General features: G+C 36.6%; 2 protein-coding genes and 1 pseudogene across 2 annotated transcripts; all 3 read left to right on the forward strand.

Annotated features, from left to right (window-relative positions):
* The first annotated feature begins 21,150 nt into the window (after positions 1-21,150).
* Positions 21,151-26,062, forward strand: LOC131521956 (trafficking regulator of GLUT4 1-like). Its single transcript, XM_058747126.1, has 2 exons — positions 21,151-21,559; positions 24,988-26,062. Exons 1-2 carry the CDS (start codon positions 21,242-21,244, stop codon positions 25,135-25,137), a joined length of 468 nt encoding a protein of 155 aa, XP_058603109.1. The 5' UTR covers positions 21,151-21,241; the 3' UTR covers positions 25,138-26,062.
* Positions 26,063-26,538: 476 nt separating this feature from the next.
* Positions 26,539-27,888, forward strand: LOC131521647 (putative nuclease HARBI1; annotated as a pseudogene).
* Positions 27,889-44,464: 16,576 nt separating this feature from the next.
* Positions 44,465-56,463, forward strand: LOC131521648 (trafficking regulator of GLUT4 1-like). The gene is made up of 2 exons (XM_058746587.1): positions 44,465-44,788; positions 56,305-56,463. The coding sequence occupies exons 1-2, from the start codon at positions 44,465-44,467 to the stop codon at positions 56,461-56,463; spliced, it is 483 nt and encodes a 160-aa protein (XP_058602570.1).
* Positions 56,464-72,089: the final 15,626 nt, after the last annotated feature.

The raw sequence follows: 72,089 nt of genomic DNA on the forward strand, positions 1-72,089 counted from the left end.
ATAGATGTGCTCAGGATTCGTGCTGCAGGCCGGTGTTGTGTAATATTCAGTTCCTGTGAAAAACTGTTCCAGTGGGTGGAGTTAATGTGAATAGTCATTAGTTCCCCTGTTGTGGGCGTGTCCTTGAAACAACGCTTAAACGAATGGAACTGAAAATATTAGTGCATGCTCCTCAAATCGCTACGTGTTTAATGGATTATTTAGAAAAGGTAATCAAGTATCAATGTTCAGCATTAAAGCATTAACTGCAACAGTGTCAAAATAATGCATAGTTTTTGTAATAATATGATAAATCGTCTATAAGCTGTTTTGCCTGATTGATTACAGGAATGCAGCAAAACAAACAATAAGTGAATAACTTATGCTAACCTAGGCTAATATAGTTTTTTGTTGTTGTTGTTGTTGTTTGATGTGTAGCTTTTATATATTTCATTTGTGGGGCTTTAATTTATTAATTAATTTATTTTTTAATAGATTAACCTACCCAGTTGTCATTGGAGACTATACTGCAGTGTGTAGCTACAACAATGCCTGAAACAAACCACTACAAATGTATCTGTGGCCAAATGTATATAAGCTAGTCTCGTGTGAGTATCCTGTGTCATTCTTTCTTTCTTTCATCATCATCTTCTTTTTTTATTTTTAATAGCCAGTATTTCCCAGCCTCCACAGCCCAGTATCTTTATCAACACCAAACTACAAATATTCCTTTTCTCATATTATATCATGCATCATGTAAATTAAAAAGTCACAAAGATAAATGCACATTTACTTCTATCTGTCACATATTTTATTCTATTATTATTTTATTTTATTTTAAGTTAAAAACAAATCAAAATCTTTGCACATACACCTGTTTGGGAATCACAAATCTCCAAGTAGCCTATAATAAATTATAATATAAAGGTATACGTCCACCCAAAAAATGAAAACTGTGCCATCATTTACTCACCTGTTTGAAACCAGTGTGAACAAAGTATCTTTGACAGAAGAATGAGTCATACAACATTGAAACAACATTTTTATTTTTGAATGAATTGTCCCTTTAAAATGGACCTAAAAAAGCATGTCATGTTTTCCTTAATTGTATTTAGTTAACAATCAAATACAGAGCATTGCTTAACAGTTTAGATAATCTGAGAAATAACTACTACTAATATTATAATAATAAATATCATATACTGTATAATCATACATTGTGTCTGTTCTTTGACCATATGTTGCAATCAATCAAACAATCTCTTTCATGTCATATGTTTAAAAATGGTGTGTGAAAACATCCACAATTTCATGATCCTAGTGTTGTGTTCAGAAGTCAGAAAGAGCTTTATTACCAAGTATGTTTACACACACAAGGAATCTGACTTGGCGGCAGGATCTTCCAAGAAGAAAGTACGGATAGTGCAACACACATGATAGTGCAGATATACACAATCATGTTTAACATTTGAAAATTTACAACAATGAAACCCAAATGTTTTTGTCAGGCAAACTCTGTTCTCCTATCTCCTCCTGAGATTAATATTTTCTGAGATTAATTTAAAGTTAGTACTTCAATAATTTTAACACTTTCATGTTGACAGTTCTCTGATATGGGTTAATTTTAACATGACATGTAGGTTAACAAATAGCGTTATCTTTTTTTTAGTAAGTGTTTTATTTTGACTGTTTATATAAAAATGCTACTCAAAACATTATGTTGTAGAGTATATAAATATTAGTTACATACATTAAATGTTACTATGACAAGTGCAGAAGTATTTGCTTTATGAATACAACTCAAATTGAAAAAACAAGGGAAATTATGTGAAAGTATGTGTATGTGGAATGAAGCAATGCAAAATTAAGTCAGTGTCTGGTGTCTGAGATAAATATTAAAACATGGCCTTGGCACTCAATGAAAACAGGCTCCATGTATGTTCAGTTCACACAATGGTCAGCTACGAGTGACTTAAACTCCACATCCAGTCTGAAACAAGACAGTGACTTTACATGATGATGAATATATGTGGAAACATCACAAAAGCAAATCAAGGCCATATTATGACACTATTGATGGTGACATATGTATGATTTCTTATCCAAATTTAAAAATAATATTCTTGGAGTAGCGGCTGACCTAGAGGTGTATATACATTTCTAGAGGTTTGTTTCAGGCATTGTTGTATGCACACTGCAGTAGTCACCAATGACAACCATGTAGGCTAATCTATTCAAATAAATAAATGAATTAATTAAAACCCCACAAATGAAAAACTATATTAGCCTAGGTTAGCATAAGTTATTCACTTATTGTTTGTTTTGCTGCATTCCTGTAATCAATCAGGCAAAACAGCTTATAGACGATTTATCATATTATTACAAAAACTATGCATTATTTTGACACTGTTGCAGTTAATGCTTTAATGCTGAACATTGATACTTGATTACCTTTTCTAAATAATCCATTAAACACGTAGCGATTTGAGGAGCATGCACTAATATTTTCAGTTCCATTCGTTTAAGCGTTGTTTCAAGGACACGCCCACAACAGGGGAACTAATGACTATTCACATTAACTCCACCCACTGGAACAGTTTTTCACAGGAACTGAATATTACACAACACCGGCCTGCAGCACGAATCCTGAGCACATCTATTGCAGCAACATGGGTGGCAGCATCTGACGCACACTAGCCAAAAGTTCACAAAATCGAATGAGCTTAACTATATCTTGTCCAAAAATGTCAATTTCATTTTAGTTCACAATGTCCATACTCACTCAGAAACTCGTGGCAAAGTGGATTTCTGGCTATCTAGTAGCAGTTCGCACATGGCTAGTATTAGCAGTTCGCACATGGCAAGTTTCACTTCAGTAGAATCTCCATGACCCATTTACCCAGCCCCAAAACAAAGCTCAATCTCCCGTTTTAACAGGGTTACACACTGACAAAAAACCCCAAGAAAACTTTGCTGACCAGTAATATATAAATCATACAGAACTTAGAACTAACTTTTGCTCGTAACTATCTCTCTGCTTCTTTTTCCTCGTCACTCTCGTTTTCAGTCTCGCTCTATTTTTTTTAGTCCCGCCCCCTAAACAACCCGATAGGTTGCCCAACTGCTCTCTAGATGGAACTGATTGGATAACAAACAAAACTGACACCCAGCCACCCAATACAAAATAAAATGACAAAGGGTTCAAAGGTTACTCACAACTGAGGATATTTCAACACCTCCACTTTATAACTGCATTAACACGTATTAATACAAAAATGTATTACACACCAGGGACAATTAAACTGGCCCATATTTCAGGATATATTGTATTTCTGCTAAAAGAACACAAAATATATAAATTTAACAGGGTGCTACACACATATCCAAATCAATGTACACATCTGTGAGAAAAGGATGAAGTGAAAACACATCAAGTAAACTCTGGGCAACAACACTATCTTACGCCACCACTACCTTTATGCCTTTTTGGTCACATGACTAACTAGCTGCACATGAGACTTGCTAGGAAGTCTAAATCTCTCCTCAGAAGGTCATCGTAAGGGAGCCAGTGGTGTATCAACTGCCAAAAAAAGAGGTCCAAGGATGTTTTAAAGAGTATACACCACTGTTCCAAATGCACCGGCGGATGGAGGTGTAAAAATAAGGTGACGTGACAAAGGAGTCAAAAAAAAAGATTCAGAGTGTTTATTCCCAGGAGTGCAAAAATGAAGGTTTCCTTCTAGTGCGCCCAATATATTTACAATGAACATTCAAAAACATAAAAACAAACTGATCAACCAACCATTTGGCTATGTCAAACGAATTGACCCAAAAGACAGCGATTCCAAAATCAACTCCCCACTCACTCTACGAGTGTCTTAACAAATCTGAGAGGCCATCTTAAAAAGACAAAGCCCCTCCTACTTGGACTAAACCATTTGGTAATTAAAGGTAATAAAGAAAAATTTAAGAAAATAAATAAATTTATTTTAACAATAACAAGAGAGGTAAATTGTTTTAATGACAAAAACCACAAAAATTTGAAACAAAACAAACTCAGTTAATTATTACTGCTTAACAATTCTCAACCCAGAATTAAGCAGATCACCAACATCCCCCTTCCTACATGAGTACAATAAAACATACCATCTATTGGCGGGAACTGGAACTTCAAAATGGCGAGCATTTACTGTAACCGGGTTTGCTTGTTTGACATGGGAAACTGTTCCAATACGCAAGTACTATTGTTTATAATATGTAATTTGTTATACAGAAACAGTAAACATTTAAGATGATCACCGGTCTCGCTTTACTTCTTAACACAATACAATACATAAATCAACATAAAAGTTATGAATCATTAAATGTCAAACTTAGAAAGAAATTACATAAGGACAGGAACAACATTACATAACACACGATCAATGACCAACATATCTGTGTTAACTGGTGTTTAATTTGCAAAACAGAGAGTATGCATGTATGCATGTATGTTCACAGTCCCGTGTCAAAGTAAGAGTCCTTTTCATTATAACAGTCTCTAGTCACAGAGCCTCACTGTGACATTTCCCCCTCCCTCTCCAGACACTGCCTGTGGTGTCCTCGAGAAAAAGTCTGCTGTGCAATTTTGTGACCCTGACCTATAAAGTACCTCAAAGTCAAATGGCTGCATGGCCAGAAACCACCTAGTAATGCGAGCATTTGGGTCTCATGCGGCCTAACCAGGCCAAAGCTCGGTGGTCAGTTTCCAACCGAAATTTTCGCCCAAGCAAATAATACCTTAAAGAGTCCAGGGCCCACTTAACTGCAAGGCACTCTTTTTCAACAGTGGAATAGTTGACCTCCCTAGGCAGGAGCTTCCTACTAATGTACACAACTGGCTTGAGTTGACCTTGTTCCTCTTGAAGCAGAACCGCACCAATACCATGTTGTGAGGCATCAGTCTGCACTGTAAACATTTTTCAAAATCAGGACTTTGTAGGACTGGTTCCTGACATAATGCACCCTTTAAGTCATTAAAGGCTTTTTCACAGTCCTCAGTCCATACTAGCTTGTTGGGCTGGGTCTTTTTTGTCAAGTCTGTTAGCGTTATTGCCCTGGCTGAGAAATTTGGAACAAATTTCCTGTACCAACCAACAAGTCCAAGAAAAGTTCTAACCTGTTTCTTTGTCTCAGGCCGCCCTGCTGCTTTAATGGCCTCCACCTTCCCCACCTGAGGTCGGATCACTCCGTGACCCAGCACAAAACCCAGGTATTGGGTTTCTGGTTTGGCAAGGGCACATTTATCTGGGCGGATGGTTAGTCCTGCAGCCTTAATGCAGTCAGCACCTCCTTAAGGTGCTCCAGATGCTCTCCCAGCTTTGGCTAAAGATTATAATATCATCAAGGTAAGCTGCTGCATAGTCCCCTGTACCCGGAGGAGTTGATCCATCATCCTTTGAAATGTGGCCGCAGCCCCATGTAGCCCAAAAGGAAGGACTCAGAACTGGAAGTGGCCAAAAGGGGTTCTGAAGGCAGTAAACTCCTTACATGCTGGATTCAGCGGCACCTGCCAGTATCCCTTGCAGAGATCCAACGTGCTCAGGTAATTCGCTCTTCCAAGTCTCTCCACCAGTTCATCCACCCGTGGCATTGGATAAGGATCAAATTTACTAACGCTGTTCAACTTCCTGAAGTCTAAACAGAACCGCAGGGTACCATCTTTCTTCGGCACCAGCACTATGGGACTGCTCCACTCGCTTGATGATGGCTCGATTACCCCCAGTTGTTTCATGGTCTGCAATTCCTGTTTCATAACAGATAGAAGTTTCTCTGGCACACGATACACTGACTGCCGGACAGGTTTGGGATACTTGAGGATGATAGCATGGTCAACTAAATCGGTCCTTCCAGGGGTGTCCACGAACAGCTGATCGGGTATACATTCTTGGAGCTGATGTCTTTGTTCTTCACTCAAGTGCTGAAAATTTAATTCACTGTCACTGCGACAGGTCGGTAAATATTGTTCTTCCACTTCCTCTTCACACTCGACTGCTCTTACCAGCATAGCCATGTCACTGCTCTCTTCAGTTATGCCAGGAAAATGCTGTGGATGCCATTTTTTCAGCATATTCACATGAAATGTTTGCAGAGGAAGATTTCGTGAGGGGATTTCAATCTGATAGGTCACTGGACCTACCTTACTCTTTATCTGGTACGGGCCTTGCCACTTCGCCAACAGCTTATTTTCCGATGTTGGAAGCAATAACAGAACTTCTTCCCCAGGTTCAAAGCTTCGTGATCTAGCGGTTTTGTCGTACCAATGTTTCTGCTGTACTTGGGACCTTACCAGGTTTTCCCGTGCCAAGGTAGTGCTCTGTTGCAGTTTCTCTCTCATTTTTAGCACATACGTGAGGATGTTCTTTGTCTTTGGGCTGTCTGTAGCCTCCCAGCTCTCTCTCAGGACATCTAGAGGACCTCTCACCTGGTGGGCGTATAGCAATTCAAACGGCGAGAATCCTGTTGAAGCCTGGGGTACTTCCCGGTAGGCGAACAGGTGGTATGGCAGCCATTTATCCCAGTCTTTGCCTGAGTCTGAAACAAACTTCTTTAACATATTCTTTAGAGTCTGATTGAGCCTTTCAACAAGACCATCAGTCTGAGGGTGATATGGGGTTGTTCTCACTCTCTTAATGCCCAAAAGCTGATAAACTTGATGCAGTGTCCGACTCATAAAGTTAGTGCCTTGATCTGATAAAACTTCTTTTGGTATGCCAACTTGGGAAAAGAATTTTAACAAGGCTGAAGCTATCTGCTTAGCAGTAACATCTCTCAATGGGTATGCTTCAGGGTATCTTGTGGCATAATCTGAAATTACTAGAATAAACCGGTTTCCTGCCTGACTCCTCTTAAGTGGACCAATAACATCCACCCCTATTCTCTCAAAAGGTACATCAATTACAGGCAAAGGGACTAGTGGGGCATATGCAGGAGTCCGACCAGTAGTGAGCTGGCATTCAGGACATGTCTGGCAGTATTCTTTAATGTCTGTGTACATTCTGGGCCAGTAAAATCTTCTAGAGACTCTCAGACATGTCTTCGCAAACCCCAAATGACCAGACCATGGAATGGAATGACCTAACTGCAGTACCTCACTTCTTTGTGCTTTAGGTACAACAAGCTGAAGATCTCCCCCCTTAGTCTGCTTATACAAGAGTCCACATTTCAACACAAAAGGCTCATCATGTAAAATATCAGCGTCCTCCTGCTGCTTAACCTGACCAAAGCATGCAGCTAAAGTAGGGTCTTCCCTCTGTAACTGGGCTAGATCATTTGGAATCACAATATCTGATTCACACAACTCCGGTTCAGCCACCTCCTCCTTAGCCTGTTCTGCAGTGTCCAACATGTCTGCTACCCAACCTCTACGCTGACATAACCTGTTGTCTTCTGTCGGATCCGACTCAACCTCAATATCAGCAGAACAAAAGGCAAGATTTGCAAGGCATTATCTACATATTACATATTATTATCTAAATTACATATTATAAACAATAGTACTTGCGTATTGGAACAGTTTCCCATGTCAAACAAGCAAACCCGGTTACAGTAAATGCTCGCCATTTTGAAGTTCCAATTCCCGCCAATAGATGGTATGTTTTATTGTACTCATGTAGGAAGGGGGATGTTGGTGATCTGCTTAATTCTGGGTTGAGAATTGTTAAGCAGTAATAATTAACTGAGTTTGTTTTGTTTCAAATTTTGTGGTTTTGTCATTATAACAATTTACCTCTCTTGTTATTGTTAAAATAAATTTATTTATTTTCTTAAATTTTTCTTTATTACCTTTAATTACCAAATGGTTTAGTCCAAGTAGGAGGGGCTTTGTCTTTTTAAGATGGCCTCTCAGATTTGTTAAGACACTCGTAGAGTGAGTGGGGAGTTGATTTTGGAATCGCTGTCTTTTGGGTCAATTCGTTTGACATAGCCAAATGGTTGGTTGATCAGTTTGTTTTATGTTTTGAATTTTCATTGTAAATATATTGGGCGCACTAGAAGGAAACCTTCATTTTTGCACTCCTGGGAATAAACACTCTGAATCTTTTTTTTTTGACTCCTTTGTCACGTCACCTTATTTTTACACCTCCATCCGCCGGTGCATTTGGAACAGTGGTGTATACTCTTTAAAACATCCTTGGACCTCTTTTTTTGGCAGTTGATACACCACTGGCTCCCTTACGATGACCTTCTGGAGGAGAGATTTAGACTTCCTAGCAAGTCTCATGTGCAGCTAGTTAGTCATGTGACCAAAAAGGCATAAAGGTAGTGGTGGCGTAAGATAGTGTTGTTGCCCAGAGTTTACTTGATGTGTTTTCACTTCATCCTTTTCTCACAGATGTGTACATTGATTTGGATATGTGTGTAGCACCCTGTTAAATTTATATATTTTGTGTTCTTTTAGCAGAAATACAATATATCCTGAAATATGGGCCAGTTTAATTGTCCCTGGTGTGTAATACATTTTTGTATTAATACGTGTTAATGCAGTTATAAAGTGGAGGTGTTGAAATATCCTCAGTTGTGAGTAACCTTTGAACCCTTTGTCATTTTATTTTGTATTGGGTGGCTGGGTGTCAGGTTTGTTTGTTATCCAATCAGTTCCATCTAGAGAGCAGTTGGGCAACCTATCGGGTTGTTTAGGGGGCGGGACTAAAAAAAATAGCGCGAGACTGAAAACGAGAGTGACGAGGAAAAAGAAGCAGAGAGATAGTTACGAGCAAAAGTTAGTTCTAAGTTCTGTATGATTTATATATTACTGGTCAGCAAAGTTTTCTTGGGGTTTTTTGTCAGTGTGTAACCCTGTTAAAACGGGAGATTGAGCTTTGTTTTGGGGCTGGGTAAATGGGTCATGGAGATTCTACTGAAGTGAAACTTGCCATGTGCGAACTGCTAATACTAGCCATGTGCGAACTGCTACTAGATAGCCAGAAATCCACTTTGCCACGAGTTTCTGAGTGAGTATGGACATTGTGAACTAAAATGAAATTGACATTTTTGGACAAGATATAGTTAAGCTCATTCGATTTTGTGAACTTTTGGCTAGTGTGCGTCAGATGCTGCCACCCATGTTGCTGCAATAGATGTGCTCAGGATTCGTGCTGCAGGCCGGTGTTGTGTAATATTCAGTTCCTGTGAAAAACTGTTCCAGTGGGTGGAGTTAATGTGAATAGTCATTAGTTCCCCTGTTGTGGGCGTGTCCTTGAAACAACGCTTAAACGAATGGAACTGAAAATATTAGTGCATGCTCCTCAAATCGCTACGTGTTTAATGGATTATTTAGAAAAGGTAATCAAGTATCAATGTTCAGCATTAAAGCATTAACTGCAACAGTGTCAAAATAATGCATAGTTTTTGTAATAATATGATAAATCGTCTATAAGCTGTTTTGCCTGATTGATTACAGGAATGCAGCAAAACAAACAATAAGTGAATAACTTATGCTAACCTAGGCTAATATAGTTTTTTTTGTTGTTGTTGTTGTTGTTTGATGTGTAGCTTTTATATATTTCATTTGTGGGGCTTTAATTTATTAATTAATTTATTTTTTAATAGATTAACCTACCCAGTTGTCATTGGAGACTATACTGCAGTGTGTAGCTACAACAATGCCTGAAACAAACCACTACAAATGTATCTGTGGCCAAATGTATATAAGCTAGTCTCGTGTGAGTATCCTGTGTCATTCTTTCTTTCTTTCATCATCATCTTCTTTTTTTATTTTTAATAGCCAGTATTTCCCAGCCTCCACAGCCCAGTATCTTTATCAACACCAAACTACAAATATTCCTTTTTCTCATATTATATCATGCATCATGTAAATTAAAAAGTCACAAAGATAAATGCACATTTACTTCTATCTGTCACATATTTTATTCTATTATTATTTTATTTTATTTTAAGTTAAAAACAAATCAAAATCTTTGCACATACACCTGTTTGGGAATCACAAATCTCCAAGTAGCCTATAATAAATTATAATATAAAGGTATACGTCCACCCAAAAAATGAAAACTGTGCCATCATTTACTCACCTGTTTGAAACCAGTGTGAACAAAGTATCTTTGACAGAAGAATGAGTCATACAACATTGAAACAACATTTTTTATTTTTGAATGAATTGTCCCTTTAAAATGGACCTAAAAAAGCATGTCATGTTTTCCTTAATTGTATTTAGTTAACAATCAAATACAGAGCATTGCTTAACAGTTTAGATAATCTGAGAAATAACTACTACTAATATTATAATAATAAATATCATATACTGTATAATCATACATTGTGTCTGTTCTTTGACCATATGTTGCAATCAATCAAACAATCTCTTTCATGTCATATGTTTAAAAATGGTGTGTGAAAACATCCACAATTTCATGATCCTAGTGTTGTGTTCAGAAGTCAGAAAGAGCTTTATTACCAAGTATGTTTACACACACAAGGAATCTGACTTGGCGGCAGGATCTTCCAAGAAGAAAGTACGGATAGTGCAACACACATGATAGTGCAGATATACACAATCATGTTTAACATTTGAAAATTTACAACAATGAAACCCAAATGTTTTTGTCAGGCAAACTCTGTTCTCCTATCTCCTCCTGAGATTAATATTTTCTGAGATTAATTTAAAGTTAGTACTTCAATAATTTTAACACTTTCATGTTGACAGTTCTCTGATATGGGTTAATTTTAACATGACATGTAGGTTAACAAATAGCGTTATCTTTTTTTTAGTAAGTGTTTTATTTTGACTGTTTATATAAAAATGCTACTCAAAACATTATGTTGTAGAGTATATAAATATTAGTTACATACATTAAATGTTACTATGACAAGTGCAGAAGTATTTGCTTTATGAATACAACTCAAATTGAAAAAACAAGGGAAATTATGTGAAAGTATGTGTATGTGGAATGAAGCAATGCAAAATTAAGTCAGTGTCTGGTGTCTGAGATAAATATTAAAACATGGCCTTGGCACTCAATGAAAACAGGCTCCATGTATGTTCAGTTCACACAATGGTCAGCTACGAGTGACTTAAACTCCACATCCAGTCTGAAACAAGACAGTGACTTTACATGATGATGAATATATGTGGAAACATCACAAAAGCAAATCAAGGCCATATTATGACACTATTGATGGTGACATATGTATGATTTCTTATCCAAATTTAAAATAATATTCTTGGAGTAGCGGCTGACCTAGAGGTGTATATACATTTCTAGAGGTTTGTTTCAGGCATAGCCATGTCACTGCTCTCTTCAGTTATGCCAGGAAAATGCTGTGGATGCCATTTTTTCAGCATATTCACATGAAATGTTTGCAGAGGAAGATTTCGTGAGGGGATTTCAATCTGATAGGTCACTGGACCTACCTTACTCTTTATCTGGTACGGGCCTTGCCACTTCGCCAACAGCTTATTTTCCGATGTTGGAAGCAATAACAGAACTTCTTCCCCAGGTTCAAAGCTTCGTGATCTAGCGGTTTTGTCGTACCAATGTTTCTGCTGTACTTGGGACCTTACCAGGTTTTCCCGTGCCAAGGTAGTGCTCTGTTGCAGTTTCTCTCTCATTTTTAGCACATACGTGAGGATGTTCTTTGTCTTTGGGCTGTCTGTAGCCTCCCAGCTCTCTCTCAGGACATCTAGAGGACCTCTCACCTGGTGGGCGTATAGCAATTCAACGGCGAGAATCCTGTTGAAGCCTGGGGTACTTCCCGGTAGGCGAACAGGTGGTATGGCAGCCATTTATCCCAGTCTTTGCCTGAGTCTGAAACAAACTTCTTTAACATATTCTTTAGAGTCTGATTGAGCCTTTCAACAAGACCATCAGTCTGAGGGTGATATGGGGTTGTTCTCACTCTCTTAATGCCCAAAAGCTGATAAACTTGATGCAGTGTCCGACTCATAAAGTTAGTGCCTTGATCTGATAAAACTTCTTTTGGTATGCCAACTTGGGAAAAGAATTTTAACAAGGCTGAAGCTATCTGCTTAGCAGTAACATCTCTCAATGGGTATGCTTCAGGGTATCTTGTGGCATAATCTGAAATTACTAGAATAAACCGGTTTCCTGCCTGACTCCTCTTAAGTGGACCAATAACATCCACCCCTATTCTCTCAAAAGGTACATCAATTACAGGCAAAGGGACTAGTGGGGCATATGCAGGAGTCCGACCAGTAGTGAGCTGGCATTCAGGACATGTCTGGCAGTATTCTTTAATGTCTGTGTACATTCTGGGCCAGTAAAATCTTCTAGAGACTCTCAGACATGTCTTCGCAAACCCCAAATGACCAGACCATGGAATGGAATGACCTAACTGCAGTACCTCACTTCTTTGTGCTTTAGGTACAACAAGCTGAAGATCTCCCCCCTTAGTCTGCTTATACAAGAGTCCACATTTCAACACAAAAGGCTCATCATGTAAAATATCAGCGTCCTCCTGCTGCTTAACCTGACCAAAGCATGCAGCTAAAGTAGGGTCTTCCCTCTGTAACTGGGCTAGATCATTTGGAATCACAATATCTGATTCACACAACTCCGGTTCAGCCACCTCCTCCTTAGCCTGTTCTGCAGTGTCCAACATGTCTGCTACCCAACCTCTACGCTGACATAACCTGTTGTCTTCTGTCGGATCCGACTCAACCTCAATATCAGCAGAACAAAAGGCAAGATTTGCAAGGCATTATCTACATATTACATATTATTATCTAAATTACATATTATAAACAATAGTACTTGCGTATTGGAACAGTTTCCCATGTCAAACAAGCAAACCCGGTTACAGTAAATGCTCGCCATTTTGAAGTTCCAATTCCCGCCAATAGATGGTATGTTTTATTGTACTCATGTAGGAAGGGGGATGTTGGTGATCTGCTTAATTCTGGGTTGAGAATTGTTAAGCAGTAATAATTAACTGAGTTTGTTTTGTTTCAAATTTTGTGGTTTTGTCATTATAACAATTTACCTCTCTTGTTATTGTTAAAATAAATGTATTTATTTTCTTAAATTTTTCTTTATTACCTTTAATTACCAAATGGTTTAGTCCAAGTAGGAGGGGCTTTGTCTTTTTAAGATGGCCTCTCAGATTTGTTAAGACACTCGTAGAGTGAGTGGGGAGTTGATTTTGGAATCGCTGTCTTTTGGGTCAATTCGTTTGACATAGCCAAATGGTTGGTTGATCAGTTTGTTTTATGTTTTTGAATTTTCATTGTAAATATATTGGGCGCACTAGAAGGAAACCTTCATTTTTGCACTCCTGGGAATAAACACTCTGAATCTTTTTTTTTGACTCCTTTGTCACGTCACCTTATTTTTACACCTCCATCCGCCGGTGCATTTGGAACAGTGGTGTATACTCTTTAAAACATCCTTGGACCTCTTTTTTTGGCAGTTGATACACCACTGGCTCCCTTACGATGACCTTCTGGAGGAGAGATTTAGACTTCCTAGCAAGTCTCATGTGCAGCTAGTTAGTCATGTGACCAAAAAGGCATAAAGGTAGTGGTGGCGTAAGATAGTGTTGTTGCCCAGAGTTTACTTGATGTGTTTTCACTTCATCCTTTTCTCACAGATGTGTACATTGATTTGGATATGTGTGTAGCACCCTGTTAAATTTATATATTTTGTGTTCTTTTAGCAGAAATACAATATATCCTGAAATATGGGCCAGTTTAATTGTCCCTGGTGTGTAATACATTTTTGTATTAATACGTGTTAATGCAGTTATAAAGTGGAGGTGTTGAAATATCCTCAGTTGTGAGTAACCTTTGAACCCTTTGTCATTTTATTTTGTATTGGGTGGCTGGGTGTCAGGTTTGTTTGTTATCCAATCAGTTCCATCTAGAGAGCAGTTGGGCAACCTATCGGGTTGTTTAGGGGCGGACTAAAAAATAGCGAGACTGAAAACGAGAGTGACGAGGAAAAAGAAGCAGAGAGATAGTTACGAGCAAAAGTTAGTTCTAAGTTCTGTATGATTTATATATTACTGGTCAGCAAAGTTTTCTTGGGGTTTTTTGTCAGTGTGTAACCCTGTTAAAACGGGAGATTGAGCTTTGTTTTGGGGCTGGGTAAATGGGTCATGGAGATTCTACTGAAGTGAAACTTGCCATGTGCGAACTGCTAATACTAGCCATGTGCGAACTGCTACTAGATAGCCAGAAATCCACTTTGCCACGAGTTTCTGAGTGAGTATGGACATTGTGAACTAAAATGAAATTGACATTTTTGGACAAGATATAGTTAAGCTCATTCGATTTTGTGAACTTTTGGCTAGTGTCGTCAGATGCTGCCACCCATGTTGCTGCAATAGATGTGCTCAGGATTCGTGCTGCAGGCCGGTGTTGTGTAATATTCAGTTCCTGTGAAAAACTGTTCCAGTGGGTGGAGTTAATGTGAATAGTCATTAGTTCCCCTGTTGTGGGCGTGTCCTTGAAACAACGCTTAAACGAATGGAACTGAAAATATTAGTGCATGCTCCTCAAATCGCTACGTGTTTAATGGATTATTTAGAAAAGGTAATCAAGTATCAATGTTCAGCATTAAAGCATTAACTGCAACAGTGTCAAAATAATGCATAGTTTTTGTAATAATATGATAAATCGTCTATAAGCTGTTTTGCCTGATTGATTACAGGAATGCAGCAAAACAAACAATAAGTGAATAACTTATGCTAACCTAGGCTAATATAGTTTTTTTTTTGTTGTTGTTGTTGTTTGATGTGTAGCTTTTATATATTTCATTTGTGGGGCTTTAATTTATTAATTAATTTATTTTTTAATAGATTAACCTACCCAGTTGTCATTGGAGACTATACTGCAGTGTGTAGCTACAACAATGCCTGAAACAAACCACTACAAATGTATCTGTGGCCAAATGTATATAAGCTAGTCTCGTGTGAGTATCCTGTGTCATTCTTTCTTTCTTTCATCATCATCTTCTTTTTTTATTTTTAATAGCCAGTATTTCCCAGCCTCCACAGCCCAGTATCTTTATCAACACCAAACTACAAATATTCCTTTTTCTCATATTATATCATGTATCATGTAAATTAAAAAGTCACAAAGATAAATGCACATTTACTTCTATCTGTCACATATTTTATTCTATTATTATTTTATTTTATTTTAAGTTAAAAACAAATCAAAATCTTTGCACATACACCTGTTTGGGAATCACAAATCTCCAAGTAGCCTATAATAAATTATAATATAAAGGTATACGTCCACCCAAAAAATGAAAACTGTGCCATCATTTACTCACCTGTTTGAAACCAGTGTGAACAAAGTATCTTTGACAGAAGAATGAGTCATACAACATTGAAACAACATTTTTATTTTTGAATGAATTGTCCCTTTAAAATGGACCTAAAAAAGCATGTCATGTTTTCCTTAATTGTATTTAGTTAACAATCAAATACAGAGCATTGCTTAACAGTTTAGATAATCTGAGAAATAACTACTACTAATATTATAATAATAAATATCATATACTGTATAATCATACATTGTGTCTGTTCTTTGACCATATGTTGCAATCAATCAAACAATCTCTTTCATGTCATATGTTTAAAAATGGTGTGTGAAAACATCCACAATTTCATGATCCTAGTGTTGTGTTCAGAAGTCAGAAAGAGCTTTATTACCAAGTATGTTTACACACACAAGGAATCTGACTTGGCGGCAGGATCTTCCAAGAAGAAAGTACGGATAGTGCAACACACATGATAGTGCAGATATACACAATCATGTTTAACATTTGAAAATTTACAACAATGAAACCCAAATGTTTTTGTCAGGCAAACTCTGTTCTCCTATCTCCTCCTGAGATTAATATTTTCTGAGATTAATTTAAAGTTAGTACTTCAATAATTTTAACACTTTCATGTTGACAGTTCTCTGATATGGGTTAATTTTAACATGACATGTAGGTTAACAAATAGCGTTATCTTTTTTTTAGTAAGTGTTTTATTTTGACTGTTTATATAAAAATGCTACTCAAAACATTATGTTGTAGAGTATATAAATATTAGTTACATACATTAAATGTTACTATGACAAGTGCAGAAGTATTTGCTTTATGAATACAACTCAAATTGAAAAAACAAGGGAAATTATGTGAAAGTATGTGTATGTGGAATGAAGCAATGCAAAATTAAGTCAGTGTCTGGTGTCTGAGATAAATATTAAAACATGGCCTTGGCACTCAATGAAAACAGGCTCCATGTATGTTCAGTTCACACAATGGTCAGCTACGAGTGACTTAAACTCCACATCCAGTCTGAAACAAGACAGTGACTTTACATGATGATGAATATATGTGGAAACATCACAAAAGCAAATCAAGGCCATATTATGACACTATTGATGGTGACATATGTATGATTTCTTATCCAAATTTAAAAATAATATTCTTGGAGTAGCGGCTGACCTAGAGGTGTATATACATTTCTAGAGGTTTGTTTCAGGCATTGTTGTATGCACACTGCAGTAGTCACCAATGACAACCATGTAGGCTAATCTATTCAAATAAATAAATGAATTAATTAAAACCCCACAAATGAAAAACTATATTAGCCTAGGTTAGCATAAGTTATTCACTTATTGTTTGTTTTGCTGCATTCCTGTAATCAATCAGGCAAAACAGCTTATAGACGATTTATCATATTATTACAAAAACTATGCATTATTTTGACACTGTTGCAGTTAATGCTTTAATGCTGAACATTGATACTTGATTACCTTTTCTAAATAATCCATTAAACACGTAGCGATTTGAGGAGCATGCACTAATATTTTCAGTTCCATTCGTTTAAGCGTTGTTTCAAGGACACGCCCACAACAGGGGAACTAATGACTATTCACATTAACTCCACCCACTGGAACAGTTTTTCACAGGAACTGAATATTACACAACACCGCCTGCAGCACGAATCCTGAGCACATCTATTGCAGCAACATGGGTGGCAGCATCTGACGACACTAGCCAAAAGTTCACAAAATCGAATGAGCTTAACTATATCTTGTCCAAAAATGTCAATTTCATTTTAGTTCACAATGTCCATACTCACTCAGAAACTCGTGGCAAAGTGGATTTCTGGCTATCTAGTAGCAGTTCGCACATGGCTAGTATTAGCAGTTCGCACATGGCAAGTTTCACTTCAGTAGAATCTCCATGACCCATTTACCCAGCCCCAAAACAAAGCTCAATCTCCCGTTTTAACAGGGTTACACACTGACAAAAAACCCCAAGAAAACTTTGCTGACCAGTAATATATAAATCATACAGAACTTAGAACTAACTTTTGCTCGTAACTATCTCTCTGCTTCTTTTTCCTCGTCACTCTCGTTTTCAGTCTCGCTCTATTTTTTTTAGTCCCGCCCCCTAAACAACCCGATAGGTTGCCCAACTGCTCTCTAGATGGAACTGATTGGATAACAAACAAAACTGACACCCAGCCACCCAATACAAAATAAAATGACAAAGGGTTCAAAGGTTACTCACAACTGAGGATATTTCAACACCTCCACTTTATAACTGCATTAACACGTATTAATACAAAATGTATTACACACCAGGGACAATTAAACTGGCCCATATTTCAGGATATATTGTATTTCTGCTAAAAGAACACAAAATATATAAATTTAACAGGGTGCTACACACATATCCAAATCAATGTACACATCTGTGAGAAAAGGATGAAGTGAAAACACATCAAGTAAACTCTGGGCAACAACACTATCTTACGCCACCACTACCTTTATGCCTTTTTGGTCACATGACTAACTAGCTGCACATGAGACTTGCTAGGAAGTCTAAATCTCTCCTCCAGAAGGTCATCGTAAGGGAGCCAGTGGTGTATCAACTGCCAAAAAAAGAGGTCCAAGGATGTTTTAAAGAGTATACACCACTGTTCCAAATGCACCGGCGGATGGAGGTGTAAAAATAAGGTGACGTGACAAAGGAGTCAAAAAAAAAGATTCAGAGTGTTTATTCCCAGGAGTGCAAAAATGAAGGTTTCCTTCTAGTGCGCCCAATATATTTACAATGAAAATTCAAAAACATAAAAACAAACTGATCAACCAACCATTTGGCTATGTCAAACGAATTGACCCAAAAGACAGCGATTCCAAAATCAACTCCCCACTCACTCTACGAGTGTCTTAACAAATCTGAGAGGCCATCTTAAAAAGACAAAGCCCTCCTACTTGGACTAAACCATTTGGTAATTAAAGGTAATAAAGAAAAATTTAAGAAAATAAATAAATTTATTTTAACAATAACAAGAGAGGTAAATTGTTATAATGACAAAAACCACAAAAATTTGAAACAAAACAAACTCAGTTAATTATTACTGCTTAACAATTCTCAACCCAGAATTAAGCAGATCACCAACATCCCCCTTCCTACATGAGTACAATAAAACATACCATCTATTGGCGGGAATTGGAACTTCAAAATGGCGAGCATTTACTGTAACCGGGTTTGCTTGTTTGACATGGGAAACTGTTCCAATACGCAAGTACTATTGTTTATAATATGTAATTTGTTATACAGAAACAGTAAACATTTAAGATGATCACCGGTCTTGCTTTACTTCTTAACACAACACAATACATAAATCAACATAAAAGTTATGAATCATTAAATGTCAAACTTAGAAAGAAATTACATAAGGACAGGAACAACATTACATAACACACGATCAATGACCAACATATCTGTGTTAACTGGTGTTTAATTTGCGCAAAACAGAGAGTATGCATGTATGCATGTATGTTCACAGTCCCGTGTCAAAGTAAGAGTCCTTTTCATTATAACAGTCTCTAGTCACAGAGCCTCACTGTGACAGTCATCCTGAGCAGTAGGGCAAATATTCCACTGCCGTAATTTAACCCCTGGTGTAGAGTGACTTAAAAGAGTTCAAGATACTCATTATTAATGGATGGATGTATGGATAGAGAGAGAAAGAGAGAGAGAGAGAGAGATACTCTGTGCTTCTACATTCACATTATCCACTTAGCTCTTGCTTGACCTCCTGTGGAAGAATATACAGTACTTCTCAGGATCCTAACCGACCATTTAAATAGTAAAAAAAAAAAAAAAAAAAACTATTAGTGAGAAAGATTATGCCATGTCAGAATTTTTCTTATTCTTCATTATGGAAACAGGTGGACATTTTTAGGGAGTTATAGATTTATTACCAGTTCAAACTATAGTAACACTCAATCTGTTGCTGTCTGCATATTGTGGTTTGAGTTTAGATGTCTGATGTCATCTATAGTACTTGTCATTATCATCTACATTGAATATTGCAAATCGTGAGAGATATTACACTCTTAAAAATAAAGGTGCTTCATGATGCCATGGAAGAACCTTTCTTTGTCTAAATGGTTCCATAAAGAACCTTTAACATCTGAAGAAACTTTTTGTTTCACAAAAGGTTCTTTATGGTGAAAGAAGATTCTTCAGATTATAAAACGGTAAGAAAGAGATGGTTCTTTGAACAAACTTTGACTGAATGGTTCTTTGTGGAAACAAAAATGTCTCTTCTATGGCATCACTGTGAAGAACCTTTTAAGCACCTTTATTTTTAAGAGTGTATATAAGTGTCCTTTAATACAGCAGCCTCAATTATAATTTAACAAACACATTTGGTGTTATGATTTTAAATGTAATGATCAATGGAGATCAAATTATTGACAAATTATTGACCATAGGCCTAGTGAGGAATGATTTGACCAAAAAACATTTCATTCTTTAAGAAGTTTTTTCTCATTTAATTAAGAAAGCATTTTCTTCTAAAATACAGGAAGGTTGAGTTTATAACCCATGTTGCAATGAGTAAATGTAATGCAATGCTGTCACACCTTTAGAAAAAAAGGTACAAAATCTGTCACAGGGGCAGTACCTTCTCAAAAAGTACATTTTTGTACTTTTTAGGTATAAATATGTACACTTTAGGTACTGATATGTACCTTTAAAACACCAATATGGACCCTTAAGGTCCATTAGTGAGAAAGAATATGGCATGCCAGAATTTTTCTTATTCTTCATTATGGAAACAGGTGGACATTTTTAGGGAGTTATAGATTTATTACCAGTTCAAACTATAGTAACACTCAATCTGTTGCTGTCTGCATATTGTGGTTTGAGTTTAGATGTCTGATGTCATCTATAGTACTTGTCATTATCATCTACATTGAATATTGCAAATCGTGAGAGATATTACACTCTTAAAAATAAAGGTGCTTCATGATGCCATGGAAGAACCTTTCTTTGTCTAAATGGTTCCATAAAGAACCTTTAACATCTGAAGAAACTTTTTGTTTCACAAAAGGTTCTTTATGGTGAAAGAAGATTCTTCAGATTATAAAACGGTAAGAAAGAGATGGTTCTTTGAACAAACTTTGACTGAACGGTTCTTTGTGGAAACAAAAATGTCTCTTCTATGGCATCACTGTGAAGAACCTTTTAAGCACCTTTATTTTTAAGAGTGTATATAAGTGTCCTGTAATACAGCATTATTGACAAATTATTGACCATAGGCCTAGTGAGGAATGATTTGACCAAAAAACATTTCATTCTTTAAGAAGTTGTTTCTCATTTAATTAAGAAAGCATTTTCTTCTAAAATACAGGAAGGTTGAGTTTATAACCCATGTTGCAATGAGTAAATGTAATGCAATGCTGTCACACCTTTAGAAAAAAAGGTACAAAATCTGTCACAGGGGCAGTACCTTCTCAAAAAGTACATTTTTGTACTTTTTAGGTATAAATATGTACACTTTAGGTGCTGATATGTACCTTTAAAACACCAATATGGACCCTTAAGGTACAAAGATGTACCCTTTGAATAAGTACCATCTCAGTGACTGCTTTAATAACTTTTTTTTTTTTTTTTTTTTGAGAGTGCAGGGGAATGAGGAAAAAGATTAAAAAGAGGAAGATTCACTGTCACAAGGTCCCAGAATAATGTTTGGGTGTGGTGAAATAATCTTACACTTCAAGTATTTCATCAGAGTTAACATAGAACTAAAAAGGTGGCGCCTGCAGTCACAGTGTGTAATGGAAACTGTGGAAAAGTTCATGTCACTCCTCCCCTACAACCTACAACTCACCTCCCATTTGCTGACTACATTCATCAGCACATAAAAGACTGAACCAGAGTACAGTATTACATATGTTGCTGCAGATCACAAGGCAAAATAAAATCCAATAATCACATGAATGGATCCCAGCCACTCTTTCAATCAGCCTCCAGAGGCCTCAAATTCATCTGAGAAATCAGGGATGACTTCAGCAGCACCACCAGCACACCAGCACAATCCTGCTGGATATCCTCCTTCCTTTCCAAGCCAGCCAGTCCCCCAGGGCCCCTACGTCCAGGGGCTGTATCCAGGACAAACTGTGGTCATGCAGCCTTCGGTTTTTGTGACCGCCACTCCACTGGCTGATCCAGTGTCAAATTACCTGGCCTACTCCATCTTCACCATGCTGTGCTGTTGTTTACCTCTGGGCATTGCTGCGCTGATATACTCCATCTCTGTAAGTATATTAGTCCATGTGCTTCCCTTTTATTTAATGTATTTAACAATTATAAGCATTAAGCATACAATTGCATGAAATGTTTCTAGAATTAGATGTGGTAATCATCAAAAGTTAATGATTACAGGTGTTTAACAGGCACAAAGAAAAAAATATGGAAAAATGATTCCTTATTATTTCTATCAGTTTTATGGTTCTTTGCCATTTTTTGTGTTGATTATTAGTTTATTATTAATAATAGGTATATTATTCACTCATTAAAATGTTTCTATGTGGTTGATCTATAGTATCTGAAACTACATTGCTTTTTTTTTTTATCCCCTACATTGATCCCAAACATTATGAGTGATTCACTGCCCAAATAATTCTAGTGAACATGTACTTAAACAATTTGTAACTTAAAAGGAGATTCAGATGACTGCCAAATAGGTGAGAGGCTTGTTAAAGCTTAAGTTGTATTTGTGGTCACGCAAATATGCAGGCATTATAAAAATGACAAGATCTTTCATGTAACTTCCCTATAACTGATCCAGTATGTGTAATGCGGGTATTGTTACAGGTTTTTTTTTTTTCTTCCTGTAAATGACAGTTGTATAAACAAAGGTGTGAACAGCAACAGAGTTTTAAGGGGAAACAAATCTTATTTTATGAGTTATTTTTACTGTGCATTGTTGTATTTCACTAAAAGAAAAACTTTTTTTTTACTCAAAAATTGCTTGTACATTTAACATCATGTTTTCAAGTTACTATAGTTCAACATTACTATAGTTAAGTTCAACATTACTATAGTACGTCAAAAGAATAGCCTACAACTTAAATTGGTACCAATTCAGTACAAAAAAATTCTAAGTGATGTCTGTAGTACAGTTAAAAAATCAGTACACATGTAGGCTATTGTTTGATTAACTGAAAACTGTCATTATATGAACAAGTATTATTGATCAAACCAGTAGATCGGGGCTGTATTCACAAATAATTTTTTCTTACCATTAATGCTGCCTTCACAATTTGGAAACGTCCTACTTCCCACTTCTGAAGTTGTAATTACGAGTTTGTTACATTCAAGTGGTTTGTTGTTGGAAAGGAATCATTGTGGACGGTCCATTCATGAGCTCATTCTTGCCTGTTTCTTTGGGAAATGTTATTAAAGCCAAAAGATGCAGATATTTAGTTAATATCCTACAGGTGCATGCAATGCAATGCAATGCAATATCCCATTCATTGGTAACCATACAAATATTCACAGCGCTATCTAGATATTCAGCTGGCTGATGATTCTTAAATTTAGGTCAAATGCTATTTTCATTGTGATAAATACATACAATGTACAATGTGTAAAAATACAATGAATGCAAATGTTTCTAAACATTTATTTATAAACATTTATAAACAGTTATTTTAGGATTGTTTGTGATTTGGTCTTGATTTAGGAGTCCTCTTTACTACCCCTAACTTTTCCGAGATTTATGAGCTGGTTTTAGCGCTAAAATGCTTTGTGAAATATTCTTAGAGCAAAACTGTAGGAGTCCTAAAATGAAGACTGACATGCCCATTATTTTTTCAACTTGTTTCAACAGAGATCAACTTATAAAATGTTTAAAACAATTTCTTAAAAGGTTTTAAAAAAGGTAAGGATAAAACAAAACCTTCCAATCTGCAAAAGCAAAACAACAGTGTTAGGAAAGGTAACATAGCCATCACATTTACCCCCAGTTTCACAGACAAGGCTTAAGCCTAGTCCCCAACTAAAATTTAAGTCTGAGCTGTTTTAACTGAAAGAAACTTGTACTGATTGATCTTGAAATATGTCAGTGCCCTTGTTTTGTCTCAAGATGCACACCAGTAATGTTTTTTTCGAAGGCACGTCTATAAAAATTACTTTAAAATCCTAATTGAACTATGGCCTAGTCCTGGCTTAAGCTAAGCCCTGTCTATGAAACGGGGCCATACAGTACTGGAGAGTTAAGCCTGCCTATATGTTAACATGTCACCCTGCAGCCCAAGACCGGTTGCCCATGGAAGCTAAGCAGGGCTGAGCCTGGTCAGTACCTGGATGGGAGACCTCCTGGGAAAACTAGGTTGCTGTTGGAAGAGGTGTTAGTGAGGCCAGCAGGGTGTGCTCACCCTGCAGTCTGTGTGTGTCCTAATGCCCCAGTATAGTGATGGGGACACTATACTGTAAAAAAGCACTGTCTTTCGGATGAGACGTTAAACCGAGGTCCTGACTCTCTGTGGTCATTAAAAATCCCATGACACTCATCGTAAAGAGTAGGGGTGTAACCCCGGTGTCCTGGCCAAATTCCCTCCACTGGCCCTTGTCTATCATGGCTTCCCAATAATCCCCATCCACTTGATTGGCTCTATGACACTCTCTCCTCTCCACCTGTAGCTGGTGTGTGGTGAGCGCACTGGCGCCGTTGTCCTGTGGCTGCCGTCGCATCATCCAAGTGGATGCTGCACACTGGTGGTGGTTGAGGAGAGACCCCCCACATGATTGTAAAGCGCTTTGGGTGTATTGCAATACACATTAAAAGCGCTATATAAATGCCTCATTCATTCATTCATTCATTCATTCATTCATGTGAAAACATAAAAGCCAATATTTTTAACATAGATGTAGTTCACTAACAACTGTGAATTTGGATGACTGGATTTGCTAGGCTGATTGGTTGGTCAACTTGGTTATATTAATAGTTTAATAGCTTAGCTTTCCTGTAGCTCAAATAGTAGAGTATGGCGCTAGCAATGCCAAGATCATGGGTTTGATTCCCAGGGAAAGCAAGAGCTGATAAAATGTAAAACTGTAACTTGAATGCAATGTAAGTCGCTTTGGATAAAAACATCTGCTAAATGCATAAAACTCTGTATCATGTTAACTTGGTTATCAATGTGCATAATAAAACAGAACTACAGCAAACTTATCCAAAAACCTGTTTACATTCAAGAGAAAGGTTATAAGTAGCCAGTAGTATCTTCACAAAGCTAAATTAACTTGCAGTTCACTGCAAACATGGCTAAATAATTTAATATTGCACAGGGTACATTTTACAAGTGAATACAATTTCAGTCTTTGTACTTCAAAATGTCATGTTTAATTCAGTGTGTTACTTATGGAAGCCTGTTTCAATAATTAATGTCCTGTTTTGTTCCTGTGTATTATTATTTCCATAATTTGTTTCCTGTTTATTTCTCACAATTCTTACTTTGATCTAAATTTATGAGTAAAAAAAAAAAAGGTTCTATACACCAGATTTTCCTCCAGTGTACCACTTCCTTTAAATGTAAATAGAGCATTAAATGTAGAACTAAGAAAATCCATTCTCCGTGAGTGGAGTTTACAACCTCATTTCAAAACTTCCCCATTTGCCACTGGCTCAAAGAAATGAGAACAGAAATGGTTGACATTATGTTTCACATTGTTTTCATAGACTCGAGATGCCAACTATTCAGGACAACGGGAATTAGCAGAGAAGAACTCCAAAACGGCGCTCATCCTGAATCACATCGGCCTTGGTATTGGCCTCGTTTTCATTGTAGTGATCATTATCATCCAGATTGTGATTTCGACTACTAGATAAAAGCTGTTAGAGCTGACATGGTTGGATGCAGATTACAAACAGATTTGTTTTCTGTATTTTAAATGTTACTTTCTCAATTTATCATCATTCTTATATGCATTAAATGTTACTATTTTATGTTTATATCCTTTCCTTTCCTTTTCCTAAATAAACTTAAATAAAATATGTTTAAATGTGTTGTTCAGACCTTTTGCTTATGTTAAATATCTTGTGTACAGCTGTGCAAATTATATATATACACTGTTACGTCCCAGGATGTATTTGTTTAATTCCCTGTCTACATTTGTGATGTATGTGGTCACCATTTATTTGTTTGGTGTAATGTGGTTGTACTTTGTTTTTGTTTTTTGTTTTGCATTGTGTTGTTTTGTACTCCCTCTCTGGGGCCTGTACCATGATGGTGGCTAAACAAACTCAGGGTTACAGGATTAGTTTTGAGTTGACAAAACCAAACCAGTCCAATCCGGCTTTGTTGGAACCATGAAGCTGATCATCAACTTTCTCTGCCAACTCAGGCTTTATCCTGAGTTAATGGAGCACGTGCAAATGAAAGTGTGACATCAGTAATGAGCAGCCAATCACATCCCTTAAAACTGTGAAAAAACTCACTTCTTGTGAGAGAGTCAGTGCGAAGATTAAAAGATTGAACAATATGAAGAATTTAAACACATTTACACAGCACGATCATGAAACGATCTATCCATGAATGAGGAAAACTTAAAGAAAACATCTTACCATATAAGTGCAAGTAAAAGTTGTAAAGTTAGTTTATAGAGTTGATAATGTTTATAGGTATAAAAACACTTAAAAATCTAAGCTCATATGTAGTCATGCTTAAAGCTATTGATTCTAAAACTTATTTATATTGCATATTATTGTTTATGTTGATTTTAAAATAAATAAAAGCTTAATAATTACTGTTAAACTAAGCTGGCTTGTGTAATGAATTAAGGGTATAATAATTATATAAATAATATAAAATAATAAAATAATCTCTAAAAAAATCTGATGATTTTACCTTTTAAAAGTGTTTTACTATGTAGCGTCCTTTAATTTGGAGTAAGAGAAACTGGAGGAGTGGCTTTATTGCGTCATATTTGCTTGAAGCTGATTGGTCAAATTTCAGTTTGAGCTCTCTAAACCAGGGGCCTGTACCATGAAGCCGGATTAGCTGGCTAGCCAGGTAAGTTTCAGTTTAGTTTGCTCCAACTCTGGGTTTTAGGTACCATAAAGGTAGCTCGGCTTTAAGCGTTGTTTGTCGCCATGGTATCTTATGCTGCACGGCTAACCTGCTCCGGGGCAGGTTATGTTCTGGATTTGAAATCTCAGACTGAAATTCGACCAATCAGCTGTAATCAAAGAAACATATAGGTGACGTCACATATCCCAGTGTCTGTTGCAATGGCTTCACCTTTTCTACCAAATCCTGTGGACATCTCTGCACAAATTGTTAGATGAGCACTTCGTAGAGAAAGAGTTTTTAGGGACAGACAAAATCCCCTCGCTTTTCCTGATACTTACTTGTATGAAAGATACAGATTCTCCGCGGAAGGAATCTCTTATATTTGCGAACTTCTTGAGCCGCACATATCAAATGTGACACGTCGAAGTCATGCTCTTACTGTACCGCAAATGGTATGCATTGCGTTGCGTTTTTTTGCAAGCGGTACATACTTATATGCGGTCGGTGATGCAGAGAACCATTCGCAAGGTGGTCCTCGCACTGCAGGGGTACATGAATAGCTTCATAGTGTTCCCCGGACATTTATCGACCATGTCCATAAAAGAGGGCTTTTATAAAATTGCCGGTAAGATTGATAGGGTGACACTACATGAACAGATTTACTTTTATACATTCACTTTTTTTCTCCCCAGAAAGCAGATTTCACTTAGAACACTTAAATTATACAATACAGTACATGTTAATATTATTCTAAATCTTTTAACAAATATATTAATCTTATGATAGGATTCCCTAGAGTCATAGGAGCAATAGACTGCACACATGTTGCAATCTCCACAGCTCTTGGAGAACATGAGGCAGATTATGTGAATAGAAAGTCCTTTCACAGCCTCAATGTTCAGGTAGGTGTACTATAGATTCAAGATGACTTATTTTCAGTGAGATGAATCATTAACACATATGACAATGATCTACTGTACATTTCATCTGCAGATAACTTGTGATCATGAATGCATGATCACAAGCTTGGATGCCAAATGGCCTGGCTCAGTGCATGACTCACGAATTTTCCGTGAGTCTGTGTTGTGTCAGCGCTTTGAGGAAGGCAAGTTACAGTACAAAACACTTTAAAGTGTCCTTTTTAATTGACAAAGCAAAACTTATACAATTTTCCCCTTTTCTGTTCTGTGACAGGGCTTTTTGATGGCCTGTTGGTAGGAGACAGGGGTTATGCATGCCAGAGATTTTTACTAACCCCCTATCCTGACCCTCAGACAAGGCCACAAAACCGGTTCAATGTGGCCCTCAGTAAAACCAGGGTCAAGATTGAGATGACCTTTGGCATCCTAAAGGCACGTTTCAACTGCCTTTGGCGGTTAAGGGTGTCACCAGAGCGGGCATCACAGATAGTGGCTGCATGTGCCATTCTGCACAATATAGCCACTATCAGAAAGGAGCAAGCACCACCACTAAACCAGCTTCTCCCCGATGAAATTGACCCAATCACACTTGACCACCCAGCTGGAGCAGCTGTCAGAGATGCAATCACCATACAATATTTTACTTAATAAAAGTAAATTGAAACTGCAGATAGGTCTCAAATGGTTTTATTGTTGATGTGGCTAGGGAGGGAGAAAGATGCATTAATAAGTATTGAGTGTTCATACTAATGTGTTGCCTGTTTTAGTAAGTTCACATACTGAGATCTGTTTTTCCAGCTGTTTGATCTCCAATTTCATTTTTTTAATTTGGAGGCTCCTCAGCTCACAGTCCAGCTCCTTTAGTGTGCAGTCCAATTCTAGGCTCCTTTTGTAAAGGGCCCTGACGGAGTCAGTTTCCACCTGAAACATAATTCCACCACAAACAATCATTACAAGTCTTAAGGTAAATCAAATGACAAAAGGCATGACTTAATACAGGCACAGGACTGGCTGTAATTTATGTCAAGGGTTTAAAGCAGTACCTTGTTCACATTCCTTCTGAAGCCCATTGAGGTAGAGGTGTCAGTTTGTGGGGCAGGTTGTGAAAAATCCTACAATAAAAGATAAGGGCCAGTCACATTTGTGTGACATTAAAATGTGTGCCATAAAAAAAACCAAATGCATTCACCTCAGCAATGGTTTCAGAACACACAGAGAGGGTGTCTTCATCATTTGCTTCACCCTAATAAATAAAAGTAGGCCAATGTAAAGCGTAACTGTTGTAAAGCATATTCATAGTGTTCTGTCTGCTGCAAGCTCACCTCTGTGTGGGAGACTGTGTGAACGTGTGCCGGCTTCAACAGGGACACTGTATTTTCCTCTACTGCAGAACATACAGTCAGCCACATGTACAACTTTTAAAAGGTAGTAATGCATTGCACACATACCCAGTGTCACTTGCTTAGAGGAGCCAGCACAAGGGTCAGATTGTACAGCACCTGTAATACCATCCATAATCGGCCGCCCCTTATTGCTACTCAAAGCCAGCTCCTCTGCCACAGTGTATTCTCGGGGAGGTGACCCTCCCCCAGTTTTCCGAATGTCACACTTTTTTCTGTTTGCTGCAAAAAAGTTTTTGTGAAAATGTTCACGAAAATAATAAAAGGTTATGGTAAATACTCACCACTTTGAATGATATTTTTATATTTTGTCTTTATCTGCTGCCAAGAACGTTTGTAGTTGGGGTTGCATCTAAAAATCAATGAATAGCCTATTAATCTATATGACGTAGGCCTAATATACAGTCACATTTTTATACACAAATACGTTTATACATACAGTATACGTATATACACATTTTAATTTAAGCATTAATACATTTTTAAAATAAAACTAACTGTTAACATACGTCTAATGCACAGTGAAGTAACATGAGTAACTTGAACAACTAACGGAATTAACATTAGATTAATAAATGCTGAAAAACTATCGTTCATTGTCAATTCATGTTAGCTAATGCATTACGTTCTCTAAACAAATACAACCTTATTGTAAAGGCATCATATACACGAGCGCACACACATACATCATGCACATCATTTTTAATTAATATTGAATGTATATTTGTTTAACTTACGCATTAACGCAATCAGCGATCTTTTTCCAACACTCTTCTCTTGCTTTGGCAGCAGATACAGTATTACTGCGTGCTTGATACACATGTTTATATTCTTCATACTTTTGAATAATTATTTCTTGCTCCTCCGCAGAAAAATATACAGCTCTCGCTCTATCCATATTGAACGCGATTGGTTGTTCGGTGCCGACGTCACTCTTTTATGTGCACGCGCCCGTGGAGTAATCATAGCTTAAGGATCAAAGCCCGAGTTGACAGAGAAAGTTGATGAGCTGCTTCATGGTACCAATTAAGCCTGATTGCATCGGTTTGGTTTTGTCAACTCAAAACTAATCCTGTAACCCGGAGTTTGTTTAGCCACCATCATGGTACAGGCCCCAGAACATAACCTGCCCCGGAGCAGGTTAGCTGTGGAGCGTAAGTTACTATGGCGATGAACACTGCTAAAAGGCAAACCACTTTAATGTTACCTAAAACCCAGGCGCAAACTAAACTGAAACTTACCTGGCTAGCCGGCTAAACCGGCTTCATGGTACAGGGCCCTGGTTTCTCTCTCTCTCTCTCTGTCATCCCATCAGCCAGGTATGGACATCAGCTGTGCCCAATTAAAACCAAGCTCTGGGGGTGACCCGATTGGTTGACGAGATGGGAGCTGGTGGCTAATGCTGCCTTCACATGCTATCGGAATTATCGTAAATACGAGTTTCCTAATCGGAAATTGGACGTGAACGGCCTCTCAAGTTGTATTTACTACTGGGAAATTCGGAAATAATTTTGATACCCGAGTTTCCGAGTTGGGTGGGTCATAAACTTTAAACATGGTGGAGGGAACAACCATTGCTGCTGTCAATGCTGTTCTCACAACAACTACATCGCCAAAGTAGTGTATTTATAGGCTAGATATGAATGATCTTGCGAAGCATATTATGTTTTATAAACAGTGAAATAAGCATGTATTTGACCGAAATTCCAGAATTGTCAGCAAACTGCATGTATAGCGCAGTGAATGATTATGATTGTTAACCAATGGGATGCTACATTTTATTCTTTCCGACATTAAAAGCACTTGAATACGACAAGCTCGTAATCACAACTTCATTAGTGGGAAACAGGAAATTTCCGATAGCACGTGAAGGCAGCATAAAGCTGAGGTGGAAAGAGAGAGTTCTTCCTCCTGCAGCATGTGATTGTTGAGCCTGTGTGTGTGTTGGTTGACTGTTGTGAGGGCCTAAAGCAGTGTTTCTCAACCCTGGTCCTGGGCGCCCCCCAACACTGCACATTTTGTACATCTCCCTTATGTAGAACCTAGTCGAAAAGAACACACACATATAATCTTAACTCAGAACATTCCAAGGAATCTTACTCTCCATCGCAGCGTTGTAAAATTTTACAAATGACCAACACAACGCCCAAAGTATCTGACTAGCTTCCTGCCTGTTCTCCTTATCATCTCATGAGACCCATGAAGCTGGGAGAAGAACATCTGGCCACCCTTTGAAGTTGTTCCTGACAATGTTGTTCCTGACCGGTTTACCATAAATAAAGTCGAATAAACAGACAGTACAAAGCACGTGGGATCTGGACATGCTCCAGCACAGACCCTCCCTGAATCCCCTGACTGCTTTCGACCATAAGTCAATGATGGTATCAACAAGAAAAGACAGATATACGTTGACCAGACCTCAACAAACCTACACCACAGACATCCTCATGACCTCATAACAACTCCCTTTTCTTCGCTGCATTCCAAGAGAATACGCGCCTCTTTTCTCTTACAACAAAAGAGGCACCCAAACTTTTATGGACTTTGCCAAACGGACAATCAAGAAAAGACTGCTGCTATTAAAGCAATATACTCAAGAGACAATATATATATATATGAATGTGGTATTTTATGTTTTGTTTATCTTGCTGTGGTTATTAGAATTTAGGATATTTTAATCTATGACTTAACCCGCATAGTAGGTCAAATTATAGGTATTCGATATGACAAATACCTCATGTTTGATGTCTTACATATATCTATATATATATGCTTGGTGTTTTATGTTATGTATGGTGTGTTTTAGTTTGGTCTTTGCCTTATAACTGCCTTTTTGAATTGATCGCCGTGTGTAGTATTGGGTTAAAGCTTATCTCAAATGCCGGAAGTTGAAAGGAATCATATGTCGATTTTCAGTCTCGTATGAATGATGAATACTTTTGTAAGAAGTTATTAAGAAATGTTCCTCACATGATGAATGAAACATTAAGATAATGCATGCACGAAAAGGAGCCGTGCTGGGCGGGGCTCCGCCCTACAGAGACAATGTGATTGGATCAGACAGTGTATGGGATGGACTCACATCTGTCCGATAAAAACAGACACCCAGCTTTGCATGCTAGGCGAAAAAAAATAACTGAGCTGGAAAACTTGGCTGCTGGGAAACTTTGGTCTCGCCTCACCCGCCTACAGACTTAACATCTAGGTGATCATCTCAAAGGACATCTCAAAGGACACTCTGTCTACGTCTGACCAAAGTAACTTGCAAAGCCTGCAGCGTAAGAACTTCAAAGCCTTGCCATTCGCGCTGCCAGGAAGCCACGAATCCAAAGAGGATTCCCCGAGTGACGTCACGCGACAACGACACATCAGCGTGAAAGTCCGGGATTTCCCTCAAGCAACCATCCAGAGAGAAGAACAGCCTTCAACTCAACTCAAAGCAAGTAAACAAACAAACAAACAATCTCTATTTGCTGAGCTGAATTGAATGAATCTTTAAAAGATAACAATAGTCGAGTCTTCTGTTTGTGACGTCTTCAGGTCGTCTTTATTCTCAGGAAAGAGAATAGACTTAAACTTTCTTCAAACTGCTTTCATCTTGCCAGAATGTGTGCATGTGTGTGTATGTGTTTTGTATTGTATCCTAGAATAGTAAATAAACTCTCGATTAATTTTTAATGGATGGTCTGGTGCCGTGATTTTCAAATCTTAAATTATTTGCCAAAGATCGTGTTACCTGTGCTCTTTGATTTACCCAACCAATTCTGTATTATTATCGTGGCCACGACAATAAGCCGAATTGCTAAAATATACTGTATTAATACTCGCTGGTCGAGTTGTTAATAAAGGTATAAATTATACATTTTGATTAATATCAAATAAAAATCGAATTTATACGATTTGATTCCCTAAAGCTAAAATTATAAATAAAGGCTAAATTCCTTACACTTATGCAGAGTTCACACTGCACGATTTTCAAACTCGTCGGATCACTGTTGTTTTCACACTGCATGACTATCTGGGGTAGCATTCAGTCGCTGCTGTGTTTACATTGCACGATGGATCGGCGACAGGGGCTTTCACATTGCACGATTTCACAATAGGAAGAATCGCCGACAACTCTGTCTGATCCGCAAACTACGTTTCACAACAAAACACACGCGAGAAGTGATAAGGAAATAACGCAAGAACCTGCGTGTGTCAGACCGTTTTTCTCGAGCGAGACTGGAAGTATTAAAAAAATATAGCCCGCAAATTGTCTGTGCGCTGATTTCCAGCTACAAAAACAAAAACAGATTATGCAGGAGGGAGATGCAGGGAACAGGGATTGTGTTATATATATATATATATATATATATATATATATGTCTGATACAGCGTGATTGTGAATCGTCGACAGCTCCAGATATTTAGCATGCCAGATATTTCACGGGCGTCGGCGACGTGTCGGCTATTCCCTCAGATCGCGTCTTTGATAATTCACACTGCGCGATTGTCACTCGCGTGAACTCGGCATTATCTGACACACCTATTTCAGGTCCTGGAGTTTCTCATAATGAGCTCATGAGTTGAATCAGGCGTGTTTGATTAGGGAGACATACAAAATATGCAGTGTTGGGGGCGCCCAGGACCAGGGTTGAGAAACACTGGCCTAAAGCCTTGAGTTTGTGTTACTAACCCAGGTGAAAAAGACGGAGTATTAAATGTATTAAAAATATACTTGAAATTCAAGTAGTATCAAAGTCAAAGTCAAAGTCAAAGTCTGTTTTATTGTCAATTCTGCCACATGTACCATACATACATACAGAGAACTGAAATTTTGTTACTCTCTTACTCCCTGGTGCATACAGATAACACTAAGTACTAATAGTAGAACGCAAAAATACAGATAAGTAAAAATCAAATATATATATATATATATATATATATATATATATATATATATATACGTACACAAAATGCAATTATTACAAATATACAAATAAGGACATGTAGAATAAAAATTTAAATAATATAAAATGGATAAAGTGGCATAAGGCACATGGTAGATAGAGTGCAAAACCAGTGAGATAGACAAACAAACAAACAGTGCAGAATATAAATGGTATAGTGCAAAGAGCTTATTGAGACCATTTTATTTAAAGTGACAAAGAGCATTCTTTTTATTCAGACTGACAGAAGAGGTAGTTGAATGAGGTCAGTCCAATGCTGTACAAAGTGACTGGTGCTGGTCACAGTGTGTGTGTGTGTGTGTGTGTGTGTGTGTGTGTGTGTGTGCGTGTGCGTATGTGGGTGGTGGTGGTGGTGGGGGGTCAGAGTTCAGTGGTGCGTGGGGTAAGAGAGGGGAGGGGGGGCAAGGACGGGAGGGAGTTCAGCTTCCTGACAGCCTGATGGATGAAGCTGTCTTTCAGTCTGTTGGTCCTGGCCTGGAGCCTCCGCAGTCTCCTCCCTGATGGCAGCAGACTGAAGAAGCTGTGTGTCGGGTGGGTGGGATCACCTGTAATGCAGAGGGCTTTGCGGGTGAGACGGGTGCTGTAGATGTCCTGGAGGGAGGGCAGAGAGACACCAACGATCTTCTCAGCTGCTCTCACTATTCGTTGAAGGGACTTGCGGCAGGACACGTTGCAGGCGCCATACCACACAGTGATGCAGCTAGTCAGGATGCTCTCAATGGTGCCTCTGTAGAAGGTGCACATGATGGGGGCCGGGGCTCTGGCTCTTCTGAGTTTACAGAGGAAGTAGAGTCGCTGTTGTGCTTTCTTGGCCAGTGCTGCAGTGTTGTTGGTCCAGGAGAGGTCCTCTGTGATGTGTACACCCAGGAACTTGGTGCTGCTCACTCTCTCCACGGTCGCACCATTGATGGTCAGAGGAGCATGCAGAGAGTGCATTCTCCTGAAGTCAACAACAATCTCCTTAGTCTTCTCCACATTTAGAGAGAGATTGTTGTCACTGCACCACCCGACCAGGCGGCTCACCTCGCTCCTGTAGTATGTTTATAATACATTTGTATTCCCAACATGCTTATTTGAAGTGCATTAAAAATATATTGAATTGCATTTTAACATATTTCTAAAAAGTATACTAGAAATACTTTTGTATTAAATATATGCTTAGTTATACTTCTAAGAAATATGCTAAACGGAAGCATACTTTTAATGTATTTATAAAAAGTATACTAGAAATACTTTGGTAATAAATATATGCTTAATTACACTTTTAAGGAATATGCTAAACACAAGCACACTATTACTATATTTCTAAAAAAGTATAGTAGAAATACTATGTTAATAAATATATTCTTAGTTACACTTTTAAGGAATATACTAAACACAAGCATGCTTTTAGTGACGTTTTAGTGTATTTACAAAAAAAAAAAAACACGTATGTTACTCTTACTTAAAATATATTTTGTGTGTACTTTGTGTAAGAACATAACAAAATGATTACACTTTTAGCAGGTTTTTAATGTACTTTATATTGCAGTAGGCCTACACATGGTTATATTTTAAATATTTATGTATTTATAATTTTAATATTTGGAAAAGTACAATATTTTGAAAAACATTTTTAACCTTTTTTTATGGGTTATGCTACTTTGGTTGATTAGGTTGTTGTTCATTACAAGATACATTAATTGTAATAGGTGTTTATAAATTTGTTCAAGCTTGATGCCTTTATTTTCTAATATATATTTCTGAAATTCCCACAAGGATTTCAACATTATATATGAATTAAAATAAATAAATAAAAAAAAAAAAAAAAAAAAACACGTTTATTTGTGTTTAAATTCAAACAACACAGACTAAACCTGATTGGTTCCAGAGCCATTGAACGTCTCTGATTGGTTCGTATGATAACGAGCTCGCAGCAGAGAGCTTAGTAAATCAGATATGATGTGCGTGCAGATGTCCCTTGAATGTGAATATAAGTCTAAATTTAAACAGTTATGTTATATAAGAGCGATCGTGTCTCTGTAGGGCGCTTGGAGGAAACCACGCAATTCATATGGATTACTTTGGCGATGTTTTTTTGCGATTAACTTTTTAAAACGTGAATATCTTTGATGAATCTTTTCATCGGAGGAACATAAATCTCTCAGATTTCATTAAAATATCTCCGCTTTTCTTTCGAAGATGAACAAAAGTCTTAGATGGTTTGGAGCATCTTAAAGGTGAGTGATGACAGAATTCAAATTGTTTTGGGGGAACTATGAAATTAATTAGAAAATATAGCGGTATGTTCTTATTTTTACCAGCTTCTGCAAGCGTGTATGGCGTCTGGCTTCGGTACCTCACTGTGACTTCAGGTAAGATTTGTATTTAATTAACGTTATTTGTCTGTATCAGTCGTGTTTTTGACAAATGCATTGGCAGAAAAAATAAAATAAAATTAGTCATTATAACGTGTACAACATTAACATTCTTTTATTTGCAACATGAAGTGTATATATTTCTGATTTCCTGAACAATTTGGCTTCATTGTAATGAGGTTAATGATCTTTGAAAAACCATGATTATGAACATACAGTTAATTTGTCTTGAGCTGATCAGCAAACTGTGGTAGTGTTGGTTGATTGGTGTTTATATTTGTTCAAGCTTGACAAACTTATAGACTTTATTTTCTAATATATATTTCTCATTACAGATAAGAACAAAGATTAAATTGTAAGAAGGGCTGCTTATAAGAGAGCTGAAACTGCTGAGGCTGGTAAGGTTTTTGACTATATTTCTGACCAGGTACATTGTTCTGTCATTCTTAAATAGAAAACAAATCATCAATCATCATTTGCCTTTTTTTGTGCGTGTGAGAAATATTAACATTTGTTGTTTTTCAGATCAGCTGCTATAGAAGACAAACTGAAATCTGAGTGCAGAGACAAGCAAAGGAACAGAAAATATATTTTACATTTTAAATGTATTTTAATAAATACACTCAAATTGCACTAAATATACTTAAAGTGGTTCCAATTTAACACAATTTCAATATATTAAATATATTACAAATAGATTAAAATCGAACTTAAACATATCTTGAAATACACTTAATATACTTAAAGTTGTTTCAAAATAATACATTTAATATGCACTTAGTATAGTATAATATAAATATATTAAGTGTGTCTGAAAAAGCACAATTTAAATATATTTCTTTTTCACCTGGAAACCCAGGTAGAAAAGACGTAGTATTAAATATATTAAAAATATACTTGAAATTCAAGTAGTATGTTTATAATACCTTTGTATTCCCAACATGCTTATTTGAACTGCATTAAAAATATACTGAATTGCATTTTAATATATTTCTAAAAAGTATACTTGAAGTACTTTTGTATTAAATATATGCTTAGTTATACTTCTAAGAAATATGCTAAACACAAGCATACTTTTAATGCACTTCAAAAAAGTATACTAGAAATAGTTTGGTAATAAATATATGCTTAGTTACACTTTTAAGGAATATACTAAACTTAAGCATACTTTTTGTGACGTTTTAGTGTATTTACAGAAAACCAAAAAACATTTTTTAACATTTACAATGTACAAACGTTTGTCAACTATTATTAAGCGTTGCAATGCTTAAAATATGTTGTTTAATATGTTGTTCGGTTTTACTTAAAACATTATACTTTGGTTGATTAGGCTGTTGTCCATTACATGATACATTAATTGTAATAAGCTACTACTGAAATCCCCACAAGGATTTCAACATCATATCTGAAATGCTTAAAAGAGAAATAAATAAATAAAATAAATAAATATTGCGTTTACTTGTGTTTAAATTCAAACAACACACTGACTAAACCTGATTGGTTCCAGAGCCATTGAACGGCTCTGATTGGTTAATTTGATAATGAGCTCGCACCTGAGAGCTTCGTAAATCAAATATGATGCGCTTGCAAATGTCCCTTGAATGTGAATATAAGTCTAAATTTAAACAGTTATATTATATAGAGCGATCGTGTATCTTTAGAGCACTTGGAGGAAACCACGCAATTCATATGGATTATTTTGGCGATGTTTTTTTGACTTTTTGAAACGTGAACATCTTTGGTGATTCGTCTTTCATCGGAGGGACATAAAGATTTCATTAAAATATCTCCACTTTTCTTTTGAAGATGAACAAAAGTTTTAGATGGTTTGGAGCAGGGGCGGATCTAGAAAATAATTTTTAGGGTGGCAAAGGGGTGGCACGGGGTCTATAAGGGGTGGCAACACCAAAGCAAGCCCCCATCCATAGTTTTTGGGGATTGATTGTCTGACATGCACAGTTGTTCACAAATATTGCATTACCATTAAGTAATCATCTATACTGTTTAAAATGAAAAATAAATAATAACATTTCAATATCCATCATGGCACCAAGTCAATACACAATATAAAAAACTTCAACAGGTTATAAATGTTTCTGAACTTGTGTCATTACAGAAGACATGCGGTTCTATTATATTACATAGGCTACTTAGATGGTATAAATCATGTTTTAGTGCAAATTTAAGAGAATTTCCTAACATTAGAAAGAAATACAATAATATCAAAGCATTGCAACTGGATCAGTTTTGAAAACAATGTTATATTTTCTGTTATTACCAGAGATGGGAATGTCTGTAATCACCCAGAACACACTATCAATAGTCTAGCAACACCCCAGCAACTGCAAGAGCTTAGCAAGCACCCATAATATCCTAGCAACCATCTAGCAACACTTTAGCAAACATCTAGAACATCTAACTGACCAAACTATTTATGTTTCTTAAACAAGAATTTAAGACAAGCCAGCATAAATGTGTATTTCAAATTTTTCAATCTAGTTATTAAAGGTATTCTTAAATACTTACACACAATTCAAATACACAGATGACTTTCCTGCCCAGTGAACACTCATGAGATCAATAACACTTACCAACAAACACTTAGGATTCAGGAATAATTTTTGCAGCTCAATGTCTATTACAGTATAGGTGTCAGTCCTCTGTCGTGTGTGTCATGTGTTCCCGCCTCTTGTTTCCATATGTGGTCTTGTTCCTGTTCTTGTTAAGTGTGATTATTAGTTAAGTCTTGTCCAGCTGTGTTTAGTCATTATCAGTAATTGTCATGTGTATTTAGTTCCTGCCTGTTTAGTTAGATTTCGTCTGGTCTACTCGTTATTCCCCGGTGTTCCTGTCTGTGTCAACCTTGCCTTGTCTTGCCCTGTCCTGATGTCATCATTAAAGACTATTATTTTGAAGTTTATCCTCGTCTGCCTGTTCCTCATTCCTCCCTGCTGTGTGCACCGTGACAATAGGCTACAACATAAATTAAATTACAGATAATAATAATAATTCAGCAATGAACTTTGGGGAACAGATCCTTTTCATTTTACTACTGTAAAGTAATCTTGCAGTAGATGAAAAACACTAGAAAAGTTCAAATACCAAAGAATTGTATATGAACTTGGTATGCTCCACATACAGTACAGTAAAAAAAAAAAAAAAAGTAAATTCAGCATCCTCTGCACATTTGGCCAAATTTCATTACAGTATACAGTACTATAGCAGTTTCCTGTTCTCCTGACACAAGACTAGCTATATCTCTAGACAGTCATTTCTCAGTTCTGCAAACTTATAGTACACATAAAAAATGATTACAAATAAAATTTGACAGTCACACGTTTGAAGGTGTATAACGTGCTACAGTTTACTGTACATATAGAAGAGTGAAATTCCCATCATCTAATGTACTGGTACTGTACTGTAATTATACTAAATGTGTAAGTATAAAACCCATATAATTCTCTCAGCTCTCTCCGTTGTTAGGATGCAGAGATTCTGATTGGTGTCATCAGTTTTGCTGCCTAATGTTTAACTTACTCATTGTTAAACTTTTTGAGAAACGTGTCTTTGTTTTGAGAACTGAATTAATTGTTTGGGAAAATGGACCAACTAAAATAAGTTATATTATGTTAACAATCGAGAAAAAGGCAATACAAGATTCTTACCTAACTCTGCTATTAGTTTTCGTGATCGGACTCTTCTAATTGATTTCATGTTATTGTTTGTCCGATATGGCAGAAAGGCCTCTATATCCATGATGAAAGTGGAGCGAGCGGTCGGAGAATCGGATCACCAAACAATACGGGATGAATCTCAGACATATCCGGACGGGATTAGATTTCTCAGAGGACTTTTGAATAAACAGAGAAGCAGTATCTGATTTACGAACGAATGCAAAAACAATTCGTTATGGGCTGCGCTTTGTATTTTTGACTCAAGAAGAACCGGTTCATAAGAGTAATTTGTTAATGAAGCCGACTACACTGGTCGCGCTGCGTGCGCGTGCAACCATCGTGCGCTGTCATCGCCGCGGCTGAAAAGTAGCACATAAAACACTGCTTACATTTATATTTTATTCTGTGATAATTCTGGGGTGGCATAGCTTTTTCTTAGGGTGGCAGCTGCCACCCCGGTAGATCCGCCCCTGCTTGTGCTACATCTGTACGAGCTTGTGACTGGGGTGGTACATTTAATAAACTCACCCATAAATCCAATTCCCTTTGAAAATTAATAAAATGTTGAACTTTTGGTTCATACCAGTCCACCTGATTAGCATAGGTGCTGCTGATTTACACGTGAGAGCGGAAGATATATATATATATATATATATATATATATATATATATATATATATATAATTATATTAGATATAGATGTATATATAATTATAATATTGCACAGTGCATTATAATAAGTAGTGTATATGTATTATCAGTATACTTGGCTGGTCTGCCTGCCCCAACAAGCAAAACATACAGTACCGTTTCTAGGCATAGGCAAGCTAGGCGGTCGCATAGAGCGCCACCAGCTGGAGGGGGCGCCAATGAGCGCAGGTACTGCCACTACATTTTAACAGGGTTGTGATCAAGAGTGGTAAGGACACCCTGAATATATGATTGCCACCCCCACTGGATCCCCCAACATCATTGGGTTAGAGTACTGTCATTCTGTTTTAATTTTTTGAGATAGAGAGGTAAGATTGAAGCAGCGGAACGTTTAATAACAACTGTTTTACGAGAGAAATGTTAAATGAACTAGGCCTACAGTAATATACAGTGAGGCAAACTATGACTTTTTCTCATGCCATTTTGAATTGAAAATATGGTATCATTTACATTATTCATGTAATTCCTAACTGAATGTGAAGAAATTTTAAAAGAAACATTTAGCCTTTTTTTTTCTTTTTTTTTAACATATTAGGCATACAAATAGAAGGGCCAGAAATAGTTTAAATGCTTCTCAACTAGAATTAGACCTAGAATCTCCTTGCCCACTTTATTTCTTTATAATTCAAATAACAACTTACTTTATTTATTAAAAGTTGGAGGAATGCCACTGTCATGAAAATAGTACCTTCCTCAGGATGACCTTCATAGTTAAAACTGTCAGATACAACGTGGCACATTGCGTAAGGCAGAGAAAAACCTGTCAAAATGTTCTACTACCATGACAAATGTGTTAAAAATGTAGGTAACACCTCTAGAGGAAGGAAATAAATGAGAGGCAAGACTTACCCATAACCGTAATCCTAAAACAACATAAATATACCATGAGTAATGTAGTGTCAGAAGCACAAAGGGACTAAGCCACCTCCAAACAATTTAATTATATTACGTTGTGTACCACTAAACCACAATATAATATAATTAAACTCAAACTTAATAGAAATATCAGCCCGATTTTTATTGGACTTGCACAGACACTGTTATATTAAAGTCTGGATCCAGCCCTTACAAAGATCTGAGATGACCGAACACCCGTTTGCTCACCCCTCAGAGGACCTCAGATGATGCCAACCCTGAACCAACACACAAAACTACTAAATTTTGCTATAAGTTTAATCGCAACATACTGTATAATCATTGCCGTTAATAGTGTTCACCGTTTGTTTGAATACACGTCATTAACTGCATGATTTTTACTGTACATTTCTCCCCTTTGGACATCACCTTGACATAGTCACCACTGATAAGCTCCTCCTAAATATGTAGAAACTGTAATTTTCTGTCAAGCTGCTTTGCATTGCGTGAATTGAATATATTCACGCATGTACTGGATCTTCACATCGTATATTTGACATAACTCCTCCAACCTAACAATAGGTGGTGCTATAACAGTCATAAATGTTAAAAATCATCATATTTCTGTGTTAAATTATCAAAAATGCTTTTTTAAATCATTGATTTAGGTGGTTACAGGCTTGCTAAAAAATACGTAATATTTTTACGTAGGCTTAAATGCCTTAAAGTGCTTGAACCCTGATAATATTTTTCTAATTCTTGTTCATACAGTCGTGAGTGGTAAACCCTTGTGCGTTCTTCGGGGTCTTTTTGACCCGCAAATGAAGTTTGCTAAATTTTTAAAAAATGTTCTCTTTTTCCAAATGGCATGAGACTTTGTACGGCGGTCAACACTTTCTAGATGTACAAATAAAAAATAAAATTGGAATGATTTCTTGATTTTATGTTAGTGTGAAAAAAATAGTTGCACTTATGGTCTTTGGGCAACAAAATGTAATTATTTAACAAAATTATTATTTTTTTAAACAAATGTAATTTTACTCTGTTTATTAATGTTTTTACTCCACATTTGTGTAGTTTTTGGAAGACTTATGATATATTTTAAATTTATATAAATAAATTAAAAGACATTTTTATATAGGTTTTTATACAAAAAACAGCTTTTTATGTAAAATTCACTTCATAAAAGACCCACATTTCTAACTTTCATTCACGGGGATAACATGGATCATTTGACATGGTTTAGTGTAAAATTTTTGCCCATATTTTGGAAATTGCAGTTTCAAAATTAAAAAATGATCATTTTTACCACTAGATGGCTGCAGAGCTCCACTATTTACTATTTGCTATTTGACCAACTGAAAGATATCTTTTCACAAGTTTTCTTCAGTTGGATTCATATCTACATAATATGAAATCACAATTATAACAATAAAAATGATTTTTGTCAAAGTTTTGCATTTTTAGAACTGAGAAAAAAAAAATTTCAATAATGTTACATTATGATTTGAATCAAACCTCAACAAGATGTTACAAAGAGAAAGGTTGGAGTCTTTAGAGTTTATCATTTATTTCAATCATCTGTTTTTCATATAATTTTAAGTGTGTGTGTGTGTGTGTGCATGCGTTCGTGTGCATTGTTGATGTGTCAGTGTCACCAATTTATTTTTGTGGTGGTTCTGCATTTTGGATTATTTTATTTGACAAATTATAAGAAAGCAGTTTTTATGGTCTCACAAATTTATTCGTGTGTGTGTGTGTGTGTGTGTGTGTGTGTGTGTGTGCGCGCGCATTGTCGATGTGTCAGTGTCACCAATTTATTTTTGTGGTGGTTTTGCATTTTGGATTATTTTATTTGAAGAAACCCCGCATAGAAAATGGACAAAATTCATCCTCAAAATCAGAAATAACACAGAACACACATGGACAGAAATGAAGTGGTACACTTCCAATATTGCAAAATGATCATGCTGTGAACACACACACAGTCACACACAAACACAGAGGAATACATTTGTGAGACTAAAAAAAAACTGCTCTTTGAATCATAATGTAACATTTTTGAAAAAATTATTTTTTTCAGTTCTAAAAATGCAAAACTTTGACAAAAATCATTTTTATTGTTATAATTGTGATTTCATAATATGTAGATATGAATCCAACTGAAAAAAACTTGTGAAAAGATATCTTTCAGTTGGTCAAATAGCAAATAGTAAATAGTGGAGCTCTGCAGCCGTCTAGTGGTAAAAATGATAATTTTTTAATTTTGAAACTGCAATTTCCAAAATATGGGCAAAAATTTTACACTAAACCATGTGAAATGATCCATGTTATCCCCATGAATGAAAGTTAGAAATGTGGGTCTTTTACTAAGTGAGATTTACATAAAAAGCTGTTTTTTGTATAAAAACCTATATAAAAAATATTTTTTAATTTATTTATATAAATGTAAAAAAATATCATAAATCCTCCAAAAACTACACAAATGTGGAGTAAAAACATTAATAAACAGAGTAAAATTACATTGGTTTAAAAAAAAAAAACAATTATTTTGCTACAAAATTACATTTTGTTGCTTGGGGTCTCCAGAGACCCCAAAGACCATGAGTGCACAACCCAAAATGGAGACTGCACAAGGGTTAAGAAGGTGTTTTTTTAATACAGCCTGAAATATAATTTAACAAACATAATTTGGTGTTATGATTTTAATGATCAATTAATATGAGTATATCTGTAGGCCTACTGAGGAATGATTTGCTATGTTTAATCTGGCTCATCTCTGTTTTCATGTAATGCAGGAATATGATGTAATCTGATGTATAATGAATTCAAAACCATTCATTCCTTAAACAGTTGTTTTTCAATGAATTAAGAGCACTTTTTCCTCTAAAATACAGGAAGGTTAAGTTTCTAACATGTAATGAGTAAATGCAATGGTGGAAGGAGTAATAAGGAAAAAGATTAAAAAGAGGAGGATTCCCAAAGATTCCCTAAACAATGCTCGGGTGTGGTGAAATAATCCTCTTGACCCACCTGATATTTCATGAATTTCATCAGAGTAAACGTAAAACTACTGTACAAGTTGGTGCTTGCAGTCACACTGTATAATGGAAACAGCAGTAAAGTTCTTGTCACCCCTCCCCTACAACCAACAGCTCCCATTTGCTGGCTACTTTCATCAGCACATAAAAGACTGAACCAGAGTACAGTATTACATACGTTGCTGCAGATCACAAGGCAAAGAAAATTACAATCAAAATCCAATAAACAGAAGAATGGATCCCAGCCAGTCTTCCATTCAGCCTCCAAAAGCCTACAATTCATCTGAGAAATCAGGGATGCCTGCAGCAGCAGAACCACCAGCATACCAGCACAATCCTGCTGGACATCCTCCTTCCTTTCCAAGTCAGCCAGTCCCCCAGGGCCCCTACATCCAGGGGCCGTATCCAGGACAGCCTATGGTCACTGTGCAGCCTGCAGCTTTTGTGACTGTCACTCCACTGGCTGATCCAGTGTCAGATTACCTGTACTACTCTATCTTCATCATGTTGTGCTGCTGTTTACCTCTGGGCATTGCTGCACTGATTTACTCCATCTTTGTAAGTATATTAGTTTCATTGAATTTTATTTAATTTCTTTAACATTTATATAATCATTAAGCATAAAATTGCATAACATGTTTGTAGAAGTTAATATGGTAATCATCAAAAGTTAATGATTACAGGTGTCGTTATAATTCGTTTAAAAAAAAAAACTATGGAAAAATGATTCCTTATTAATTATTTTTGACTTTTTTTTTCTATCAATCAGTTTTTTGCCACAACAGTTTTTGTGTTGTGTATTATATGTTTCTTTAAAGATTTCTATTATGAGCCTCTGTCAATGGCTGGTCAAAAATTCAATTTTTCTGCATTGTGGTTTGGAGAATGAATGGATGGATCATTCTGCACTTATTTACATTTATTTCTAGATGGAAATATATGTCTTTTTAAACAAAAAAAAAATCTAAATATCATCAAAATATGTTTTATGATTGGAACAATCTTTTATTTGATATATTTCATACAGATATCATACAGGTGTTGGTCATATAATTAGATTATAATCAAAAAGTTGATTTATTTCACTAATTCCATTCAAAAAGTGAAACTTGTATATTATATTCATTCATTACACACAGACTGATATATTTCAAATGTTTATTTCTTTTAATTTTGATGATTAGAGCTTACAGCTCATGAAAGTCAAAAATCAGTATCTCAAAATATTAGAATATTACTTAAGACCAATACAAAGAAAGGATTTTTAGAAATCTTGGCCAACTGAAAAGTATGAAAATGAAAAGTATGAGCATGTACAGCACTCAATACTTAGTTGGGGCTCCTTTTGCCTGAATTACTGCAGCAATGCGGCGTGGCATGGAGTCGATCAGTCTGTGGCACTGCTCAGGTGTTATGAGAGCCCAGGTTGCTCTGATAGTGGCCTTCAGCTCATCTGCATTGTTGGGTCTGGTGTCTCTCATCTTCCTCTTGACAATAACCTTACAGGTTCAGGTCAGGCGAGTTTGCTGGCCAATCAAGCACAGTAACACTATGGTCATTGAACCAGCTTTTGGTACCTTTGGCAATGTGGGCAGGTGCCAAGTCCTGCTGGAAAATGAAATCAGCATCTCCATAAAGCTTGTCAACAGAAGGAAGCATGAAGTGCTCTAAAATTTCCTGATAGATGGCTGCGTTGACTGTGGACATCAGAAAACACAGTTGACCAACACCAGCAGATGACATGGCAGCCCAAATCATCACTGGACTTCACACTGGACTTCAAGCAACATGGATTCTGTGCCTCTCCACTCTTCCTTCAGACTCTGGGACCTTGATTTCCAAATGAAATGTAAAATTTACTTTCATCTGAAAAGAGGACTTTGGACCACTGAGCAACAGTCCAGTTCTTTTTCTCCACAGCCCAGTTAAGATGCTTCTGACGTTATCTCTGGTTCAGAAGTGGCTTGGTAGCCCTTTTCCTGAAGACGTCTGAGCATGGTGACTCTTGATGCACTGACTCCAGCTTCAGTTCTCTCCTTGTGAAGCTCTCCCAAGTGTTTGAATCGGCTTTACTTGACTGTATTCTCAAGCTTGCGGTCATCCCTGTTGCTTGTGCACCTTTTCCTACCCAAATTCTTCCTTCCAGTCAACTTTGCATTTAATATGCTTTGATACAGCACTCTGTAAACAGCCACACCTTTCAGTAATGACCCTCTGTGACTTACCCTCTTTGTGGAGGGTGTCAATGTTCGTCTTCTGGATCATTGCCAAGTCAGCAGTCTTCCCCATTATTGTGGTTTCAAAAAACAAGAGATACCCAGAATTTATACTGTATGGATGGTCATTTATTCAAACTCAAATGTAAATATTCTAATATTTTGAGATACTGATTTTTGACTTTCATGAGCTGTAAGCTCTAATCATCAAAATGAAAAGAAATAAACATTTGAAATATATCAGTCTGTGTGTAATGAATATAATTTACAAGTTTCACTTTTTGAATGGAATTAGCTAAATAAATCAACTTTTTGATGATATTCTAATTATATGACCAGCACCTGTATGTGTGTGTGTATACAGGTTTATATATCCTGGTAGGGACTGAAACCTGAATACACACAGACTCATGGTCTCCATGGGTACAAAAGCTCATAAATCATACAGAATGAGTTTTTTTGAGAAAAAACAAATATGTAGGCATTATAAAAATGGCAAGATCGTTCCCGTAACTTCCCTATAACTGAACAAGTATGTGTACGACAAGTGTTGTTGCACTTTTCCTGTTTCATGTAAATGACTGCCAGTTGTATAGATAAATGTGTCGCACTGGAGAGTTTTGAGTTTTAAGGAAAAAAATATTTTATTAATTATTACTGTTGTACTGCAGTATAAATAATTTCACTGAAAGAAAAAAACTAAGAAAAATTTTTTTACTCAAAACTTGCTAGCAAATTTAACAACATATTTTCAAGTCAAGGCTACACACAGGGGCGGTTATAGGATTTCATCCTCACCTCTCAGTGAGAATATTTAGAAAAACCATTGACTAAGCAGTGCCTCTCTGTAAATCAGCAACACTGTATTCTTATCAAGTCAAAGGAAGCCTACCACTTAAATTGGTACCAATTCAATACAAAACTTTTTAAAATTATATTCTTATATTAAATGATAGTCTTTCTGCAGGCTACCGTTCAAAAATCAGAAGGCTATTGTTTGACTAACAGAAAATTGTCATTATATCATTATTTATATATACAAGAATTACAGGTCAGGCCAGTAGATTGGGGCCAGTGTTGGGAAGGTTACTCTGGAAATGTAATAGGTTACAGATTACAAGTTACCCTATTTAAAATGTAATAAGTAGTGTAACTATTTCAATTACTTTATTAAAGTAATGTAACAGATTACATTTGATTACTTTTTGATCACTTTTCTAAATTTCTAACAAATGTTTTCAACTGTTAATTTTTCAACATTTTAATCACTTTAAACCAGGCCTTAACCTTACAGTAGTACTCAACACTGATTACTGTCAGACTTTAAGCCTTCGTCACTTGAATTAAGATTATAATAATTTAATTTAAAGCACAGCCACTACTAAATCAGACTTTAGCACTTTCTTTTTACTTTGAAATCATTCCGAGATTAAATACTGATTTAAAATCATAACAATAAATAGTTTTAATAGCTATACTGTTTTTGAAATCAAATTTTTGCACGGCTATGACAGGAAACACTGGCATCTATGCCTTGGCTCTATGCACACACACACACACACACACACACACATACACACACACACACACTTAATTGACTTCTTGCATAAATTACATTGACTGCTCTAAGATATGAGACACAAATAGGACACATGCCATATATATATATATATATATATATATTCAATCACGGCTCGCATCAAGTTCAAGACACTGATGCTTGCATATAGAACAACCACTGGCTCAGCACCCGTTTACTTGCACTCTCTATTAACAAACTACATCCCCTCCAGAAATCTGAGATCTGCTAGTGAGCGACGCCTCGTGATACCATCACAGAGAGGCGCAAAATCACTCTCTAGATCATTCTCATTCACCATTCCTGGCTGGTGGAACGATCTTCCCACCTCTATCCGGAATGCTGGATCCCTGTCAATCTTCAAGCAACAACTGAAAACTCATCTCTTTCGACAGCACTTGACTTCATCCTAAACTTAAAAAAAAAAAAAAAAAAAAAAAAAAAAAAAAAAAAAAAAAATTATCTTTACTTATTCCTTCCTTTGGTAGTTTGTATTTATTTGAACAATGCCTGAGACTTGGTGTTGCAAGCACTTCGTATGTCTGATTGCCTCTTCAAGATTAATCGCTCTATGTATTCCCCAATTGTAAGTCGCTTTGGATAAAAGCGTCTGCTAAATGACTAAATGTAAATGTAAATGTAAATATATATATATATATATATAAAACAAAATTGGAAATAAAGTATCGAATAAGCATGTGGCATGTGTCCTATTCTGTATCCTAAACTCAAGAAATATTTGTGTCTCATATCTTAGAGCAGTCAGTGTAATTTATGCAAGAAATCAATTAAGTGTGTGTGTGTGTGTCTGATGTAACACCCTTTGTAATTTTTTACATTTTCATAAGTACCTAACTTATGTGTTTTGTTGTTGGAAAGAACAGAAATCATAGTGTACAGCCCATTCATGATTATATTCTTGCCTGTTTCTTGGGGAAATATTACTAAAGCTAAAAGAAATAGAAGGTATTTAGTCATCATACAGGTTTAGCGGTGTAACGGTACACAGACATGTCGCTCAGTACGTACCGTGGTTTTGACGTCACAGTTCGGTATGGTTTTGGTACAGCAGGGAGAAAAAAACTAAAAATAAAATTGCTTTTTTTTTATCAAACAGTGGTTTACTGAATAAATTGCTTTTTCTTTAAATAAATTCAATTATAATTAACATTTTCTTAGGTGTAAAAATCTACCTCAGCTTATGCTCTAAACAATAGCTCTTTTACATTACTATAAGGTTACAATTAACAAAAGAGCTCAAACATAAATTTAATTACTATTTATTTTTAAATATAATAATCAACACTCAACTTAAAAAAAAAATGTATGCAAACGTGTAAATTGCACATAATGCAGTTTTTCAAACTACAGTCCTTATGTTTTGCTTCTTTGTCGCCATCTGTTTGAAACCTGTAATTGCAGTTATTTGCAGAATTATTTTCTTAACGTGTGTTGTGCACCAGCACAGTGCACAAATCTATTGTTTTGAGGAGTATGTGTGGCTGTCAGTCACTGCACCAGTGTGGATATTCACTGTACTTCGGAAACACAGATTCTACCCTACATCTTGGAAGTATGACCCAAATAATTTTCAACAAGTGGCCTAATTACCAAGTCTGCCAATTTTGTTCTGACCAACTGAAGAAAAAAGCATTATAATAAATTGTGCTACTAATGGTGATTAAATGCAAATTATTATTACTGTTATACTTTGTTCTCAAATTGAATGTTAACAACATCAGCATTGTGTGTATGTAGTGTTTATTAGCGTTACATGTAGATTTCAATTTCTGTACAGTCTAATCTTTAATTGTCATACCTTTCGAATTTCATATAAAGAATTTATTTTAATCCAAAAAGCAAATTATTCTTCCTTAGAACTTGTTCTCTTTAAATTTCAAATCTTGTGTAATCCCATGCTATCTGTAATCAGATGCACATTTAAAACGGGAATATAATGTAATTTCAGTCACTTGTGTTTCATAAACACAAACTTTTATGGATTACAGTCCACCATCAAAATAAGTTTAATTATTCCAGCTGCTGTGAGAAAAGGCTATAAACAATCCGCCACCTGCAACATCCTCACATGCGATATAGCATAATAGCCGAGACAACCTCTTTATGTTTAGTTTACATACATGACAATGACACAGCGACATGCTCGAATTTCCCACGAAAACCTACCAGTACCACTTAAATTGAAAACATTATAAGCTTACTGTTGTGAATCAGGCTAAGATAAGGAGATAAGGAGTTTTGAACACTGGCTGGTTACGTACTTGCTCAAAAAAGGATTTCGGATCATTTTTAACCAAAAAAAGTTGTGGACTTTAGCTTTAAATTAACTTCTAAATGATAAAATTTCTATTTGTTGTTGAAATACATTCATTTACACTTAACATATTTATTTAATTTTATCACTAAATAATTAAGATATCACTAACAGGTAAATAAACTATAATGAGTATATAGTCTAATATTTTGTGAAATGCTCTTCTCTAGACTTAATTTCTCTAGTGAATAAATGAACTGTGCACATTGATGACTTGCCTGAGGTAAGCTAAAATGCTTGTAAACAAAAGACATTTTGTTTACAAGCTGCTTTATTAGTGATGTCTTTCCGTAGTTGAAACGCAGATTGAGCGATTACGTGAGGCATGAGATGTTCATTCATGTTTATTTCATGTTAAAACTAGTAGTAAAGGGGAAGGAATGATTATGTTCACTTGCTCTTTATGCTGTCGTTTGAAGGGAGGCGTTTATACAGCGATCGGTCACGCCACATCAAAGAGCATCAAAACAGCATTTATTGTTTAAATTTCCTGAAAAAAAAAAAAAAGAATTTTAAAGATGAGATTTTGTTACGTATCAAACGTAACAATAGGCCTATATAAAACTGGAAGTTTCAAATGAAGGGCCACTCTTGCTGTGGTTAAAAACAATGTTGTATTTGTTCGGTACACATGCGTACCGAAACGAAAGACCCGTACCGAAAATCTGCAATTTGCTGCATAACTAAATATGGCTTAATAATGAAATAATCCATGGACAATTTCAGTCTTTGTACAAAATTTCACATTTAATTTGTAAGATTCCTGTGTCAAAATGGACACAGATACGCCATCGAATCAACTCATCATGAGGTCTAAACTAATCATCACTATCACACGTTGTCAATATTCTGAGTGGTTTCCTGTCAGCGCTTTCTTATCTACTCAGAAGAGGGATAATGACTAACTCAATCAGGAAAACAATAAAGATATTGGACAATTCACTGATACCCTCAGGCCTGCAAACACAGGATCTGCAACATGACTGTCCCATGACTTGTGTAAGGATCCACCCGCTAGTCCAAACAGTGGAAACTATCGGCCTGGTCGAAAGTTTAATGCGCATTCAGTCTTTTACTTGCACCTGGATGAAGATGGATAAACATTCCCGCAGACCCCTAAAGGGGGACACACCCCCTCCTCAGCAGAACACAATTCTACATAATACACTCTCTCATAATACAAGTGACTAGGGGTGTGCAGCGGAGCCATTATTTGTATCTGTATCTGTATCTGTGACAATCTCAAAATTATTTGTATCTGTATCTGTATCTGTATTCGGATAGATCCAGAAATGGGCGTGGCTTAAACCAGAAGTTCGTCAAATTACACGAAAATGCCATTTTAAATGCAAATCTGTTCGATTCGTAATTTTCATTTAACAAATATGCCTTGTATAACTAAAGAAAGTATTCTTTTTTTATTAAAATTATAACTTTGTAAATATCTTCTATTTAAAACTTTATCAAAACAGAAAAATAACTTTATTCTTCTTATTTTCCAGAGAAATTGTTGTGTACAAATTTGACAAGAGACAAGCATCCACAATCTTAAATAAGAGCACTAGTAGAAAAAAAAGAAGCTGAAAGAAAAAAAAAATAGAAATGGAAAGAAAGTGTTCAGTAGCCTACTCATGGCAGAATGACAATAAAGCTTGCTTGAACTTTAAGTAACTTAGAGATCATGTGTTGCAGGATCATTTAGGAGTTTTTTATCAACAGAGCGCAACAAATCATTTGGAACCTCCAAAAGCCTTGATCAAACATTACTTTTCTTCGTCTTGTATAATTAAATGTAATGCCATTCACGAAAAGGGCTAATGTAATGCGTTTTTACAGTTGGATTTCGAAAAGGTTAGAAGTTAGGACCGTTTTTAGTATATTTTTGTCGAATTGATATAACTCCAAAGCTCTGATTTCTGAGAGCATAGACCCCAACGCAGATATTGATTTGCGCTCATTTCATTCATATAGGCTAGTTTACACTCATTCACTTTACACATCCAGGCCCATAGCCAGCTATGAGGTCCAGACAGCTATGAGGTCCAGAACATGAAATGTTTCATGTTCAAAAATAAAATTTGAAAACATATAAAAAATTATTTAAAATCATGTTGCTGAATACATTCATGTGGCTGACTTGCAGCAGCTGCGAAACGTAGGAGTGAAGGAGCTTGGCGCAAGTGCAGCCTCCACTCCGCTCCGCCATGTTGCCATATCTAGTTATTATAAGCGTCGCTGGACTTGTTTTAATACTTAATGTAACAGCATTAATAAAGTGGGAAGATGAAAGTTGAGGTTAGAGATTCTGTATCCTATTTTCAAAATACAAGATTTAAACTTTTTTTGGTGCATTTTTCAGGAGATTGGTTGTGGTTGTTTTTTGTAGCAATATCTGGCAACACTGCTTTACCGGCACTGACGTAGCCTGGTAATACCAAACTCTGCTACTTCGCTTTTCTTCGTAGACAGAGTCTGGAAGGGCATAATTGACAAGCGTTTACTTTCTCGTGGGCGGGCGCTTGTCTGAAGTTTCAAATCATTGGTGTACCCGTAAGCCAATCACATAACGGTTGGTTATGACGTATGTTATTTGCCGGCTCGGCCGCCTCGAACTTCCGCTGTAAACACAGGTATGCGGCGAAAACAAAACCATTGAGCGAAATACCGCAGTGAAGATGGCTGTGAACGACTTTTGCAGATTATGTGAAGTAAATCTATGCATCCACAATTATCGCCTTGCTGGACTTTGGCCTCCCCAGTTTCTCGCTTACGATCGGTAACAGTTGATAAATTAAACTTTTCCCAAAACCTGTCGGGAGCAGGACCACAACATCACCTCCATTCAAAATGTGAACCAAACACTCTTCTTGTTCGGGCTTCAGTTGGCAAATCCCGGGAATATTCTCCACAACAGAGAGAATAGCATCCCGTGTCTCCATGTCCGCTGTCGTTTTAGATTTCCCTAACCTAAACTACAATCTTAAATTCGGCGCTTACCGCTGCTGCGGAGCCGGAGATAAACTGGGAGATGGTCTGCTATATCAGACTGAGTACAGAAGGTAAATGAAATTGAGCGGAAGTACGAAGTCTGACGTAGTCAGGCTAGCACTGACGGGCAGCAATCAAAAAAGGAGCGCACGGATAGTTTATTGCTGAGGAGACCACATTCGTTAGACAAACGCAATGACCGTGATATTATCTGTACGAAACTGTGTCAAACGCTATCAAAGCAGTACTAGCCATTATTATTGCACAAATCTTAACAACCGCAGACCTCACAAATGTAGTGCTGTTCCAGCAAACATGTGATTGTGTCTGCCGAATATTGTTTCTGTTATTCGGATACATCCGTTATTCGTTTTGAAGCCATTATCCGTGCCTTTCCGAATAAGGTATTCGGCTTCGGGCACATCCCTACAAGTGACTACTGTGAAATTGAGACCAATTTACCAATTGCACAGAGACCTTTAAAATTATACTAAATATGAAAGGGTTAAGATCATTAATTCTTAAGATATAATAAATTCAGTTTGTAAGTCTGGCAACTTGAGTTCTTGACACTTCTATGTCATGCCCAGGGGGGAAGGAGGGAGCCTAAGGATGGGTCAAGGGACAGATGAGCAAATGGTCTTTCTCCCAGATATTCCTGTCAGATTAGAACGTTTATTGTTTTATTGCATGTCGGGTATGCTGCGAGAGTTCCTGAGTTTTGGCCTCATAAGGAATTAATTTCATAAAGAAAATGATTTTACTCCTTTCACTTGCGACCATCTGCTTCCTGCACTTCTGCACCTCCAACTCACCCTCTTTTCTCTTACAAAAACAAAAAACAGAACAGAACCTTGCATGACGATTTTAAAAGACAATCATTTAAAATCAGTTAAAGTATTAGAGCAATATACTTAATAATAATTGTGTTTCATGCCCTTTTGTTTATGCGTGATGTGTTTTATGTAATTGGTGAATTTTATCTTTGCCTTATAACTTTTCCTTTTAGCAGATAACCAGTGATTAGTATCGTGTGGAAGCTTGTTTTATTAGCAATAACCTGGTGTGAATGAAATGTTGATATTATAGACCGTAAGCATGTGATAATACTTTATAGAAGTTATTAAAACTTGCAGAAATATTCCCCACGTGGAAGATTAAATATTAGGTTAATTTGTGTCCAAAGAGGAACAGTACGGGGCGTGGTTAAAGCCCTGCAACAACAATTTGATTGGAAGACCACCTAGTGGGACGGACAAAATCGGGCCGCTTAAAACTAAGTGACACACAGCCTCCGCGGTTGGCTTGCTCTCTATCTTTGGCTCTTTCGCCTCATTGATTGTGCTACAAAGCGCTCACAGCCGTAACATCGGGCTAGTGACTCCAGAAATCTTCAAAGCTTAGTCGTCGCAAACAGACTCTCATCGAGAAAACTGAACACGTAACTCTCACGTCACAAGGCAAAGCAACCGCTCACCAGAGGGTTTTCCTAGAAACACGTCACCCAACGACTGCATCAGCAGCCAAACTGCAGCCCTGGGGTTCCCTCAACCAGGAAAGGAAAACCAGCCCGCTGTCAGCTGTCAACTTGAACGCAAGTAACAAACAAATCTCCTCTCTTGCGGGAAAACTGGTAACAAATCCTTAAAAGTAACGACAAGTTAAGAATATCTGTTTTATGAGATTTCTCAGGTTGAATTTAAAGAAGTCGTAGAAAACGAGTATTAGAACTTTGGGAACTTCATACAAACGCAATAACTCATTTCCTGAACCGTGTGTGTGTGTGTGTGTATATATATATACAAACCCGATTCCAAAAAAGTTGGGACACTGTACAAATTGTGAATAAAAACAGAATGCAATGATGTGGAAGTTTCAAATTTCAATATTTGATTCAGAATACAACATAGATGACATATCAAATGTTTAAACTGACCAAATTTATCATTTTAAGGGAAAAATAAGTTGATTTTAAATTTCATGGCATCAACACATCTAAAAAAAGTTGGGACAAGGCCATGTTTAGCACTGTGTGGCATCCCCTCTTCTTTTTATAACAGTCTGCAAACGTCAGGGGACTGAGGAGACAAGTTGCTCAAGTTTAGGAATAGGAATGTTGTCCCATTCTTGTCTAATACAGGCTTCTAGTTGCTCAACTGTCTTAGGTCTTCTTTGTCGCATCTTCCCCTTTATGATGCGCCAAATGTTTTCTATGGGTGAAAGATCTGGACTGCAGGCTGGCCATTTCAGTACCCGGATCCTTCTTCTACACAGCCATGATGTTGTAATTGATGCAGTATTTGGTCTGGCATTGTCATGTTGGAAAATGCAAGGTCTCCCCTGAAAGAGATGACGTCTGGATGGGAGCATATGTTGTTCTAGAATTTGGATATACCTTTCAGCATTGATGGTGCCTTTCCAGATGTGTAAGCTGCCCATGCCACACGCACTCATGCGACCCCATACCATCAGAGATGCAGGCTTCTGAACTGAGCGCTGATAACAACTTGGGTTGTCCTTGTCCTCTTTAGTCCGGATGACATGGCGTCCCAGTTTTCCAAAAAGAACTTCAAATTTTGATTCGTCTGACCACAGAACAGTTTTCCACTTTGCCACAGTCCATTTTAAATGAGCCTTGGCCCAGAGAAAACGCCTGCGCTTCTGGATCATGTTTAAATATGGCTTCTTTTTTGACCTATAGAGTTTTAGCCGGCAACGACGAATGGCATGGTGGATTGTGTTCACCGACAATGTTTTCCGCCATGTGATTAAAAAAAAATATATATAATATATAAAAATTAAAATAAATAAAGAGTGTAAATGCAACTTTGCATCTTAAAATTCTGACTTTTTCTGGCAAGTTTATTTCTCACAATTCTTTAATCTTGCAAAATTTACTAGCAGTTTCTGAGAACAAAAATGGTTTTCATTATATGTTTCACAATTGTTTTCACAGACTCGAAATGCCAACTACTCAGGACAGCGAGAAATAGCAGAGAAGAACTCCAAAACGGCACGCACCCTGAATCACATCGGCCTTGGTATTGGCCTCGTTGTCATCGTAGTGATCATTATCTCCCAGATTGTGTTTTGGACTAGGATTAGGGGTAATTGATCATTACACTAATGTGCTTTAAGGCTGATTGTTGTATGTTTAAACCAATGAAAACTACCACACAGTTTCATGCTCTCTTTACTTCTGTAATGTGTTGTTCAGACGTTTTGTTTATGTTAAATATCTTGAGTGCAGCTGTGCTAATTTTATATATATATATATATATATATATATATATATATATACTGTATGTAAATGAAACTTAACATATGTATTTAGGTACATATGTACATAAATCTGTCTGTCTATCTATCTTTGTTGTTGTTGATTGCCACCACATATATCATGCAGGAACTGATGAGTCTGGCAGTTAATCTGAGAGGATTGTACAAGCCATATACATACAGTACAAGTGTAACGTGTCTTCAAGATTGAATATCTTTAAAGAAACACCCAAACAATTTAACAATGTGAGGTTAAATTAATAAACAAATAAATGATGATGTGATTTGAGTTATTACAGTTCCGGCCAGGGATGGACTGGGAGTAAAAAACGGCCCTGGATTTTCTCCCAAATAGGCCCGCCACAACTACAGTACAAACAGTTGCTATATCGCACAATATTACAGCAATCCTGTCGCATTTATGGCAAATAAAATCACAAAACCCATGGTGACCCTGCTGACAAAAACAAAAGAAACCATCACAAAATTCTAATGATTTTCACTACAAATACCATTACAAACTATCAACTTTTAACCATTAAAACCATTAAATAATGGTTTCCTGTAGTGTGTTTAGGGACATATTACATTAGTATTTTGTGTTTTTGTTTTGTTTTTTAAAAAGCGACCAATTACCAGTAGAGACCAACAGGCACCATTAGAATTTCCATTAAAACCAATACAATTTTCATTATAACCAGTAAAACCATTACAAATTATGTGATGGTTTCTATTTTTTTCAGCATGGGATTGAAATAAATATATATTATTGCATGTCAAGTGAATCCTCACTGTTTTGAGGTACTGACTGTGCAGAACTCTCCCACTTGAAAGGGCAGCCCACTACACGATTTCAACTGGATTTCACTCATTGACCACACTTTTGCTCTCCTTTTCCCTTCTTTATTTTGAAAGTTCGATGCAATGAGTCATTTAGTCAGGTGAAAAACCTTTAAACACAAATACAAACACCACTTTAAGAGCAAGCACAAGTAGATACAATCAAGCAAACCTAAGATTTAAATCCTTGGTTTTAAATTACCATAAAACAGCATGTAACCACAGCAGATATTTGAACATTTATGCAGTAAATACGCGGTTTGATGATAAACCGCTTTTAATCTGCACACATTTTAAATATAAAACAATCACTGCCAAAATTTAAATCTATTAATCAAACCAATCATGTTGAAATAAACAAAAAATCCAATTTCAATCAAAAGAAGAGTATGAAAGCTCACCGGCTACATCTCCATTGATTGTAGTGGGCTTAATTCTGCACAAAAGAGTTCACTTCAATCAAAGTAATGGCAAGTTTGCCACACTCATTTCTCAGTGCTGCTTTCTACTGCTGCTCTACCCTGACTTTGTGTTTGCTCTGCCAGTAGATCCAAGAGGTCCTCACTGCAGCCTGTAGCACGATGACGTATTGAACTATATCCACTACGTAGCGGATGTTTTACGCGCATGCGCTGTATAGGTCTCGAATAAAGTCATATTTAGGGGCCAAGCACCGAAGGTGCGGAGGCACCTATTGTATCCGTTGGCGTTCTTATTATTCTTTTTCTTCCGTTTCTTCCGCTCGAAAGTCAATGGCAGCCCATAGAACCGTTTGTGGGAAAGTTTGGGGAAAAAGGGAAAATTTGGCACACTGAGAGATGATAGTGTCAATAGTAACCAAAGCAAATTTGGAGTCTCTAACTCAAACTCTCTAGCGCCACTACATGTCCAAAGTTTCACTCATGTTTATGTTAATAACTTTATGTTAATAACCGTGGCTCAAGCCGAGTCGAATGAAGTCCAAAATTCAAAAATCGTAAGGTTTAGTTTTTTCGCTATTTTCAATTGTTCGTAAATCCTACTTTTTCGAACTCGTCCTAGACGGTTCGTCTGATTTTCACCAAAATTTGCTCAGACCATCTACAGACTATGCTGGCAAAAAGTTATGGAATTCCAGTCGATTCGTCCAAGCGTTCTCGAATAACACACTAACGAATTCACCGAAAATCATGCAAAAATGGATCAGAGGCTATATCTCCGCAACGGTTTGGTATATTGAGACCAAACTTGGTGTGTGTTATAACAAGCATGACCTGAGGCTACCTGCAGTGTTTCGGCGCTGTGCCACCTAGTGGTAAGGAGATATGAAAAATGCATATGTTTGCTTATAACTTGTGAATGGTTTGGCCAAAATTCATAAAACTCTTTAGATAGTCTCTTTAGATTCGGTGCATCATGCCGTGTCGAATGATATCCAATTTTCCCATGTCAGCCATTTTGAATTTTGTCATAAAATGCTATATTTTACGAACGCATAGACGTATCATTACGAAACTTGGTATACTTCTTCGGCACCATGCCCTGATGGTAGTAAAAAAGTTTGGGGACCACCTTGTGGTCAAAAGTTATAATGAAATTTATAAAAATGCTAATAACTTTTGCTTACATTAGCCTATTGTAACCAAACTGATGTTTATAGATTGCTTGGTTCATGCCGAGAACATTGATACCAATTTTGTCATAATTGGCTGAACTTCCCGTCCGCCATTTTGATTCATGTTGACAACCTACTTTTTCGAATTCCTCCTAGACAGTTAGTTCGATTTTCACCAAATTTGACTCGGATCATCTTCAGACTATGCTGGCAAAATTGTATGGAGTTCGTGTCGATATACAAAACGGTTTTCGTTTAGCGCATCAACGATTTTGCTGAAAAGATGCCATACTGCATCTGAGGCTGTATCTCAGCGAAACTTCGACATATTCACACCAAATTTTGTATGTGACATTGTCACCTCACACTGACCATGCCACATCAGTTTTGTAACAGCGCCACCTATTGGTCAAGAGTAATAAACCATTCATTAATTATTAATAATGAAATTTCTAAAAATGCTAATAACTTTTGATTGCATTAGCCTATTGTAATGAAACTGGTCTCAAATTATTTCTTGGGTCATGCCGACAACATAGATACCAATTATGTCATAGAAAGCCGAACTCCCTGTCCGCCATTTTGATTTATGTTGAAAACCTACTTTTTCGAACTCCTCCTCAACCGTTTGTCCGATTTTCACCAAAATCGAATCATATCATCTTCAGACCATGCTGACAAAAAGTTATGGATTTTGTGTTGATAGACAAAACCATTTTCGCATACCACAGCAACGAATTTGAGGCATGATGCCAAAATGACACTTGCGGCTATATCTCTGCAATACTTTTGCACATTGACACCAAACTTTGTGTGAAACATTGTCACCTCACACAGAACACACCATATCGATTTGATAACGGTGCCACCTATTGGTCAAAAGTGAAAAGTCATTCAATCATATTTCTAGTAGTTTTATATCATTTTTCAGCCGTTTGGACTACAATAATCTTAAAATGGCTTCAGTAACTCATGGCTGCAGTTGGTCTGATGCTTGCTTCTGTAGTGCTTGGCCCCCTAATTGCTGCTTGCAGCTATATTTTTATTTACATTTAATCATTTTGCAGACGCTTTTATCCAACGCGACTTAGTCAAACGACTTAGTCTAAGTGAAGTATAAAGCAGTACATGTAGCAAGGGTTTTTAACCTACATTACAATACGCGATGACCTACATTACATTACAATGTAAAAACTTTAATGTCTAAATTCATCCACAATGTTTTTGTCTTTACTGGCGACTTTGTCTTCGCCAGGATGCCCACATAAGTGCTGTATTATTATAAGGATACAGTAAGCATGATACGAAGAGTTTATTTGCAAAACAGATAACTAATTTTCAAAAATCATGTTTTTTATGTTATTATGTTTTTATTGTGTTTTGTTGTGTTAATTGGCTGCTTTTTTAGTTATTTTTTAACTGTCAAAACAACCCAACTGCAGTTTGATTGAGATTAATTGGAATGCACAATGAAGAAACATGATTTCTGAGAATGATCTGTTTTTGCAAATGAACTCTTCGTATGCAGACCTTTGCACTGTAAATAGCTAATTATAAAGATATACATTACTCTGACAGAGTTAGCCTAAATGTCTTTTTGATTGTATCCGTCATGTTTATTTAAATTTAATTGGGGATATTAAATTAATGCCTATCCATTTTGTTTATTTAGATTTTATATTATTCTAATATAGCTATTACAAACATTTACAATAGACTAATAATAATAATATTAAAAAAAAAAAAAAAACATTAAATTTATATTAAAGGTGCCATAGAATGAAAAACTGTCGTTACCTTGGCATAGTTAAATAATAACAGTTCTGTACATGGAAATGACATACAGTGAGCCTCAAACACCATAAAAATGTACACCATATACATGTAAAATGCTTGGTAAGAACTGCCACTCCATAGTATAAACAGACTTCGTGCGATCGCGTATCTTGAAAGTGAAACTATAACGTGATTGACCGATTGTTCAAAAGCCATTTCAATGCCTCGCATATTAATAACAGTTCCCCGATGTCCGCGTTTTATAAACAGTATAATAGAGTGGTGGAACTGACGTTGATGATGTCACTTTGTAGGCGAAAACCCGGAAGCGAGTTAGCATTTTAGCACTTCCGGTTCCATCGTCCCAGAGTCAATGGGTTTTTTAAATGGGATTTTGGTTAAATCCCTTAAATAAGGTCCGTGGTTCACACAGGCTCAAGATACTTTCACGTTTTATTCTACGACATGAAACACACCAGTTACACCACACTCGTGATTTTTTTAAACTGTTATGTTTCTTAAAAAAGACGGTTGCTAACAAGTTGCTAAATGTGACTACAGGCGCTGTCAGAGACATTAAACGTCATCACGCCGAACAGTTTATCAATTTACAGTATTTTCCAATTGTAGTATAATTTGTAATTCAATTCATTGTAGAATAACCAATGAATAGTTTCCCGCATTTTATATTGTTGTTAGACAATGTTTTTTTGCTTTGCCCCGAAATGCGACACAAGTCTTCAAAGGGTAGAAGCTTGAGTTTATTGCTTATTGATGCGGAGACTCTGGGTTCGTACCATAAGGTAAACTCATATGATTAATCCATGTAAACACCACATTTACCAGCTTTACATGGTAAAAGTGAAACTTTAATCATGCATAGTGCTTAAAGCCAAGTTATATTAAATGTTTACGGCCACAAGAAGCTTTTCAGCAAGGATAAAATTACATTGTGTACTTTGTTCACTAAAATAAGTTTAATCTTACCATATCCAAAAACTTGTTCACTCTGCTGTTTAATAATTAAATGCACTAGAATTTTATTGAATAGTATGTGGAGACACATTTTAATTAAAATATTCATATTAATCAAGGATTTATTGACTTTTAATGCACCTAATTTCGAAATGTACAGAAATACGTGCTTTCCAAATGTCCTTTAGTTAAGAATATTTCATTTATTCACTATAATATTTATTTTATGACTGTAAAAACCGGGATAACGGCCTATTGGCTAACGGAACCCCAACTGACAGGATTGTTCTTCTTCTTTTTATTTTTAAACTGTATAAAAAAGATGTCCGCATATTTTAGTAGGCCTATAACTTTTAGACTCCGTCACGTAAGCCTATATAGCAGAGAGAGTGAGAACGAAAAATAGTATGTGATTCATGAACGAATTATTGACAGAACTATAAGACTATTATGGAAAAATAAAGACAATAGAACCCTTTTTTTTTCATGAAGAACAAACTAAATTGTAATTAGTAGATCTGTATTTCCAAAACGAATCAAACTAATAAAAAATAAACTCGTTAATTCCAAACTAGGCCATCCTTGCTTAAATAAAGTTTGAATAGCCTGCACTACTGGTTTAAAATCACAGTATACTATAATTTGTGTAAGCCTATGAAACACACCTATATCTCGTAATTACAGTTTAATTTACATTTAATACTAGCTTTAATGACAACCCCACTTTGCACATGCGCATTAAAATCCAATACTGCGCATGCATGTCAAACATCCACTATGTATTGGTTCTGATCCAGTACGTCATCGTGCTACAGGCTGCAGCGAGGACAGACTCAACATAAACCTACAATCTAGAAACCTGAAACAACAGAATTCTTCAATTTGAGTATACGTCTGTCTGTCCGTGTGTGTATGTGTGTGTGTGTGTGTGTGTGTGTGTCTCTGACATACAAAAAAGGCAATTTTAAAACTGATATACAAAAAAGGCAGAGTTGTGCTTGTCATATTTCATTTTATTATACATACAGTGAAGATAATCAAAGTAGGCCTATATGTGCACATATTACCTAAACCACATATTAATGTTTTATATTTTTAAAATGAAAACGAAAAGAGGGTTGTGTTTTATATTTTGAAGAAAACGAAAAGGCAGTGGTGTTTGATATGATTTCGTTCATTTTTTAGTTAGTTAACACTCTCTTTTGATGCCAGTTTCAGTTGGGTTATACTGAAGTAGATCAGAGTGGTAGTTAATTCTGTTGCGCATCACTGACAGATCCTCAACTCTCTGTTCTCTCAAAACCTCTCTTTGAACACACCATCGACACACAGTTTTCCCTGAGAAACTTTCTGTGTACCCTAGGATGGAATAAAGACCCAGGTTGCTTTAATAGTGCCCTTGAAACATTTTGTGTGAACCTGTACTCCTTCCGATTCTAGATCCTTAATCTCAGACACAATTGGATCTAAGACTGCATTTATTCCATAAGTGTTTGTGTCGTCTGTCTTGTACACTGCCAACAAGAAGTGAGAGTTTAGGCTGGAGAGATACTCAGGTCGCAAGCATTTAAGAGTGAAATAAACAAAACCTAGCTGGTGAACTGAGGTTTTTGATCCAAGTGGATTGACCATCTCGCATTCATTGTTGTACAGTACAAGAGGATTGGACAACTCTTTAGAAAAGAGTTCACTTGTTTTAAAGATTGTGCCATCTCTAAAATCTTCAAGAGCAGTGCTTTCTTGATTTTGCCACCCAAAGATCTTCTCCATTGTTCCTGGACTTTCTAAAACCAGCTTCAGCAAAGGCCTTAGAGGAACAAGCTGAAAAGTATCTCGGACTGAGTAAAATATTGCATTTGCTTGTATTCTGACTCAAAGTCCCGAAATGGTTGAGCTGCAAATGCAAAATGTTCTAAAAAATTCTGGCTCTCAGAACTCTCGATGTGGCCTATCTCTCTTAAAAAAGAGACAGGTTTTCTTTGTAGAGAGTCAACAATATCACTGACAAGGCTAGATGTGTGTTCTACCACAAAATGAACACCACTTAAAGTCTGGGAGGAATTTGACCTTAATTTAGATAAAAACAATGCTACTCTGTCTTTCATATTTTCCTCCTCAAACTCATCACATTGTTTTTCAGATATTTCATCAGTCATCATCACTCTGCTCAACAGCTTCTAAAACTGAATTTGATGAATAGTTCTCAGGCTCAACCAAAGGGGATTCCTCCATTTCATTTCCAATTTCATTAGCATGCTCCAGTAGGTGTCTTCTAAATGATCTAATAATACTGAATGTGCGATGACATCCAGTTTGAGCACACTGAAAGTATGTGGATGTCGAATATATATGATGTACAACCCTCAAATGTGAAAAAAATGCTCCGATATCAGGTCCCATAGGCCTTTTGCATTTAAAGCAAATGTACCCCATGCTGTCTACATACTTGTACTTACATCAAGCACATTCTTGAGGTACGTCTTGAATTTTAAACGAAATCCAATAATAGGGATAAGAGAAGTCAGTGTGACATTATCTAAAAGGATGGATGATCAATCTTCTCAGCTGTAAGAAAAAAAAAATATGTAGAACATAAAAGTATTTTGATGCAGATGAAACAGACCATATACAGCAATTATGTTCATGTACATTCAGCTTTTGTGTTAAGCAAATAGAGCTTTGAAAAATGACTATCCCAAAGTATTTTTATCCGTTTCATGCAGCTAAAAATATAAAAAGCTATAATATATTAAAATATAAAAATACTAAAAAGCTAATCCACAGCTGTGTGCGAATCACTCCCTAATTAATACGCTTTGCAGAAATTATATTTGATTATTCAGTTTCTGAAGTATTTTTTAATGTTTCTGTTAAATAGATGTTAAACATTTGTTTCTTTCATATATTGTACTGTTTGTTATATCTTTTTATTAATAATAAAATAACTGTAGGCAAAGCATCATTATGCATCAAGAAACTTTTATAATTGAATTGTTCCCCTCTGAATTGTAATCATTTTTAATTATTAGAGATAAGGGAAGACTCACACCTGTGCTAAAAACATGGAAAGAAAATTAACCAGTCAAAGGCAAATTGGCATTTGCTCTCTAATCTCTCAGTTTAAAATGTTTAAGTGGCTAATGATTATTACAATGAACCGAGTAAAATATTACTGCATACCTTCAAATGTGGGAATTAACTCTTCAAGATTCCATTCTCTCAGTTTGGTTTCCACATATTCATCCATCTGGAATAGAGTAACACATTTTAGCATTATGATTTCATTTTAATGTACATCCCAATTACAAAGAGTGGCAAGGCAAAATTAGCAGTCTGACATGACCCTAGTTAACCTTAATTGAACTAGGCTCAAGCATGTCTAAAGTTTAGTCAGGTATAGGTATATACATGAAAATAAGTAAATCGTCTCATTTCTCTTCACTAATCATGAAATCTGAGTCAATGTCGTCAAATATAAGACTTAACAGAGTTAAAGATTACATTTATTTGAATGAAAAGCAGGAAAGCTGGATGTAATAATACTTTTCTGCATCAAAGCACCATTGCAAAACATCACCAACAACAAAATGAAATTTACAAATTATTTTTAACAAGTACAACAACAGTAACAAAAATGTTTACACTTCAGAGAAAACACAGTGCTTGCTGCCATTACATTATGTAAAAAGATCATGTCAGTCAGAAGGCATTTTATAACAGAAAAGCTCCTTAATGATCCTAATTATCCTGGGTGTGTCAAGAATAAAATGGCAGTCGAACATTGTGGTGGCTTCCCAGGAACAGGTGGTAAGACGTTATTTACTCATAAATCGGAAATAAAGTCATTGTCCATGCCGAAAATCTGTTTCTTGCTTTATTCATTTAATGACAAAGATGCAGCTTACAATAAACATGTGGATTCATGGTTCTATGGCTTTTAGGATATGGTAGTTGAACCATGTATTCCTGCCACCTGTTACCCTCCCCACACACACAACCATGAGGGTTTAAATGTCATATGACATACACCAACTCCTCCCATTCAACACAGCCATCTAGTGGTTAAAAATTAAATTTGGCTCTTACACCTCGGCCCCATAATTGTAATAATATACATTTACAATTACACTTTATATACACATGAAAGGAGCCATAAAAGTCTTTATATGGAAACTCTGAATCAGCTTCAGTTCTCTGCTTCCAGCAATAGACCAATTTTGGATACAGGCCTATCCAACTGGCCTGTGTTTGTCTTAAGTTGGACTGATCGGACAAATCCACCTTTGTCAGGGTAGGTTTTGATTATTTTTCCCAACAACCAGGATCCACGAGGAGCTACAGGATCCCCCAGGTGAAAAAGACGTAGTATTAAATGTATTAAAAATATACTTGAAATTCAAGTAGTATCCAACATGCTTATTTGAAGTGCATTAAAAATATATTGAATTGCATTTTAATATATTTCTAAAAAGTATACTAGAAGTACTTTTGTATTAAATATATGCTTAGTTATACTTCTAAGAAATATGCTAAACACAAGCACACTATTACTATATTTCTAAAAAGTATAATAGAAATACTATGTTAATAAATATATTCTTAGTTACACTTTTAAGGAATATACTAAACACAAGCATACTTTTAGTGACGTTTTAGTGTATTTACAGAAAACATAGGTTACCCTTACTTAAAGTATATTTTATGTGTACTTTGTGTAAGAACATAACAAAATGATTATACTTTTAGTAGGTTTTTTAATGTACTTTATATTGCATTACATGGTTATATTTTAAATAGTCATGTATTTATAATTGTAATATTTGGAAAAGTACAATATTTTGAAAAACATTTTTAACATTTACAATATACAAACCTTTGTCAAATATTATTAACCATTGCAATATTTAAAATATGTTGTTTAATATGGGTTATGCTACTTTGGTTGATTAGGCGGTTGTTCAGTATGATACATTAATTGTTATAAGCTAGGTGTTTATAAATTTGTTCAAGCTTGATGCCTTTATTTTTATTTTCTAATATATATTTCAACATCATATCTGAAAAAACAAACAAACAAAAAAACAAAACAAAAAAAAGTTTATTTGTGTTTAAATTCAAACAACACAGACTAAACCTGATTGGTTCCAGAGCCAATGAACGGCTCTGATTGTTCGTATGATAATGAGCTCACAGCAGAGAGCTTAGTAAATCAAATATGATGTGCGTGCAAATGTCCCTTGAATGTGCATATAAGTCTAAATTTAAACAGTATTATATAGAGCGATCGTGTCTCTTTAGGGCGTTTGGAGGAAACCACGCAATTCATATGGATTACTTTGGCAATGTTTTTTTGCGATGAACTTTTTCATCGGAGGAACATAAATCTCTCAGATTTCATTAAAATATCTCTGCTTTTCTTTCGAAGATGAACGAAAGTCTTAGATGGTTTGGAGCATCTTAAGGGTGAGTGATGGCAGAATTCAAATTGTTTTGGGGGAACTATGAAATTAATTAGAAAATATAGCGGTGTGTTCTTATTTTTACCAGCTTCTGCAAGCGTGTATGGCGTCTGGCTTTGGAACCTCACTGTGACTGACTTCAGGTAAGATTTGTATTTAATTAACGTTATTTGTCTGTACCAGTCGTGTTTTTGACAAATGCATTGGCAGAAAAAAAAAAATTAAATTAAATTAGTCATTATAACATGTACAACATTAACAGTTTTTATTTGCAACATGAAGTGTATTTATTTCTGATTTCCTGAACAATTTGGCTTCATTGTAATGATGTTAATGATCTTTGAAAAACCAAGATTATGAAGATACAGTTACTTTGTCTTGAGCTGATCAGCAAACTGTGGTAGTGTTGGTTGATTGGTGTTTATATTTGTTCAAGCTTGACAACCTTAACGACTTTATTTTCTAATATATATTATATATATTCTACTATATATATTTTAGCAGATAAGAACAAAGATTAAATTGTAAGAAGGGCTGCTTGTAAGAGCATACAGTACATCTGAAACTGCTGAGGCTGGAAAGGTTTTTGACTATATTTCCAACCAGGTACATTGTTCTGTCATTCTTAAATAGAAAACAAATCACCAATCATCATTTGCCTTTTTTTGTGCGTGTGAGAAATATTAACATTTGTTGTTTTTCAGATCAGCTGCTATAGAAGACAAACTGAAATCTGAGTGCAGAGACAAGCAAAGGAATAGTAAGTATATTTTAATATCGTATCACCTCTGTTATAGAGATTTTTCAATCAGGCCTAATGGAGGATGATTCGGTCAATCTTGGAAGAAAAATGTTAGCAATGTGTCCATTCCAGGTGGCTAATTTGTGCTTCCTTTCAGTCATTCATGTAAAAATCCGTTATCTAATTTTGTTTCTGTTTTGTTTTTTTCTAAAGCTGCAAGGCACTTGTGCAAAATATTGTATGCCAGGACGACTAGGCTGTGCCCAGGTCTCCGGAACCTGCAACTACGCTCAGCTCCATCGGCCCTCCATCTGCGCCTTCGGATCCACCAGCTCTGTCTCCATCAGTCGGCCCCCAGATGGCTCCTCCCTCCCTCGACTCCGCCATGTATTGTTAGCACTGGGATGCTCTGGGTCTGTGCCATGTGCCAAACTCCATCTAAGCCACCAGGGCAAAATCAGAAAAATAGCTTAGAAACTGACTGGTATGAGTATTTTTAACCTGACAGGCAAAGGCATACGCAGTACAATCCACTTTAACTTCTGGATCATCAGAAGGTATTGACAACTGATTCATACTGGACTTGGGCCATTCCTCTTCAACCTTTAACAGAAATTCAGGTCCGTTGAGCCATCTTCAGCACCAAGACCCCTGGATGCCTCATCAGCAGGGTTTAAACTTGACTTTAAACTTGGAATCGCTTAGTCTCATTTTGGATATATCTCAGCACAGTCATGCTGTCTGTCCAAAACACTGATAGGTCCAGATTAATCTGTAGCTCTCTTTTAAGCATTTTATCAATTCGCACAGCGAGAACAGCAGCTGTAAATTCCAACCTTGGGATTGTCATCTGCTTTAAAGGAGCAACTCTGGACTTTCTTAACATGAAAGCAACGGTAGCCCTTTTTCCGCTATTCACCAACCTCAAGTATAACACTGTACCATAACCACCCTCACTGGCATTGGAGAAGTGATGCAATTGTGCATGTTCTGATGGTCCAAAATCCTTTGGCTTTACGCATCGATCTATCTCCAGTGTTGCTATAAGATGCAAGTTAGTCAATCTTGTCCATTGCTCAAAGAACACCTGGGGAATCTTTTCATCCCAGCCAAAGTTGATGCACATTTGTTGCACATTTTTTGCAGCAGCTGTTTTACAGGCAAAGTAAACGGTGAAAGAAACCCCAAGGGGTCATAGATGGAACTAACCATCGAAAATATGCCACGCCTTGTGTAAGGATGCTCCTTAATAGATAATCTGAATTTATCCTCTTCAGTGCCCCAGTGCAATCCAAGCACTCTTTACGGAGCAGTATGGAGCTTCTTGTTCCTGTAAGGTTCAATGTTCTCATAAGATGTTCTGTACAAAAACTGGCAGAACTCCCAGGATCCAAAAACGCATAGGTACTTACAATCTTGTTACCAGACTTTGCCTTGATCTTTACTGGTACGATAGATAGGACACACGCATTGTTCCCAGCCCCAGTCTGCCCACAAGCTTGCAAAGTAACAAGAACATTGTTTACTGGTAATGGTGGCGATTTAACTTTAGTTTCTATATGAAGCAGGGTTGGATGCCTTTGCTTACAGACATCACAAATCAATGGATTTCTACAATCCTTGCTTATAGTTTTTCCTCTGTGTGTCATGTTCTTTAGACGAGAACACCTTTCCAATGAATGACTGCCCTCACAAGCAATACACTTGCTGTCGCATTTCTGTTGAACAGGAACAGTATTTTGTACTTCAGATGGACACCAGTCTGACACAGTGTTAACAGCTGAAACAGTAGCAAGGCTCTTACTGGTAAGTTTAGACTTAGGCTTGACACGAAATGATGAAGCTAACTGTCCACGCTGCAAATCTCCAAACAATGGATCAGAAAGAATCTTTACTTGATGCTCAATGAAGTTCACCAAATCTGAAAACATGGCCCTGTTGCCTCGATGCTCCTGTAGCTCACAGGCAGCAGCCCTCCATTTTTCTCGAAACTTGTACGGCAGCTTCATGACAATAAGTCGAAGATTAGATGGGACCTTCATCTCTTCCATATGCTGCAAATCTTCCATTACATTACAACAACTTCTCAAAAAGATTGAAAAAGAATGCATCAACATCTTCAGACTTAATCATCGGCCCGTCCATGACCTTCTCCAAATATGCCGCTGTTACTTTTATTTCACTACCAAAATGCTCTTTCAACAGATTCATGGCTCGATCATATCCCTGATCAGCTCTCATGTTGTGACAGCTACGGACTAACTCTCTTGGTCGTCCTCTTGTATATTGTTCAAGACAGTAAAGACATTCTTGCTTGTCACTAGTTTTCTTTTCAATGGATTTTTTAAAAGCTTTAATAAAAGAGCCATACTGCAATGGATCACCATCAAATTCCAACATCATCCAAGGTGGAAGAGAAACCAAAGCTTGCTGTCTAAATAACTGAGCAGTAATGTTATTTTGCTGCTGTACAACATCATGCAAGGTAGGACTAATATGAACACAAGTGGAAACTGGGGGAGGTAAACACTTGTATGTGGACATTTTCATCAGAACTTGAAATTTGCTGCCTTGTTGATGAAGGTTTACAGTGCCTTGAAGCTTGTGCTTGGGTTTGCATGCTTAGGGTGAATCCCATTTCTCTGTCTTACCCCTTCCCCTTCCCCTTCCCCTTACCCCTTACCCTTAGTTTTGCGCGTTCACGTGAGAGTAAGGGCTATCCCAATTCTCGTTTTGATCGAGGGGTAGGGCTAAGGGGAAGTGGTAGATACCCATAAAAAAAAACAAGCATTTTCACAGTCTTGTTTTGTGCTTTAGACAGTCTTGTACATATATATTTGCAACCATGTTCTTAATTGAAACGTTTAAAAAAATCGCTAGTTTGCTACGCTAACGTTACATTGCTGATTTGCACAACAGTCCCGCAGACTAGCCTTGAATGGACTCCATGCATGTCTACAGTTTTAACAAGTTTGTAAAACGATCCAAAGTTTGTGATCAACACTTGTCGGCTCTGGTGATGTAACAGCCAGCTAGCGACGGTGTATGATGACGTAACCATAACCAAGTGGTGTCTCATTTCATAGGGGTATGTTTTCACCCCTAGCGCTTACCACTCGGTTTCGAGGGACAAGGGCTAGGGGTAAGACGAAGGGGTAGGGGAAGGGAAAGGGTTAAGACAGAGAAATGGGATTCACCCTTAATCTCTCCTTTGGACGTACACTTAAATGGTCATGTTGAGAATTTGCACTTTGTTGTTGTGAAGGCATCTTGGAATTTGAGCATTTGTTTGATGCACATGATCTTACACGTTTCTTATAATATGCATTCATAGGATCATCTTCATCACTCATTCCTTCAACACTTCCTTCACTTAATTCCAACACAGATTGTTTTGCAGTGGCAGCAGCTAATTTTGTTTCCATTTGTAATTGCTCCTTTTCTCTCCGCAGTTTCTCTTTCTGTCTTTGAAGTTCTTCCTCTTTGGTTTCAAGATCATAAAGTTTATTTTAAGCAGCTAGAGATTGCAACAGGGCTGCCCTTTCAGCCTTAGCTTTAAGACGAGCAGATGCAGTACTTGAAACCCTTGAAGAACTAGAGGAGGATGGGTTTTGCATTGAGATCCCTTCTTTGTGGCATTTGATACACTGTTGTCAGGATTTATATTTCTGTCTGTTATGGACATGCCATCATCACCTCCATCATTATATGACACTCCAGCATCTGATAACCACTGTTTAACATCTGTGATAAATTCAAGCTCTGTGATAAAAGCTCTGACATGACGTGAGCAGGCCCTGTCGTGGCAAACATGACATAAGCAGGTGCTGGAGTAGCAGGTCTAGCGTGAGCAGGCCCTGGCTTGAAAGACGTGACGTGTGCAGGCTGTGGCTTGACAAGCATGACACAAGCAGGTTCAGGCTTGACAGGCATGGCGTGAGCAGGCTTTAACTTGATAGACATGACGTGAACAGGCACTGGCTCGGCAGACATGACGTGAACAGACTTTGGCTTGGTAGACATGACATGAACAGACTTTGGCTTGGCAGCCATGGCATGAGCAGGCTTTGGCTTGG

Source organism: Onychostoma macrolepis, chromosome 16 (assembly GCF_012432095.1).
Source record: "Onychostoma macrolepis isolate SWU-2019 chromosome 16, ASM1243209v1, whole genome shotgun sequence".
In the NCBI taxonomy this organism is placed as follows: domain Eukaryota; kingdom Metazoa; phylum Chordata; class Actinopteri; order Cypriniformes; family Cyprinidae; genus Onychostoma; species Onychostoma macrolepis.

Bases quoted from the DNA above. Each gene is read 5' to 3' on its own strand.
- LOC131521956 (XM_058747126.1), top strand. From the start codon at position 21,242: ATGGATCCCAGCCACTCTTTCAATCAGCCTCCAGAGGCCTCAAATTCA. The intron at 21,560-24,987 runs GTAAGTATATTA...TTGTTTTCATAG, and splicing joins CGCTGATATACTCCATCTCT to ACTCGAGATGCCAACTATTC.
- LOC131521648 (XM_058746587.1), top strand. From the start codon at position 44,465: ATGGATCCCAGCCAGTCTTCCATTCAGCCTCCAAAAGCCTACAATTCA. The intron at 44,789-56,304 runs GTAAGTATATTA...TTGTTTTCACAG, and splicing joins CACTGATTTACTCCATCTTT to ACTCGAAATGCCAACTACTC.